The sequence below is a fragment of the Monodelphis domestica genome, chromosome 1, assembly GCF_027887165.1.
Source record: "Monodelphis domestica isolate mMonDom1 chromosome 1, mMonDom1.pri, whole genome shotgun sequence".
In the NCBI taxonomy this organism is placed as follows: domain Eukaryota; kingdom Metazoa; phylum Chordata; class Mammalia; order Didelphimorphia; family Didelphidae; genus Monodelphis; species Monodelphis domestica.
In genome coordinates this window covers 500,294,718-500,366,806 of record NC_077227.1, presented here as the reverse complement: position 1 = coordinate 500,366,806, position 72,089 = coordinate 500,294,718, and the positions used below count along the sequence as shown (strand labels likewise).

General features: G+C 37.5%; 1 long non-coding RNA gene across 1 annotated transcript; it reads right to left on the bottom strand.

The window, feature by feature from the left end:
- Positions 1-61,709: 61,709 nt before the first annotated feature.
- On the bottom strand, positions 61,710-66,780 carry LOC103103335 (uncharacterized). Its single transcript, XR_458551.3, has 3 exons — positions 66,720-66,780; positions 62,950-63,168; positions 61,710-62,118 (listed from the first exon to the last, which is right to left on the bottom strand). It is a non-coding gene; the product is annotated as an uncharacterized LOC103103335 (long non-coding RNA).
- Positions 66,781-72,089: the final 5,309 nt, after the last annotated feature.

Below are 72,089 nucleotides of genomic sequence, written 5' to 3'. Positions count from 1 at the left end.
ATACAAACAGACTACTTATGAAAGAAGTTTATTTCTTTGTATTTCCCAGATGAATTGGAACTCCCTCCCAATGGATCCCAATGGATAACAGAAACTTCTTTGCAACTTAGATTCTTAGAGAATGGTCTGGGGTCTTAAGAGGTTAAATAAATTGCCCAGTGTCACATGGTCAGTATACAATAAAGGTAAGATTTGAACCCAAGTAATCCTAATGCTGATGTCAAGTCTCAAAACACTTTATCATGCTACCTCTCTGAAAGAGGAAGTACAAATTGTCAACAACCACATGAAAAGATATTCAAATTTCCTCAGGATTAGAAATGCAAATCAAGACAATTTTTACATACTACTTTGTACCTATCAAGATAACAAAAAGTGACAAAATCTAATGATAAGGCTTTGGAAAAACAGACATATTAATTTTTGGTTGGTGAGACTGTAGACATATGCAAACATTTTTAGAGTAATATCTCAATAGGCAATGAATCATAAGACTTACCATGCCTTTATACCTAGCAATTCCATTACTAGTGCTTTATCTGCAAAACATTGGAGAAAGGAATAAAGTATCTAGCAGTTCAAAAATATTAATGACTGCTCCATTTGTAATAGAAAAAAAATTGGGAAATGGCCTATATGTCCAGCAATTGTAAAATAGCTGAATACATTGTAGTATATTAATGTAATGAAATGTAATAGTGCCACACAAAAATTGTAAGTATGAAGCATTCAAAGAAATATGGAAAGACATAAAGCAATGCAAACCATCAGGAGAATGACATTTGCATGATGTTGCTATGTTAAAAAGATAAGGAAGGAAAGAAGGAAGGAAGAAAAGAGAGGAGAGGAATGAATTAGAAGTAGGAGAACTTCAAACAGACCTAGAGGAGGAATTTTGTTTATTTGTTGCCATTGATCTTTGCATTGGTTTGGGTACTTCATCCTTATCCCCCTCTGTGATACTCTTATCTATAATCTGCCATAAATTTCACATATTAAAAGCCTTCCTCACAGTTTCTTGAAATAGGATGAATACCACATGTGCTCTCATTCTCATTATGTGACTGATTCATCTTTGTTTTCCTATCCTATATTTCTCTAATGACATTTTTTACACAGTTTCTCCTACATGGTTTCTTGTTTGCAAAATGTTCAAGCCTGTTCACATCCACCAGTTCATTGCCCTCTATAGGAATCTTAATTCCAATCTAGAGAGTGGTATTCTATGACACACTGCCATACAGCATCACTAGAAGAATACTGATGTTAAAAAAGATGGGACTCTATGTCAGGGAGAAGCTTGGAGTCATTAAAAGAGCTTTCCTGGTTCCCTAAGGCAATCTAATCCAGTCTCCTACTGCTTAATTTTGAGCCTAGCTCATTATCCATTTTCAGTGTACTTCCAAGGTATATGTAAGGAAGTATGAGTTCTATTGGTTGTCAATTCAATTGGTTACCAAAGTCCAACAGTGGACATTTTTTATCAAATTTTTTTCTGTATGAAATTAGGCCCAATGCTCTAGAGTGATTATGGATCTCATTTAGGAGGTTCTGTAGTATTCCAGGACTTAATACAATCAACAGTGTTATTCACAAACAGAAGCATCCGAAAGACCTCAACATCCAGAGGGAATTCTTCCCTGATTTGGACTGTGCAATGGATATCTTCAATGACAAGGACAAACACCTTTCATGAACATATTTCTCTGTTTTATGCTTTACTTTTTGTTACTAATCAAATTGATAATAAACACAATTATCTCTTTTTTACATATTTCAAAGAATCCTATGTGATTTTTGACAGATTCTTGGAAGAAACCTTGCTGGAAAAGAGCCTTTAAAGCCATGTTCTGGTTTCCCAGGTCAAAGATTATTTTTCATATATAGTCACTGAACAGTAAGGACCATGGAGTCTTGTATTCTCTACTGTTTTCAGTTAGTTATGTGATTGAAAAGGTGGAATCTACTATAAAATTCCATCCATTCAGCCCTGAATATTTCCTTCTCATACCAGCATAAATTATTATATCCATCCATGCACATGTACACTAGTCTTTTAAAAAACTTTTTAATAAGTGGAAGATAGATGTCAGTTAGAAATTATTGGTATTTTCTTGGTTAACTTTTAGCTTGAACTGACTGTAAGAGATGACAACTAAGGAACTTCCAAGGAGAATTGTAATACTGGATGGCATCTGGCACATGTATGAGCAAAAACAAAGATGGGATAGTCAGGAGGTAAGAGCAAAAGCTAAATCAAGTCTGGTCAACAAGCATTTATGTGTTTTCTATGTTCCAAGAAAGAAGGGAGGAAATGAGCATTTATTAAAAACTAGGCTAAATATTTTGCAAATATCTTATTTAATCCTTATAACAAATCTGGGAGTTAGATGCTATAATTATCCCAGTTTTGACAATTGAGGAAATTGAGTCAAACAGAGCCTAAGTGAATTGCCCAGCTACTCTGCTTGACCCTAGAATGGCTCTGTGCCGAATATTTGAGAATCCAAAAAAAAGTGTAAAAGTAGTCTCTACCCTCAAGGAGCTCACAATCTAGGGAGGAAAAAAATGTGAAAATAATTATATATATATATATATATATATACACAGCCCATGTATTTTACAGGCAACAGAGAGTGCTTGATCTGGAGTCAAGAAGAATTGAGTTCATATTTGATGTCAGACATTAACTGTGACTATGGGCAAGTTACTTAGTTTCTTTTGCCTCAGTTTCCTCACCTCTAAAATTAGAATAATAGTAATAATAATAGCAATTAATTCCCAGGGTTGTTGTGAGAATCAAATGAGATAATATTTTTAAAACGCTTAGCATAGGATCTGGCCCATAGTAGGTTGTGTGGAAAGGTAAGACTAATCTACACTGCCTTTGACCCCCAGAAGAACCTTTTGACTTTAAAGCTGTTCCTCCCTGAGGCTATAGGGGGAATCTTCCCTGCTTTTGTCTACCATACTAGGAAAGGCTGCATGGGTTCTGTGCAGCCATTCTGAATGCCACCGTGTGGTTACTCCTAGTAGTCAAAAGAACTGCCTCTTGTCTGGACTGAAGTTTGAGGCCATGAATCCGAGAGGGCGAGGAAAGGAATACCATGAAGAGAATAAATTAGCAGAAGGGACAGAAAGTCAGTCTCTTTTCCTGGAATCACAGACTTAGGAGGACTCATAGTCTGGCTCTGGACTGGCTCATCCTTCTCTAGGAAGAAGCACCTAAAAGAAGTGTCTGGACTCATGTGGCTTGATATTCTTTCTGTCTATCTCTGGCCCACTTTTTTGTTATTTAATAAATAATTACTATAAAATTAAGATAAGGTCTCCAGAGAATTTCTATTCTATAGCACTATTAAGTACTATAGAAACATTGACTATTAATATTCTTGTTGCTTTTTTTAATTAAATTTATTCTTTCAATGTTAGGAGACAGAAAAGGAGGTTCCCTAAAACATCAGGTGGACCCCCTTTGGTGAATTTATAGGAGAACATAAACAAGAGTTTAACAGGATTAGCAAGTATGCATGAATTGTTATCTTTCTTCATCATGCAAGAAAACATACAAATCAATGAGTATTTGAGTTGAAAAAGCTCCAAATAATTTTCCAATATTTTGGAATTAATACCTTGAGAATTGATCTCTGAATGCCTCAGAATTGTTTCAACCGTAGAATGAACCTTTTGTATATATTTTTGTTTGTTCCTTTGAAGCATCATTTTAATAAAATTCAGTTTGTTTTAAAATGAATGTCTACAATTCTAGCCATAAGGACAAGAAGGAAAAAGGAGAAGAGAAGAGATAATATCTAAGAATGAAGCAAGAAAGAACAAAACAGGACATGATCCAGACGCAGGCAGGGAGACAAAAGGATGAATGTACTGAGGTAAAAGGGAGGAAGCCTGCAAGTAGGAGAGGATATAGACACATAGAAAAGGAAATGAGCCCAAGATTGAGATCTTCCAGGCACCCATCTCAGTCGTGGTACCAAATGCCACCCTTTCCATTTTTGGATGCTCTGCCAAGAGAAAGATAACAGGGAAGGCAAAATGACTAGTGATCCCAAATGTTCATAAGGCCATGAAAAGAGAGGGATTTCTGCTAACTGGAAGGGGAGTGGAGAGGGTAGTCAATGGTGACTCATCCTCTGGCTTTGAAGCTCTTGACCCAACACCTAGAGGCCAAAATCTGTCAGAAGTTTTGAGTCCTTGGCATAACTAGGGCCCTGGAATATGGAAGGAAGGGTCACAACTTTTCCATGGAGAGGTCAATAAAGGAGCTTGTTTTTATTGAGTGCCCCCAAAGTAAGAAGAAACTTTGTTTCCTGGGATATTCAATCCTCTCATACTGAAGTACCTACAATAAGCAGCTATACAATAGCTACTATGAAAGTAATGGCAATTTATGTGTTGATATCTGTTGCAGAAGGTGAGGAGGAAGAGGTCTTCTTTCACTTCCAAGATTAAATCAATGCTTTGCTTAAGTATTAATATTTCATTTGTTTCTACCTCATTCAACACTAGGGGCGTCTAAGATTTTACCCTTTATTTTGAACAACTATTTGATCATTTGTTCTTGGTCACAATTTTAAATCAAATAATTTTCAACAATTTGCTAATAGTTGTGGTTAAGAATGGAATTAGCACCTGAGTTACATGTTAACTGCTATTGAAGCAAATGAGAAAACGAGAAAAAGGATGGAATCCTGATACAGGAGAGTTAGAGTCATCAGTAATAGGGATTCTCCAAAAGGCTCTACTTCATTTTATTCACTGTTGTTCATTAAACCCTTTGATGAGTTAAAAAAAATTCAATCTGTTCTATGTCAGAAAGTGAATCTAATTATTTATATGAATTAAATACTAGTTTAATAATCTAAATCCTTTGAAAAGGCAATGTGTTTTTATATGGCATATAATTGAGAAACAAAAGAAATTCTTCAGAACCATAGAACTAATAATGATTTTAATAACTACCTCATATTTCTCTGATCCTAGAAGGTTTATAAAATGCTTTCCTCATGACTACCTTATAAGATAGGCAGTACATTTATTTTTGTTCTCATTTAGAAGATGATTGAGAGAGGAAAAAGTATTTGCCTGTGGTCATGTAATTAGTCAGAGTCAATATTTGAACACAGATTCAAATCTTGATTCCAAGTTCCATTATACCTTTGACTAAAAAGAATTCCAGGAGCTTATTTAATCTAGCCTCTTGAATCCAGACCAGATTATATGTGACCCTTCTTGAAAAAGTAATGTTCTCCACATGCCTTGTATTGATTAGCACTACAACTAGTGTTTAAACATGTTGATGTTGATATTAACAGGTTGGTTCAGCCCTGAGACAGGTAGCTTAGCAGCATTGTATCTAGGGGTAGTGTTCCAAGAGAAGTTTAAGGAGGAAAAGAAATCATTGACAAAGCCAGTCAATTTGATAGTTTGCCTGAATTTTTCACCATTAGCCTATTTGGCTCTCCTGGAGAACAAGAGTCAGAGACAGGTAAGCATGGGAAGGATATTGAAGTAACATCAGAGAAAATGAGGAGAAACTTCCTACCATGGGATGTCTTTGTTTCCTCTCCACAGGGAATTATAGGGAGGAGAATATGTATACCTGTATCCCTTCTCTGGTTGTTTGGGACAATAGGATCCCTGCAAGGCAATGGGTCAGTGATCAGATAAAAATTAAGACAATGAGATCTTCTAGGACAACTTCAGCTGAAGCTCCCACTATGGTACTGGTTCTAAGATTCCATTTTATTACCCTTAAGGATTATTTGGAGAACTTAAAAATAACCATATTCATGAATATGTCAGTCAGCCAACCACCATTTTTAAAGCTACTACTCAATGAGTTTGTCATGGAGTCTACTAAAGGAAGTTCAGTAGGATCCTTATTCTTTAGAGATGGATTTACAAATAGAACAGATAACTGCCTGAAAAGATTGTTATACATGGAATTTTGCAAAGTGAAATAGGGTACATCTAAATCTAAGGGCACAACTTCCCTTAGCCTCTCAGTTTCCCCATCTATAAAACAAGGAAAGTTGGACTTGATGACTTTTGAGGTCCTTTCCTCCCCTAGATCTATGATTATGTCATTTTATTAACTCAAAGCCTATTCTTATTTTTGGTTTTGATCACTAATTTCTTTGAACTACTATCTACATTTTGTTTCCTCTTTACCAATTTAGTCCTTCAGGATTTCAAGATGTTGAGCAAAATAAACTTTTAGGCAGATGGGACAATGAATAGAGAGCTGGGCTTGGAGTCAGTACGTCTTGAGTTCGAATCCAACCACAGAAGCTTCCTAGTTGTGTCTTTGACCAAATCACTGAACTTCTGTTTGACATTAGAGAAGGAACTGGTATAGCATTCTAGTATATTTGACAAGAAAGCCCCAAGGACAGAGGTCCACAAGGTCACAAAGAGTGGGACATGACCTTAATGACATACTTGCATTTACTTATGCATATATATGTAAGGGAGCAGACTATAATGAATACCCAACACAGTAACTAACAGTATTTGGCATACAGTAAACACTTAATAAATGCTGATTGATCGATTGATTGATTAATGAGCTTGGAGTCATGAAGACTTGAATTCAAATCCTACATCTGAAACTTACTATTGTGAAGATTGAATTTGGCTTTCTCCTGATGGTAACAATAAAGATACTTAGCTCTTCCTTTATTGTGAAGATTAAGTTGTAATCCCATGTTTATTTTTAGATTTTAATCCCAAAAAGTGTTAACTCAGTATTTAAAATAGATCTACCCATTTTAACTTCAAAAAGGTGTTAACTAAACAAAAAAGGTGTTAACTAACTACAAAAGGTGTGAACACCCATTTCATACATTCAGTGGGCTGTCCTGGAGAGGAGTGTCTGCTGTGATTGGTATATGTAAAATTTAGGAGAGGTGACACAAGAGAAAATGGTTTTTAAATTGAGGAAACAGGCACAAAGAGGGAGATCAAAGGATCAGTCACTTGGAGCTGGACTGGAGATCAGTGACTTGGGCTTGGAGTGAAGAAGAGTCCCTTGGAGGAGAGACTAGAAGACAGACACTCAGACTTGGAGTGAAGACACTTGGCTGCGGAACTGGATCCCTGGAGGAGCTTGTGCAGGAGACCACAGCCTGCTTCTTTTAGACAGTCATCAGTCACCATGGTGAGTGAAAGACTGATTTAGTTTCTTTGCCTTTCTGGAGGTGTGAACCTCCAAGAAAAGCTCATCGTCTTGAGACTCCTTTTCCCTGATTAGGGCCTTAGAATTTTTACTTGGCTCAGAAGAAGCCAGAGCTCTGCCTCTCTCTCTCCCTTTTTCTCTCTTCCTTAATATCTTCCCTCTATTGTAAAAATAAACTACCATAATTCCATTTACTTTAGTAATTCATTTTGGGATTTCAAAATAAAATCCCTGGTGACCACCAATTAATTATTCAAGTCCAGCCAAAATAAAATTTAACATGAGATTGGTGAACAAGTCACTTAACCTCTCATTTCTGGAAAATTCTTCCTTCTCCATTGACTACAGAATTCTCTCTTTCCTTTAAATCCCAACTAAAACCCTCCATCCCCAACCTTTCTTAATTCTAGTCCCTTCCCTCTGTTAATTATTTCTTATATATCCTGTATATAGTTAGCTTTGCATGTATTTGTTTTTATGGTGTCTCCTGCATTATATCATAAGCTATTCGAAGACAGGACTGTCTCTTGCCCTTTCTTTGTATCTGCAAATCTGCTTTGCATAGTGTCTGACAAACAGTAGGAACTTCACAAATGTTTCTTGAGTTGAATTGAACCGACTTCTCTACCACCTTTCAGTCATATCCTTGATGCTCTCTTCTCTCTAGGTTTTTGGAATACTACTACTCTCTCCTGGTTCTCCTCCTACCTATGTGACTACTCCTCCATTTCTTTTGCTGGATCTTTATCCAGGACATGCCTTCTAGCTATGATGTCCCCTATGGCTCTGTCCTAGGCACTCTTCTCTTCTCCCTTTAAATTATTTCACTTGGTGATCTCATCAGGTCTCATGAATTCAACTATCATCTCTAGGCTGATGATTCTCTGGTTTACTTAACCTTCCCTAACTTCTCTGTGGCCTCTAGGCTTGTATTTTCAACTATATATTGGACATCTTAGACTGGGTATCCTATAGCTATCCTAAGCTCAAGATGCCCCAAACTGAATTCATTACCTTTTCCCCAAAACCCTCCTTTCTTTTTCTACTTTTGAGGAACCACCATCTGCCCAGGATCACAATCTAGGTGTTATCTGCAACTTGTCCCTCTCTCTCATTTCTACTCCAATCTTGTCAAGGCTGGATAGTTTTACCTTTACATTTTTCCCTCTGACATTGCCTCTATGGTGGTGTGGACTCTCATCACCCCACACAGGGACCATTGCAATAATATACTGATTATTCACCCTGACAAAAGTTCCTCACCACTCTGCCTTAGTTTTCTCATCTGTAAAATGGAGAAATAATATACCCTGCCTCCTAGAGTTATTGTGAGGACAATGAGATAATATTTGTAATAATATATTACAAAACTCAAAGGAAAATGTAGATTGTATTTATTAGTAATAATAATTATCACAATGATAATTTTTATTATTAGATGGTTAGTTCCTTCCCTGAAATAGACTTGAAAATAGGAAAAGTTCCTATAGCTCTAAAAGTGAAGAGGATAAAGAAAAACACAACACAGAAAGGCAAGATGCATAAACATGCCTGTTTCTTAATTGAACACCTTTGTCAAGGAATAGTGAAGGAAGTCTGGGAGTTATTCCTACTGGATGGTGACCTTTGTCATTCAAGTAGGTTATTCCCTCCCCATCCTTCTGACCCTCACTGATTTCTCATTTCCTCCTCCTTCAGCTCCTACTAAAATTCATAGGTTGAACCACCCCATTTAGTGTATAATTATCACTCATCTCTTTATTTTTTATTTTTCCAGCTAGACTATAAACTCCATCAGAGAAGGAAGTAGGTCATTTATTCTTTGGTAGTGCCTACAGTTCTCACCCAGTGCTACAACCATAGTAGATCCCTGATACATGTTTGTTGCTTGCCTATTTTGTAAGGCAGGATGATACAGTTGAAAGACCACTAGAAAGAAAATGATGAGATCTAAGTTTTTGTTCTACTTTTGCTGCTGACTAACTCCCCAAGCCATTGTTTATTGTATATGGTAGTGTGTGTGTGTGTGTGTGTGTGTGTGTGGTGTGTGTGTGTGTGTGTGTGTGTGTGTGTGTATGTGTGTGTGTTCTGTGGATAGAATACCAGCCTAGAGTCAAGAAGATTCATCCCCAAGTCCAAATTTGACCTCAGACATTCACTAGCTTTGTAACCCTGGGCAAGTCACTTTCCTCAATTTCCTTATCTAGTTTGCCTCAATTTCCTAATCTATAAAATGATCTGGAAAGGAATGACAAAATAATCTAGCAACTTTACCAAGAAAACCCTAAATGGATTCATCAAGAATCAGACATGACTGAAAAGACTGAACAGCAACAAAATATATAATCTGTACATATTTATTATAAGACCTCCTCTCCCAGTTGTCCTTGAAGGTAGGGACTATTTAACTTTTTGCTTTGTATTTCTAGAATCATCCACAGTATGTAAAGCACAATATATTATATTTGTTTTAAAGTAATATATATATATATTGATTGATTGATTGATTGACTGAGAATGACGTTGGGCAAGTAACTTCTTCTTTTTGCACCTCTGTTTATACATCTATAAAACAAGCAGCTCCAATTCAAAATACATTTATTAAGCACTTCTTATGTGCCATCTACTGTGCTAGATACCGGAATGCAAAGGACAGAAAAAACAATCCCTGCTTTCAAGAATATTACTAAGTGGTTTCAAAGACTCCCAACTATTCTAATATTCCATGTTATAAAGTCCTTTCTTCCTCTAAAATGCCACAACTCCATTATATTTATGTTCTGTCATGTGAAAACCATGCATACTTCACCCATGTACATTCCAAGGCATAGAGGCATCTTGGAGACTGATATGCTACAATAGAAAACAAATGGAGAGGAGGAGGAAAAAAATCAGCTGCATGAACTTGGACGCTAGCATAACTGGCACCAATGCCTTTAGCAAGATGCTATCTGACATCTTTTGGCTGAACACGTCCTTTCATGGGGTGATTAAACAGCAAATATCTCTGAGTAGCATAATGTTTATTAGACATTGCTCTGCTAGGGCAGCTTGTGTTTTCCCTGTATTCTGTTTCTGTATTCAAGTGTGTGCAATTTGTTGATTTAAATAAAATTTAAAATAGGCAGTGTGGCTTGAAGAGCCGCTGACAGCGCCTTGTGGAAAACTTTGAGAGATTTTCTATTAAGAAATGATTCCGGTTATGTGTCATGTTTTTCTGTTTTCTGTTTTCTTTTCTCTCTCTTCTTTTTTTTTTCTTTTTAAAGCACCACAGGGACATCTGCATAAAACCAAGTTCTTTGTCACTTTAAGACTTCCACTCCCCAAGTTGCTCCCAGATCCCTGAAAGGTCCTTGTGGGAAGTCCCCACACAAAGAATCTCATAGGCTTCTAGAAATGGAAACAATAATTTAGTCTGAATGCCTCATTTGACAGAGGAGGAAACTGAGCCCTAGAGAGGGGAAGAGACTTGCTCAAGGTCACACAACTAATTAATTTCAGAGCAAAAACTCTGAATATCATCCAGTTCTCTTTTTATTAAATCACAGAAATTTTTAGGCTTTTAACAGAGAAAACTCTAGAAGTCCTCTAGTCTAACTTCCCTTCCTCTATACTGTAGGAATAATTTTTAAGTCATCCTCTGAAATACAAGTCCTAGCTGAAATGTCCAGGGTGAAGACCATTAGGTGATGCCAACATCTGTAGAGCAAGGTACACAATTGGAGCCTGGCAGTTGATTTACAGCTATTGTTGACTCCAATGAAAAATGTCCCTGCCTATCTGTGATACAATTATTTGGATATTCACCAAAGAGCCCTTTCACTGGGACTTTTCGATCAAGAAATAAGGAATGGGCCTAGAAGCAAAATCACTAAATTTAAATATAACCACTCACATTGTTTCATCCTTAGATAGATTGTAGCGGCCTCACATTATTCACATCCAGAAGACATATCCTACCAAGAGTGATGTGGCTCCTCTCAAAGATAAATCATAACACAGATCGCTGCCGTCATCATTGCATTGAGGACGTGACTCTGGTGGCTGACAGACTCTGTGTTCCTATGGGTGGGTGTGCAAAACTGTATGTTTCTCTCTGTGTGAGTCTAGATATAATTCTGTATGTTGTTGGTCCTTTACATGTAGTTTTCTGTGTTTATCTAGACACATATGTATGCATTCCTGTATAAATAGGTCTGTATGTGTATGTATTGTGCTTGAAATTCCAACATAGGATGGTAAGGGAGACAGAGCTACATTCAGAGTCAGGAGAGACCTGACCTTGAATTCAGGACTCCCAGTTTGTCCAGGACCTCTGGAAAAATCACTGGACCTCTCATAATCTCAGTTTCTCTATCCATAAAATGGGAATCAAAATGTTTGTACTATATGTCTTCCATGGTTTTCCTAAGGAAAACATTTTACAAACCTAAAACACTATATAATTTTGAGTTATATCTGTGCAGGTATAGATGTATATGTCTGTGCTTTTATACACAGAGGTTTTGTATGGAAAGGTAGAAAGAAGAAGCCCATTGAGGAAAGGAAAATGGAGAAATCACTACATCATCAGTCAGTGCTCGATTCCCAAAATGCCTTTTCAATGGCAAGAATTTTTGTAAATATTGAAGAGGAAAGATATTGTGTTTTCAAAGCAGGCAACTGGGAAGGGTATTGATTTAGCTGTTAAGTAAAGAAGAAATCACATACTCAATAATCAGAATGTGTAAATGAATCATTGACTTTTTTTTCTCAACAATGAGAAATGAGATTAGATCACAGCTAAAGAGACTTAAAAATTTCTCTAGGTTGATAAGTCACTAAAAGAGGTTGGGCAAATCCTTTGTAATTATCACATGAAGAATTTCACTGGTAGCTGACAGCATTGTATGTATATGTGTGGGCAGATATGTATATAGCTATGTATTTCTCTTCTAAGTGGGCCAAGTATATTCTAAATACAAATTACTTTGTGTTTACTTTGTATTTCTTTTATATTAACTTATCTATGGACTTGCTGCTTCCCCCAGTAGAATGGAAGCTCATTGGAGGCAAAAACGAACCAATTTTTATCTGGAGTCAACTAGCACAGTGCTTAATAAACTTGCTAAACTGAACTGAAGGGGGTAGAAAAAAGATAGTGACTTAGAAGCAGCTAAAATCAATTCCTCTGTGAAAACCCTTCCACACCAATCAAAAACAAAGCACTTCAAAAGGGGAACAGAAAACCAAATCCTGCAAGAACACAGAGCTGCTCGATTCAACCTTTTAAAGGTACACAGGGAAAGTTGAATTCCCATGTTTAAGGAAAAGAAAGAGGGAAGGTCCCAGTGTCCCTCCCCCACCTACTGTGCTGAGACTCTGGCTGTTGGTGGGATCTCAGGGTGATGGCCAGAGTGCCTTGCTACCACAACTACAGGAAGCTCAGGGCTCTGACCACAGCTAGCAAGGAGACAACTGGAGGAGAGAAGCAAAGAAGAGGACAGGCTGTTTGCAGCCTTCAGCCACTACAACTCCATCTTAGGCCTCTGTCTCTGGAAGTTTTGTACTCAGGGCACATCCAGTTCTGCAGATCAACTCAACTGGCTTATTCCAGTTTATCAATAGTGTGAATCTTGAAATTTCTCAGACTTATGAATGTTAAAAAATTTCCCATTGGGGAATTCTCCATTGGGACAATTCCCTATTGGGAAAATTCCCCATTTAAAAAATGTGAGAACTCTACTTAGATCAGAAATGTGAAGACCTCTACTCCACCCTACTTAAGACTGCTTTAGGGGAGAAAACTCCTTGCTGAACAATGAAAAGTACTTAAACCCATACTTAAGCCATGCCTATTTTTAAGACTAATACAAAAGGTTGATAAGTACCTATAAAGGTCAGGCAACTTGTGAATTTACAAGGAACAAAGAACTGGGAAACTTACTCAGAGCTTTCCTGGTGTGAATTATTCAAAAGTTTCACACCTTCTTAGGTGTGAACTAAGAATCATCTGTCCTTTGAAAAACGTCTACTGTGATTGGTAGATGTAAGAATTTAGGGGAGGTGACAAAGGAGAAAATGCCCTTTAAAAGGAGACGAAAAGCTCTCTCTAGAAACAGTCAGCTAGGAAAGACTGCCTTGAAGGGTCTCTCTCGAGACTCTCTTGGGGACATTCAGATTGAGGATTGAGCTGGTGAAGTCAGCTGAGATGGAGCTGGCCTGGTGTCACTAGAATATCCTTGCTTAGACAGATCTTGTGGTGAGTGATAAAAGACTGACTGATCTCTCTCTCTTAAGGCTCAGGTCGAGGCCATGTTGGCTCAAGGCCCTTCATACTTATTCCTTTCTTACTCTTTCTCTCTTTTTTAATTCCTCATTGTATTATTAATTAAATTTTCTATAAAACCCAGTTGACTTGGGTATATTCATAATTGGGAATATTTCCCTGGCGACCACCTTACATATTTGATTTTCAAAGACACTGTAGTGAAACATATTTTCTGTGGTCACAATTTACTCACCCACTCTTATATCTATCACAATTTAAGTCTTCCACTATTTTAACTCTTACAGTTTATGACATCCACTCTTTTAATTATTATAATAGTGCAGGCAAGAAGCCTCTAGAAGACAGAAAAGCCCAAACTCACAGAGCTAGTAAACAACCAGAAAAGCAAGTGTTCAAAAGATATAGAAAGCCAAACTCAAAAACAAGACAGAGCCATGGGTCTCTCCAACTCAATCCAACCTGAAAGATATGCAGATAAATTCAAATTCTCAAGTATGAGGGAAAGATTCAACACCCTTCACCCAACTACTGTGCTGAGACCCACAGGAGGAACCCAGCTGACTGGTATGAAGAGTGAATCAAACTCTCTTTGTCTATCAATCAGAAGCATTTAAGTTAAACAAATCAAGAATTTAAAGTATTCCTACCTGACAGTAAGAGAATTTGGAAGTCACTTACTAAAATAAATTCTCACCTCCAAAGGTGGTACCGCAGTGGGTAGTGCTAGACAAATTGAAAGACTTCAACTGGTTCTCATAAAGTGGGGGAGCAACAGGAAGTGAAATGGAGAAAACTGCCTTAAAGAGGCCAGACTGAGGATTCAGTCATGCTCTCTCTGAGTTGATGAGCTGGACTGGAGAAGGAAACTCTTTTTCCTGGATCCTGCATTCACTTGTGGTGGTGAGTAGAGTGATTCCTTCCTTGGTTCTTTGGTGAAGAGACCCTCTCTACTCATTGGTGTTTCAATGAGACACTACCTTCAGTGTGAGTTCTGGTGAGATTCTTGACAGTCTTAACCTCATAGGCACTGGTTTTCAGCAGATTCTTCAGTGTTTCCTGGTTCTTAGGATTTCACCTTCCTAATTAGGACTTTGGCTTCTGGTGAGATTCACTTTTGGATTCACATTTGCGGGTTAGAGACGTAAGGATTAAATTTAGGGTATTTGTAAGTAAGCAGTACTTTCTGTCTTTTTATCTTCATTTTTCCACTTTCACTCTTTCCACCTCTATAAATAAAGTTGCTAAAAGTCATTTTGACTTAATCTATAATATTTTTAAATTGGTGACAATAATATTACTTTAGAATTCTCATATTTAGCAAAAAATCTAAATTTAAATTCTTATTCTGGGATCCCAGGGTGAAAGCTGCAACCACTAGGGACTACCTTGGTAACACCAAGGAAAGCTCAGGCCTCTGGCCAGGCAGCTGGAAGGGAGGTGGCTGACAGAAAGGAGTAGAGAGGAAGACCAAGGATAACTACCTTCAGCTTCCACACCTTCACTTTCACCTTCAGCCTCTACTGACAACTGTGGAAGATCTGACCTCAGGGCACAACAATACAACAGGTCATCTCCATCAGCTTAATCCAGTTAATCAGCACAAGAGAAGCCCCCTCAGGGCAGAAAAGCCCAAACCCAAACTCACAGATCCAACAAATAAACAAAGGAGAAAGATTACAGTCAATAAGGAGGGGGAAAGAAGGAAAAGATATGAGTAAACAAAAGAAAAGGGAAAAAAGAAATTACAATCAACAGCTTCTATTCAGGTAATGAACAAAGAATAAATGGAATAGAGGAGGACCAAGTAACACCAAGCAAAAACTCAGAAATTCTAGCGAATTGGATTCAGGCTTTGGAAGAACTCAAAACACAATTCAAAAAACAATTAACAGAGGTTGAAGAAAATTGGGAAAAGAACTTAAAAAGCAAAATTAGTCATCTGGAAACAGAAATAAACAGCACATGAACTAAAACAAGAAAATCATTTCTTTAAAGCCAGAACAGACCAGCTCAAAAATGAGTTAAAGAAAGACCTACAAAGAAAAATAGATCAAAAGGAAAAGGAGGATCAAAAAGTCAAGGATAAAATTCAGTTTTTAAAAATTAGAATTGAACAATTAGAAGTGAATGACTTCACAAGGCAGCAAGAATCTATAAAACAAAATCAAAAGAATGAAAAAATTGAGGAAAATATGAAACACCCCATTGATAAAACAACAGACCTGGAAAATAGATCCAAGAGAGAATTCAATAATTATTGGACTATATGAAAATCATAACCAAAGAAAAAATCTGGACATCACCCTACAGGAAATTATCCAAGAAAATTGTCCTGATATTCTTGAACAAGAAGAAAAATTAGAGACTGAAAGACTCCACAGATGACCTCCTGCATTAAATGCCCAATTGACAATGCCCAGGAATATTATAGCTAAGTTCAAGAACTTCCAAACAAAGGAAAAGATACAATAAGCTGCTAAAAAGAAACAATTCAGATATCATGGAGCCACAATCAGGATTATACAGGATCTAGCTAATCCACACTAAAGGACTGGAAGGAATAGAATATGATATTCCAGATAGCAAGGGAACTGGGTCTATAACCAAGAATCAACTACCCAGCAAAATTGACTATATTCTTGTAGGGGAGAGTAAGGTCATTTAATAAAATAGATTTCCAAGCATTCTTGAAGAAAATACCAGACTTAAACAGAAATTTTAATGCCCAAATATAGAACTCAAGGGAATCACCAAAAGGTAATTAAGAAAGAGAAAAAAATGAATTTAAGGGACCCAGAAAGTTCAAGTGATTTGTATTCCTATATGAAAGAATGATATTGGTAACTATTAAAATTATCATTATCACTGGGGTAGCTAGAAGAATAATACCTACAGGTTACAGTGATAAACTATATAAGATAATATGTCAAATATATATATATATATACACATATATATATATATGAGTAAAAAAAAGAGGATAATGCTAAGAGAAATGGGAAAAGAGATAAAATGGGGTAAATATATATTTCATAAAGAAACACATAGGGGAAAGGGAGGAGAAGGCCAATACAATGGAAAGGAAGAAGAGGTTGGTGACAGGTAATATTTAAATCTTATACTCATTGGAATTGGCTCAGAGAGGGAAGAACAGCCAGATCCATTGTGGCAGAGAATTTATTATGCCCTGTAGAGAAATAGAAGGATAATAAATGGGCTGGTGGGGAGGGGAGCAATACAAGGAAGGAGAGATTGGGGGGTCATTTAAAAGACACTATAGTAAGAGGGGAATAATAATAAGGGAAGGGGTAGTAAGTGGAATAGCATTAGGGAGGAGAAAAGGGGGAGACTGACTAAAAGCAAAAAGTTGGAAGGGAGGGTAAGAGGGATAAGAGAAAAGTCAAAATCAAAGGAGGAGGTCAAAATTGAAGGGAAATACACAAAAGTAATCATAACTGTAAATTTGAATGGGATGAACTCACCCATAAAAAGGGAGTGAATAGCAGAATGGATTAAAAACCAGAATCCTACCATATGTAGTTGTGAAAGGGATTTTAAGATCCCCTTTGTTTATTTTAACTTAATCAGTCAAGAACTTGGAGTGCCTCTCCTTTCACACTTAATCAAACACTTGAAGATCTTTTACAAGAAAGTTCACACACACCAGAGAAAGGAAGTTCTCACAGGAAGTAGATCCCATAGGCACTGCCTTCTAGGCAGTGCCAGGCAAATTGAGAAACTATGACTGGTTCCTGAGATGTTATAGTCCAGCCCACAGTGAAAGGAAATAGAAACCAGAGAGACAGGAAATGACATGGGAAAAGGATTTATGAAAGGGGAGACTGAAGAGCTGATATTCAGTTGGCATTGGAGATTCTGTGTTGGGGATTTCTGGTTGGATTTTTCTGCATTGGAGATTCTTGCTGAAAGAGGCATTCTGCATTGGTGGCTCATGGAGTTTGGCTTTGGTGACTACCATGGGTTGAGGAGACCCTGGCCAGGGACACTGGCTTTTTGGTTCTTCTCCTATATTCAGTGGGATGCTGTTTTAAGTAAGACTCAGTCTTTGTAGCATGACTCTCTTTTGGTTGGTGAAACACTTGACTGGAGACTGGAGACTGGAGACTCTTGTGGGCTGTTGAGATTCACATTCAGATTCACACTCATTGTATGGAGGCACTCAGATCTGGACTTAGGGTATTTAGCTAGGCAATATTTTCTACCTCCTTCTTACATTTCCCTCTTTACTATCTCTACATTGCTGTAATAAAGCTACTAAGGCTACTAACAGCCTTTTGACTTAATATTTAATTATTATAAGTGGAGACCCCCAAAGCCCATTTTAATTCTTACATTGAATACAAGAAACACACTTGATGCAAGCAGACATAGACAGGGTAAAGGTAAGAGGACAGAGCAGAATTTACTGGACTACAACTGAAACAAAGAAGGCACGAGTAGCAATTATGATCTCATACAAAGGTAAAGCAAAAATAGATCTGATTAAAAGATATAAGGAAGGTAATCATATCTTGATGAAAGACAGTATAAATAAAGAAGAAATGTCAGTACTGTTATTATGATTTTTAGGAGGGGGGAAGGAAGGCTATACAGAAGGGAAGAAGGCACATATAAATAAAATGAATTTATTAACAAAGAAGGGAAAGGTAATGAAGTATAAGGGCAGGAGTTAGCATCTGACTCATCCCAATTATTTAATCCACTATCTGACTACCCTAAACTAAATACTCAAGTTTCCAAAGGGTAAGTCCAACAGGGAACCAGATTTTTCACACACACAGAGTCCTTGGTGGGTCAGGTACAGGAATCCAGCTGAGTCCTCAAATATCCCAGGAAAGAGAGGTTCCTTCAAGTTTCTACTCTGTCCACCAGAGTGTATGGAGATTTCCTCTCACCCTTGTTTGGTGGTATTCAAAGAGGCTGCTTGCAAGATGTCCATGGGAGTACATTAGAGATCAGATCTTTACCTTCTAGGTTTCACTTTTTAGCTCCAGTGTGGCAGTTCGCAAAACTGTTCCTCAGAACTCTGATTCAATCAGCTCAGGCAAGATTCTATGTCTCAAGATCTGTCAATCATTCTCTCCCTTGCTACAGAACTCAACATATTTGCACCAAAGGGTATAGTATTCAGATTTCTAAAGGAGAAATTAATGGATTCAGGATGAAATGAAAGTAAAACCATACCAGTGGGGGACCTCAATCTTCCCCTATCAGAACTAGATGAATCTAGCCAAAAAATAAATAAGAAAGAAGTAAGGGAAGTGAATGAAATGTTAGAAAAATTAGAACTAATAGATATCTGGAGAAAAAATAAATACTGATAAAAAGGAGTATACCTTCTTTTCAGTAGCACATGGCACATATACAAAGATTGACCATGTAATATGGCATAAAACCATTGCAAAACAAATGTAGAAAAGTGGAAATAATGAACACATTTTTTCATACAATAATGCAATAAAAATAATAACCAATAAGGGCTTATGTAAAGGCAAATTTAAAGTTAATTGCAAACTAATCTAAATCTTCAAAACTGGTCAAAGAACAAATCAAAGAAACAATTACTGATTTCATTGAAGAGAATGACAACGAGGAAACAACATATCAAAATCTATGGGATGCAGCCAAAGCAGTACTCAGGGGAAAATTTATATGACTGAGTGCATATATCAACAAGTCAGAGAGGGAAGAGGTCAATGAATTGGGCATGCAAATTAAAAAATTATAAAGAGAACAAATTAAAAATCCCCAGATAAAAACTAAATTGGAACTCTCAACAATCAAAGGAGAAATTAATAAAATTGAAAGTAAAAGAACTATTGAACTAAATAAGTCTAGGAGCTAGTACTTTGAAAAAAACAAATAAACTAGATAAAGAACTTCTTAATTTAATTAAAAAAAAGAAAGAAGAAAATCAAATTAAGAGTATCTAACAATAAAAGGGCAACCTCACCTCTAATGAAAAGGAAATTAAGGTAATTATTAAAAGCAATTTTGCCCAACTATATGGCAATAAACATGACAATCTAGGTGAAATGGGTGAATATTTACAAAAATATAAACTACCTAGATTAACAAAAGAGGAAATAGAATATAAGCAATCCCATCTCAGAAAAAGAACTTGAACAAGCCATCAAGGAACTCCCTAAGGAAAAATTCCCAGGTTCAGATAGATTCACAAGTATATTCTATCAAATGTTTAAAGAACAATTAATCCAAATACTATACAAACTATTTAACAAAATAAGCAAAGAAGGAGTTTTACCAAATTCCTTTTATGACACAAAAATGGTACTGATTCCAAAGCCAGGCAAACCAAAAATAGAAAGAAAACTACAGACCAATCTCCTTAATGAACATAGATGCAAAAAATCTTAAATAGAGTACTAGCAAAAAGATAACAGCAAATTATTTACTATGACCAGGTGGGATTTATACCAGGAATGTAAGAATAGTTTAATATTAAGAAAATCATCCATATAATTGACCATATGAATAACCAAACCAACAGAAACCATAAGATTATCATAATACATGCAGAAAAAGCCTTTGACAAAATACAACACCCATTCATATTGAAAACACTAGAAAATATAGGAATAGAAGGACTATTCTTCAAAATAATAAACAGTATATATTTAAAACCATCAGCAACTATCATCTATAATGGGGACAAGTTAGAGGCCTTCCTAGTAAGATCGAGATATTCATTATCACCACTACTATTTAATATTTTATTAGAAATGATAGTGGTAGCAAAAAAAAATTAGAGGAGGAAAAGAAATTGAAGGGATTAAAATAGGCAATGAGGAAACTATCACTCTTTGCTGATGATATGATAGCCTACTTAAAGAATTCTAGAAAATCAACTAAAAAGCTAGTGGAAATAATCAAAACTTTAGCAAAGTTGTAGAATATAAAATAAACCCACATAAATCATCAGCATTTCTATATATTTCTAACACAACTCAGCAGCAAGAGTTAGAAAGAGAAATTCCATTTAAAATTACTTTAGGCAATATAAAATATTTAGGAATCAATTTGCCAGGACAAACACAGGAATTATATGGACACAACTATAAAGCACTTTCCACACAACTAAAACTAGATCTAAAAAATTGGAAAAACATTAATTTTCATGGATAGGATGAGCTAATATAATAAAAATGACAGTCCTACCCAAATTAATTTACTTATTCAGTACTGTACCTATCAAACTACCAAGAAACTTTTTTATAGAATTAGAAAAAAATTATATCAAAGTCCTTTTGGAGAACAAAAGATCAAGGATATGAAGGGAACTAATTTTTTTAAAAATGTGAAGGAAGGTGGCCTAGCAGTATGTTACAAGGGAATCACTTTAAAAGACTGATATATATTAATTTAAGGTCGCCAAGGAATCAGCTATGTAATTCCTAAATGAAAAACTCAAGTCAGCCGTCAGCCTTTTTTGGAGTTTAATTACAATAGGAGCAAGAAAGGAATTAGAGATATATATAGAGAGAGAGAAAGGGGAGAGAAGGGAATAGGGCTTAAATACCCCTTCTGTTTAGGCTGGGCCAAAAGGCCCAAGCCCTTAGATAGCTGGGGCAAAGAAAAGAGATCAGTCCCTATTACTCACGTGTCCAAAATGGAGAAATAGTCTCAGAGGCCCCCACCTTCAGCTTCCTTCAGAGCAAGCTTCCTCAGAGCCCAGGAACAACACCGACCCAAAAAATCCACCCTCTCCCAGTCTCCAGACCCTCCTATCTTTAAGGACACCATCCAAGTTGCCTCCCCTCAGTCCTCACATCTACCAATCACTCTTCATCAATTTCCCTGTCAATGGAGGCTCTCGCTTAACCCAGGACCGCCCAGAGGTTTCTGGCTTTTGCACATGTCTTTTGAAGGTCATATTTTTCAAATGATTAAATCTATACTCCTTTGCTACAGCCCTTTCTAAATCCTGTTAACTTGAGTATGGTAGAGATTGGAATAATTAAATTTTGATCTAGGCTGCAGCCCTTACTCAATCTTATTAGGACTGAATAGGGTGGAGTATCTCCATTGTATCAATTCTAAAATCAATCAAGACTCAAAGAAATTCCTGTTCTATGCTCAAGCATAGGTCAAAGTCCTTTCCATTGTTCAGCAAAGGGTTTCTGTCCTAAAGTAATCTTAAGAAGGGAAGAGAAGGAACCTCCCATGCCAATGGAGTTCCCATTCCAATAGACTATCAGTAAGAAATTTTCCAAGTATGAAATATCCCAATGGTGAAATTTTCAACAATTATAAGTCTAAGGAAATTTGAGGTTTACAATCCCCCCTGATGATCATTGGGAGACTAGTCTCCCTATTGATCATTTAACATAATCATTTTGTAGTTCTAAATTCACTTCTAACTAAAGATATACACAATATTCAATTTTCTAAGAGAAATTAGAATAGTGAGAGAGGAAATAGAAAAGAAAAGAAAGCAAAACCAATGTTTGCTAGGCGCATTGACAGAAAGCCAAATTAGGGGCAGTCCCTTTTGGCATAAATGTTACAATAAATGTTCAATCAAAAGTTCAGTCCAATCAATCACATCCAAAGTTCATTCTTGATCTTCTTGATGAAGTGTAGGTTTTTGGCATCTTTCTGCAACAGTTCATTCTCTGGATATAAAAGTTTCAAGCTTCTTTCTTGAAGATCTTTTCTTGAACAAAATCAAAATCTTTGAATTTTTTATAAAAGTAAAATCTTAAACAAAAGTCTTGGATTTTTATAAAAATAAAATCTCAAACAAAAAAAATTCAAAAATTCTTAGATTTTAAATTAAAATACAATCCCCCCTGAAGTAAGTATTTAAAAAAAATATCAAGTTTAGCTCAGAATGCAATGTTCAGTTATGGGGGTGTATGTGTCAATTATCAAAAGAATAGAAAAATAATCAAAAACATAAGAAAAATTCAAAATAGGCCTTGTATAGGTCCAGTTTAAAGTAATTTCTATCCCACAAGTATGTAGGACAGAATACAGTAATATTTCACTTAGCCATTTGTAGCCAAGACTACAGGAAGTTGCCATAATATAAGAAGGAAAGAATTAGAATTCTATTTTGATGGGGAAATGTCATTCCCTTGTCTGATTTTTTCCTCAGGGATATAGGGAGCCAGCATGATAGTCAAGCTTTGTACTTGTTTGAGTATTTTGAAAAGAGTGTAGATACAAGGAAGTCCTACGACTTAAACATAAGTTAAGCGTCGCAACCTCGAGTCTCACTTTAATATTTCTTGTGTGCTCTATTGGCACTATTCAGGTTTAGTCTGTGCTCCTTGTTTTTATCCCTTTTTCTGGAATCAGACACAAACATTAATCACAGTCCTATAATATTTTATCAATAAATGGCAGGTTCCCATAGTTTAAAGCTTTTAGGCATATATTGATATTATAGCAAGAGTATATATATTAACTTGTATTACTGCAGGGAAAAAAATATTAATATTAATTATGTGTACCTTCAGTACAAAAAATGAGAAAAAATCAAATATTCTGATAAAAAATAAAAGAAAAGAAATAAGAAAAAATAAGAAAAAAATCAGTAATTCAATATATTCTTGAAAGAAAAACAGCATCCATTTGTCTATGGATTATTATCTCCAATTCTTATGATAAGATAGAGTCACAATTTATATGATAGGATAGAGTCAATCAGTCTCAGCAGAAGATGCTTTCTTCACATGTGAGCAGTGAATCCAAGAGTCTCTTTCTCCAATCTTTATAGATGTTGGAGTAGTTAATAATATTTGGAATGGTCCTTCCCAGGAAGGTTCAGTTGCTCCAGTTCGCTTGAAATTCTTGATATAAACTTTATCTCCTGGGTTCAGGTCATGCAGAGAAAAGTCTAATGGTCCAGCTTGTACTGCAGCTCCGGATTCATGAAGTTCACGTAGTTTGTGCTGTAACTCCTGTATATAGGAAGCAATAGTAATATCTCCCCCTAATAGCGATGTATAAGCCGGGGAGAAAGGCTTAGCCTGTATAGGTGGATGTCCAAAAAGCATCTCAAATGGTGAAATATGTAAGTCTCCTCTAGGCCTGCTTCTAAGATAAAATAGGGCCAGAGGGAGAATTTCAGGCCATTTTAAATGGGTCTCAGTGCATAATTTGCCAATCATAGTCTTAAGTTCTTTATTCATCCTCTCCACTTGGCCTGAGCTCTGGGGGTGATATGGAACATGGAATTTTGGAGTTATCCCCAAGCAAGAATATATTTGATTTAAGACAGAATTGGTAAAATGACTCCCTCTATCGGAGTCAATACGTGCTGGTAGGCCAAAACGAGGAATAATTTCTTTTAAAAGTATCTTTGCAACAAAATCTGCTGTGGCTCGGGTCGTAGGAAATGCTTCTGGCCATCTGGTTAGTTGATCTACAATTACTAGACAAAATTTATAACATCCAGCCTTTGGCATTGTTATGAAATCTATCTGTAGATGTTCAAAAGGTGTGTAAGCCAGAGGACGTCCCCCAAAGGCTTTTCCACGATATGCATGTTGGTTATATGCCTGGCAAATAGGACAGGCTGAACATACTTTAGAGGCTACAGTAGTTATACCAGGGGCTATCCATACTCTCTTGACAGAGTCCACGATGCCCTGGGTGCCAAAATGACCATTTTTATGAATAGATTGGCAAATTTGGTTATAGAAACTTCTAGGGAGCAGGGGTTTTCCTTCAGGTGACACCCATACTCCATTAATTTGTTTTGCTTTAAATTTTTGTTTCCATTTTTCCACTTCCTTTTCATTATAGGAGAGTGATAAATTTAAATTATCAGTGGTTGTTAATGTTAAAATTAATCCAGGTCCTTCTATGGCTGCTAGTTTTGCAGCGGCATCTGCTCGGTCATTTCCTCTAGAGACAGGGTCAGAGCCACCTGTATGGGCAGAGCAATGAACTACAGCTAGGGCTTTAGGCAGTTTGAGAGCAGAAAGAACTTCATTAATAATTTCTGCATTAGCTATGGATTTTCCAGCTGAGGTTAAAAATCCTCTTTGGAGCCATAGCATCCCGACTGAGTGACAAATGCCGAAAGCATATCTAGAATCCGTATAAATTGTTGCCTTTTTATCCTTGGCAATTATACAAGCTTGTTTTAGAGCTATGAGTTCTGCTCCTTGAGCGCTAATGTTAGAAGGTAGTGAAGCTGACCATTCAGTGGCAAATTCTGAGACTACGGCAGCTCCAGTGTAACGTATGCCATCCCTCATAAAAGAGGAACCATCGGTAAATAAAATCAGATCTGCATTTTCTAAGGGAGTGTCCAAGAGATTATCTCGAGGCTTTTCTGCCATGGACACTAATGTTTCACAGTTATGTAGTGGTTCTCCTGAAGTGGGTAAATCTGGAAGCAAGGTGGCAGGGTTAAGAGTTGAACAGCGTTTCAAGATAATATTTTCACTATTTAATAAGGTTATTTCATACCTTGTAATTCTCTGATCCGAGAATGCCTGTGTTCTATGTTTTACCAATAATGCTTCAATCTCATGTGGGCACATTATTGTTAATGGACATCCCAATACTAAATCAACGGTTTTTGTTACTAGTAAGGCTGTAGCAGCTACTCCTCTAAGGCATGGTTGTGCTCCTGCTGCTACTGGGTCTAGTTGGGCAGAATAATAAGCAATTGGGCGCTGAGAAGGTCCCAAAGTCTGAGTTAACACACCAGAGGCTACTCCTCTTCGCTCATGCACATATAAAGTAAATGGCTTGTTGTAATCTGGGATGCCTAGAGCAGGGGCAGACATGATAGCCTTTTTCAGATCTGTTAGAGCTGACAAGTGTTCAGGCTCTAATTTGAGGGGTTCAGGAACCGAATCCTTTGTTAATGCTATAAGGGGTTTAGTGATTTCCCCATAGCAAGGAATCCATTGTCTACAAAACCCTGTTGCTCCTAAAATTGTTCTCAGCTGTTTCTTAGTGGTAGGAGCACTCAATTTTTGAATGTTCTCAATTCGTTTTGGAGAAATATAACGAGCACCCGCAGTCAAGATGAATCCCAAATATTCTACTTTTTGGAGACACCATTGAACTTTATCCTTAGAGATTTTATGTCCTCTTTTGTGCAATTCCAAAAGAAGGTGTTTGCTATCTTCTTGACATGTTTCTGCATCTGTTGAAGCCAAGAGTAGATCATCTACATATTTGATTAATTTGCTATTTTTAAATGTTATATTGTCTGTGTCTTGGCTCAAAATTTGCTCAAATAAGCTCGGACTTTCGACATAACCCTGTGGCAGCCGACACCAGGTATATTGTGAGCCCTTCCAGGTGAAAGCAAAAATATGCCTGGAGTTTTCATGTATTGGTATGGAAAAGAAAGCTGAACACAAGTCTACTACTGTAAAGTATGTAGCTGTGCTAGGAATAGATGAAATAATAGTATGTATGTTAGAAACTACGGAGTGTCTCTTTATAACGTGATTATTCACTGCCCTTAGATCCTGTACGAATCTATAGATGTGTTTGCCATCGGGTCCTTTTTTTGGTTTTTTAATTGGCAGGATGGGCGTGTTGTATTCAGATTTGCAAGGGATTATTATTCCCTGTTCTATTAATGAGTTAATAACTGGTGTAATACCCTCAATTGCCTCCTTTGAGAGGGGATACTGAGGGATAGAAGGAGGTGGGCTAGATTTAGTTTTTATCTGCACAGGAACAGCAGATTTAAGTAAGCCTACATCAGAAGAAGATGTGGCCCAAAGAGACTCTGGTATATCTTTAGGTATTTCAAAAATGGAAGGTTCTTTTGCCTCCTGGTTTTCCGAGAGAAGTACAGGGAGTAATTTTAAAGATTCCTCTGGTACTTCTAATGATAATGAGCCATCTGGGGAGCAGGTTATTGTGGCTCTGAGTTTGCATAGAAGGTCCCTCCCCAGCAAATTTAAAGGGGAGTCAGGCATCAAAAGGAAGGAGTGTTGTACCTCTAGGGGTCCTACAGACACCATTCTAGGAGGAAGTCTTTTAACTCTTTGGGTTATTCCTGATACTCCCATTACATTCTCTGAGCCAATAGAATAACATTGTAAATCAGGTGTTCTCTTTAATACAGACCAGGAAGCTCCGGTGTCTAATAGACAATCATAATAAGTGTTACCCACTTTTAAGGTAACATGGGGTTCATTAGTATGGGGAGGGCAGTGGATAGGGACAACGGGTAGTAGGACATCAGGGTCTGGGAAATCAAAGGTTGTATCCTCTGATTCCTGTGCCCCAGCCCCCCCTGGGCACCATCATTGTGTTTGGGATATTCCTTGGGCACCCCCCTGAAGGGCACCTCTCTGAGGGTCATTAGTACCTCGAGTAATTTTTGGACGAGCGCCATTTCTCATATATTGTTGAGTATTATCATTAAAATTTTCTTCAATTTGAGCATTGTCATTAAATTCCCAATTCCTATTTCTATAATTCTGGTTTCTAAAGTTCTTATTTCTATATTCATTATAGTTATTTCCATAGTCATTATTATAATTTCTAGAATTCTGGTTTCTATAACCATTATCATAATTTCTATAGTTATTATTTCTAAAACCATTATTAAAGTGTGTATTCCTTCCAAACATCTTAAGAAAGGTTCTACATTCCATCATTTTGTGGCCCTTCTTCTCACAGAAGTGGCAAGTAATGGATTGATAATTGGATTTCTGGAGAGGGGCAATTGTCGTTGGTTCATTATCATGCCCACTTTCTAATTTAGTTATCCTATCTATTACACATCTCATTTTTTTCTTCATTTCCTCCATGTCATCATTATTCTCTTTCTCCTTTTCTTCGTTTCCCTTAAAAACATATATAGCTGTTTTTCGCAATTCTTCAAGGTCCATATCTGACCATCTTGGGCATTGTGTTTTAAAATAATTTTTAATTACTTTGCAAGAATTATTTACAAAGATTCTTCTAACTTGTCTTAAACTATTCTCTTTATTTAAGTCCCAATCTAAGTATCTGTCCCCAAACTCGATAATTCTGTCCATAAATCTGGAGGGTGTTTCGTTTTCCTTTTGCTTAATTTTTTCCAGTTCCATCCACTTATCTGTACTGTCCGCACATTCCTTCATGGCCGTGAGGATGGCCTCTCTACAACGGTATAGTTGTAGATAGTCCTCAGGATTATTATAGTCCCATTCGGGATCCTGAGATGGCCAATGTGCTGCATTACGCCCCCGGGTTTTGTTGACATGAGCAATTATTTTATTTTTTTCACGTTCACTTAAAAAAGCTTGTAGTAAGCTCTCAACGTCCTTGTAAGACGGATTATATTGAAAAAATATGTCTCCCATCTTTTTTGTTACTAGAAAAGGATCTTGTTCATATGTGGGGATATTTCGTGTAAATTCATTTATTTCTTGGGGAGTAAACAGTATCCTATGTCTTAAAGTCACCACATCCCCATTTCGTCCTATTTCAGGTACTTCTCTTAGAGGAAACAGGCCTCTAGTTGAATTTTGCACCTGTGGGTCAGTTTGACAAGGACAGGTTTCTCTAGGAGGACAAGATCTCCCTTGCATTGGAATTTGGTTTTCTGTAGGAGAAGGAACATGAGAAGCTGGGATTGCAGGGGAAGCGTTTTGGGGATTAAATTCAGACAAGATTTGCACTACACGAGAGAAGCAGTCTGTTAACTGGGCTATAGGGAAGGTGTTTTCCATCTCTATTTCAGGGAAGGAAATTTCCTCATTCAAAGGTTCAGAAACAGGTCTGTTTCTGGTAGAGTGGTTTTTTGCTAATTGATCCTGTAAGAAACTTTTTAGATCTTCTAATTGGGCTTGCATTTTATCCTCAATTTTTCCTATTTTATCTTCCATATTTCCCATTTTATCCTCAATATTTCCTATTTTATTCTCAATATTTCCTATTTTATCCTCAAGTTTTTCTATTTTATTCTCAATATTTCCTATTTTATCCTCAATTTTTTCTATTGTATCCTCAATTTTTTCTATTTTATCCTCAATTTTTTCTATTTTATCCTCAATATTTTCTATTTTATCCTCAATATTTTCTATTTTATCCTCATTTTTTTCTATTTTATCCTCAACATTTTCTATTTTATCCTCAATATTTTCTATTTTATCCTCATTTTGTTTTATTTTATCCTCATTTTGTTTTATTTTATCCTCATTTTGTTTTATTTTATCCTCATTTTGTTTTATTTTATCCTCAATATTTTTTATTTTTTCATCTCTAAATATAGTATTGAGGAGTATAAAAATGACAGTACCTATTAATATAAAAATTTGGAGGTATCCTTCATTCCTCAATGCCCCTACTTCTTCAGCTGCCATATAATTGTCAAAGAATGTAGTACTCATTTTTATATGTATATTTTGTAATTTCACAAAACACGTGGGGAGCAGGGCAAAGCAACAAACTTTCCACAGGGTTTTTTTTTTTCTAATCCAGGAAGTTGTTCCTTAAGGGAAAGGATATTTAGAAACAGTTCTTCCAGCCAGGACTTTAGAGTCCTGTTGCTGAGATTTAAAAACAGCTGTTTTCTGTCGTTCAGAGTCACACAGCTGGGAAGTATCTGAGGTCCGATTTGAACCCAGGACCTTCTGCTTCTAGGGCTGGCTCTCAATCCGCTGAGCTACCCAGCTGTCCCTTAAGATTAAAGGGAAGAAAAAGAAAAAACTGCTGATTCCAATTTAACTTAAGGAGAAAAGAGAAAAAGTTTTTTATACTCACGTGTTCTAGCAGCTGTGTCTTTAAGCCAAGTTTTTTTTGTTAAAAAAAAAGAACTAAGTGGTGAAACAGTATAGTAAAAAGGCAAGGAAAAAGTTTTATTGAGAGGATTCTTTAGACTCCCGTGTGGTCAGCCACAATGTTACAAGGGAATCACTTTAAAAGACTGATATATATTAATTTAAGGTCGCCAAGGAATCAGCTATGTAATTCCTAAATGAAAAACTCAAGTCAGCCGTCAGCCTTTTTTGGAGTTTAATTACAATAGGAGCAAGAAAGGAATTAGAGATATATATAGAGAGAGAGAAAGGGGAGAGAAGGGAATAGGGCTTAAATACCCCTTCTGTTTAGGCTGGGCCAAAAGGCCCAAGCCCTTAGATAGCTGGGGCAAAGAAAAGAGATCAGTCCCTATTACTCACGTGTCCAAAATGGAGAAACAGTCTCAGAGGCCCCCACCTTCAGCTTCCTTCAGAGCAAGCTTCCTCAGAGCCCAGGAACAACACCGACCCAAAAAATCCACCCTCTCCCAGTCTCCAGACCCTCCTATCTTTAAGGACACCATCCAAGTTGCCTCCCCTCAGTCCTCACATCTACCAATCACTCTTCATCAATTTCCCTGTCAATGGAGGCTCTCGCTTAACCCAGGACCGCCCAGAGGTTTCTGGCTTTTGCACATGTCTTTTGAAGGTCATATTTTTCAAATGATTAAATCTATACTCCTTTGCTACAGCCCTTTCTAAATCCTGTTAACTTGAGTATGGTAGAGATTGGAATAATTAAATTTTGATCTAGGCTGCAGCCCTTACTCAATCTTATTAGGACTGAATAGGGTGGAGTATCTCCATTGTATCAATTCTAAAATCAATCAAGACTCAAAGAAATTCCTGTTCTATGCTCAAGCATAGGTCAAAGTCCTTTCCATTGTTCAGCAAAGGGTTTCTGTCCTAAAGTAATCTTAAGAAGGGAAGAGAAGGAACCTCCCATGCCAATGGAGTTCCCATTCCAATAGACTATCAGTAAGAAATTTTCCAAGTATGAAATATCCCAATGGTGAAATTTTCAACAATTATAAGTCTAAGGAAATTTGAGGTTTACAAGTACCAGATCTTAAACCGTACTATAAAGCAGTGATCATCAAGACAATATGGTACTGCCTAAGAGACAGAAGGGCAGATCAATGGAATAGACTTGGGGTAAATTATCTCAGTAAGATAGTGTACAATTAAACCCAAAGATTCTAGCTTTTGGGACAAGAACCCACTATTTGACAAAAACTACTGGGAAAATTGAAAAACAGTATGGGAGAGGTTAGGTTTAGATCAACATTGCACACCCCATACCAAGATAAATTTTAAATGAGTAAATGACTAAAATATAAGGAGGCAAATTATAAGTAAATTAGGAGAACCTTGAATAGTATAACTGTCAGATCAATGAGAAAGGAAAGAATTGAAGACCAAGTAAGAGAGAGAATATTACAAAATGTAAAATGAATAATTTTGATTACAGTAAATTAAAAAGGTATGATACAAATAAAATCAATGCAAACAAAATTATAAAGAAAGCAACAAATTGGGGAAAACTCTTTCTCAAATTTATAAGTAGCTAAGTCACTTGTACAAAAAAAAAAAAAATCAAGCCATTTCCCAATTGACAAATGGTTAAGGGACATGAATAGGCAGTTTTCAGGTAAAGAAATCAAAGTTATCACTAAACACATGAAAAAGTATTCTAAATCTCTCATAATTAGAGAAATGCAAATCAAAACAACTCTGAGGTACCATCTCACACCTAGAAGATTGGCTAATATGACAGCAAAGGAAAGTATAAATGTTGGAGGGGATGTGGCAAAATTGGAACACAAATACATTGCTGGTGGAGTTGTGAATTGATCCAATCATTCTGGAGGGCAACTTGGAACTGTGCCCAAAGGGCTTTAAAAGACTACTTGCCCTTTTATCCAACCATAGCACTGCTGGATTTGTATCCCAAAGAGATAATAGAGGGAAAGACTTGTACAAAAATATTCATAGCTGCTCTCTTTGGAGTGGCAAAAAAATTGGAAAATGAAGGGGGTATCCATCAATTGGGGAATGACTGAACAAATTGTGGTATCTGATGGTGATGCAATACTATTGTGCTAAAAGGAATAATGAACTGGAGGAATTCCACGTGAACTGGAATGACCTCAAGGATTTGATGCAAAATGAAAGGAGCAGAACCAGGAGAACATTGTATATAGAGACTGATACACTTTGGCACAACTGAATGCAATGAACTTCTCTACTCGCAGCAATGCAATGGCCCAGGACAATCCAGAGGAATTTATAAGAAAGAACATCAGAGAAAGCACTGTGGGAGTAGAAACGCAGAAGAAAAATGTATGATTGATCACATGGTTTGTTGGGGATATGTTTGGGGATTTTGACTTTAAATGATCATTCTATTGAAAATATTAATAATATGAAAATAGGTCTTGAACAATGACACATATATAACCCCATGGGATTGTTTGTCAGCAAGTGAAGAGAATATGAATCATGTAATCATGGGAAAATATTCTACATACATAAATTAACTAACTTGGAAATGAAATAAAATTGAAAAAAAATAAACTGAACTGAATTCTTCTGTATGCCCAAGGTGCCTCTCCTTTTCCTATAGGAACGAAAATATATAATTAGAAAATGAGCATTAATTGTGTGGGTTTTAAAATTAATAATCAATAACTAAGTATTATATTGTATTAATAATAACTAAAACAAAAGAACTGCCTGACTTCAGCCTGGTCGCAGGTTCAAAAGAGGATGAGGGACACTTAAATACAATCACGTAAATCGTGGGGACTCAGGAAAAATGGAATTTTGGGAAATTCTAAGGGACTTCTGAGGAATGAAGTCCAAAGGCTCAAAATCTCCATTCATACAACTGGAAACCTTCTAGAATCTCAGCAGAAAAAGATGGAAGGGATCAGTTGATGCCCTGCAAGAAATTAAAATACTTTGAATTATCTTTCAAGTTTTTGTGCTCAATGTAAAATATTTTACACTTTACACAGACCCAAGTCATTCGCCTTGTAAGCTTTAGTTTATTATAATCTGCTGGCTCAATTGACTCTCCCTTCTCTATTCACTTCCACTCATTTAAGGATACAGGAATCTTCTTGGTGTTGGCTTTGAAACAATGGGTTCACCAGGAGTACAGATGGACTTCAAGACTCCATTCTAGAACCCAAAATTTGAATTTTTGTGTTTGCTGCTTCTACTCCAATACCACACACACAATAAGAAAAGTCAATTGTTTTTCATAATTGAAAAAACCTTTCCCACCTTTTTTTGAGTGAGTTTTTCTCTTAATATCTTTCCCTTATTGTCTCACAATCTTTTTCTTAAAGAAGACCTATATGAAGTCCTATGCTTGAAGTCCCAGTTTTATGAGGCAATACCACCTGAATTCAGGTCTGGGATAAGACACTTGGTTTCCTTTGAGACAATCATTTGGAAGTCACAAAGCTGAAAGACCCTCAATTAAGAGAATATCTAAACTATTAAGACAGGTGTCTCCATTATAATTTTAAAGATTTTACTTCAAAGTAACTCTATTAGTTAATGGCAATCTAGATACAAACCTTGATCTCTAAATAAAATTGACATTAATGTCTAACAAACCACAACCTCCATGAAAATAGGAACTTGTCTTGCCTTTTTTTTTATCTTTATAGGGCTTTAGCAACATGCTTACTTGTTGGTTGGTTCTGCTCAGTGATTTAAGCCTATTTCTTGTTTTTAAAAAGTGTTGGTGGCGTATCCTCGGAAGAATGCTAGAATTTTGAGTCAGAGAACCTCAGTGTGAATACTTGCTTTGCCACTAAATATTTATATGATCCTAGGCAAATCATACCCCCTCTAGACTTCAGTTTCCTTATTTGTAAAATTAGGAATTGGGATTGGATGACGTCTAAATTTCCTTCTGACTGGAAGTCAGAGATGTCAACCAGGTGGCCAGCAGTCTGCAGGTGGCCAGCAACATTCCAGAAGGCTGCCCAAAGTGGATTAAAATGTAATAGAAAAATATCTTACAAAATAAATAAAAATATAGTAAAACATAGATAGTATTGCATTTTAAAACTAAGGCAACAGACAACTTTAGAGATCCTTATTTTGGATTAATCTTTTCTGTTTCAGATTTCAGTTTGATGCCAGGGCTCCAAATTCATACTTTTGATCTTCCAAATATTCATTCATTGTAACTTGATTGCCTCTGACTCTATTCTCTAAAGGGCAGACTTACTACATTTTACCACCCTCAGGGTTCTCTGGTACCATGAGGGATTCATGTATCTCTTTCCTTTTCTGTCTACTCAAACTCCTACTAGCTATATTCTCTCCATTTAAAAGGCAAAAATAACTAATATTCTAGTTCCATTTAACCACTTAAAATTAGATTAACCTTTGCAATGGGATATTGACTTCAAAGATACAGCAAGAACAAACAAACAAAAAAATTTCCTGAATACCTCAAAGAGATGGTCTCCACTAAACCACCTCAGTCTGAGGGCAGGAGGTAGAGATTAGGTTTACAATTTAGTTCAGTTCCTATATAACATTAGTCTCACCAAGTTAAGTCAAGAATCAACAGTTCTGGCTTCTTCTGGGCTAGCATCCTAGGATCCACGATCTCTAGAGGGTTTCTGATGTCCTACAATATCTGGCCTAGATTCTTGGACTCTTAGATCCCATGGCTCACATTCCTGGGCCAGATCAGAGACTCTCCTCTCTGTTATTCAACTTCAAGAATGGAAAAGGATGAGCAAAACCAAAAGACTCCCAGGCTTATGTAGAGTGGATTAGAGGTTTTTGAAAGGGTAACTTCATCTTTGATGACTCCATCATACTGTATGTAAACCACTACTGGGCCTGAGTTCTATGGTCCTGCTTTCAAAGAACTCCCAATGAATAAAACATTTCTCTAATTAAAGAAAGTCCAATCATGAACACAAGAGTAAACTGGGCTATTCAGTGTTTCCTGGATACCTCACCTCATCTCAATTAAATCCTTTATTATCAATTCACTTATCCCATTTGGGGATCTAATTCCTTCCCCAAATAATCACTTATTTAAAATAAATCCTTTATAGGAAGAAGAAAACTAATTCACACTCTCTGTTTCCTCTGCTTTCTGTGATTTCCCCCCCCCCAATTTTTCTGCCTGTGGTTTGTTATATAAAGGGACAAAAAAATATTTGTAGGTTCAAGATGACCCAGGAGGTAGATCCTAAATCTCTTCTGTCTGCTGAAAAAAAGAAAAAAAAAACAAGCACTAAGACCACCAGATTCTATTCCTTTTCATTTCTTAAGTCATAGCCCTCATTCTTGTCGCCACAGCATGTGAGGGAGGCCTGGGGAAGCTGATTGCTCTAGCAGCTACTGTCATAGCTTACTTCAGCAGAAAGGATTAGCGTGTCCTGAAAATGTCAATCAGATATCAAAGATAAATGAAGTTTGAAAAATAAAATGTACAATTTATAAAAATAAGTCTTTTGGAGACACACTCAATGCACTTTGAAAAATTTAAGAGAAATATGTCACCAAAACAAATCTGCGCTCTACTGTCCGACTTTAATTTTTCACTGATAACACTCAGGCACACTGCAGCCAATACAATAAATAAAGCCCCTTAGTCCCCACAGGTATCCCGCTTCCTTTTGCCATGACTAAGTGTTTCTTTTGCTGATACATTTCAGGTGATAGCACAGTCCCATCTACCTCCCACCTGCTCATTGTCTTGAGCATCACTGAGAAGATGGGACTGTCACGCCAAGGACACCCTGCTCTTCCTGTACCCAGAGTGGCATCCGCTGGAAATCTCAACTGTCTTGGCATTGCTTTCCCATTGAGTTTCGGTGGTGTTTGGGTTTTAATTCACTTTACTAAGATTGCTTTTCATTCACTTTGTGACAGGTAGTTATTTGTTTGCAGGGTTCCATCTGACATTTATTGTTAGTGTAAAACACTAATAATAATAATTAGTGCATTTTTAGAGTTGGCTGGGGTTTTAGTGGTGGTGCTTTGTTACTATAAAACATCCCAATGCTTTGCTGTGTATAGGATAGTATGATAGTATTTAGATATAACAAAGGAGCTCATTATACTCAGACCAGATTGCAGTATCTTTGAGCCCCCTGTGAGCAAGCCAAGACTTAATATCCTCCAAATATGTCTGCAATGCTAATACTTACAGATTTCTTTTTGTAACAGGCAGCAGCGCTTTACCAATAATAACTTACATGCAAAGAGGGGCATAAAAGGTATCATCAAGGACATGAATGGCTAGAAAAGAAGAGAAACCGATCCCATACTAAGAGTCAGGAATGGATGGGGGTATCCATGAAGTATCAACCACAGGAAGAAGGCACATTGAGTAAACTGTCTATGGAAGATTTATGGAGAAGTTCAGGCAAGAATTTCACATGATAAGAGAACAGGAAGCTGCTGCAATGTCCAAAAATGGGGCATCTAAATTAATGATATCATAGATCCATGGGAATAAAAGAAGGATAATCTCTACCAGCCATGCATGATCTCCAGGTTCTTAGAAACATGAGCACGAGAATTATGTTCTAGAGCAGTGGTTCTCAACCTTTCTAATGCTGTGACCCCGCAATACAGTTCCTCATGTTGCAGTGACCCCAAACCAAAAAATTATTTTGGTGGCGACTTCAAAACTATAATTTTGCTACAGTTATGATTCGGAATGTAAATACCTGATATGCATTATGGATTCTCATTGCTACAAATTGAGAGGTTGAGAATCACTGTTCTAGAAGGTTACTTGAGTTTATAGGCAAATATCCTTGGTGATATTAGCACCAATTTACCACTAAGGTTGAACAACTAAATCTGTCTGCCTGGAAAAAAATAATAACAATCCTAGAATGTTTATCTGTGGACTTTTGTCACTGCTCATCTTCCAGTGAAAGTTGAAACAGTGGGGGAATGCTGGGCTTGGAGTTATGAAAGCATAAATTTAAATCCTGCCTTAGACACTAGCTATTGCCCTGTGCAAGTTACCTTTCATAACCCTTTCATTATTAGTTTCCTCATCTTTAAAAAAAAAAAAAAAGAATAGTGCCTATATCAGTTTCTGTGAGGATCCAATGCGATGTCATTTGTAAAGCATTTCACTTTGAAGTTGAAGATACTAAGAATAGAATTGAGCAGGATTGAAGGTCACCAAATTCAACCCATCAGCGTTATCCAGGAAGGCATATAAAGGGGTCACTCTGAGCCTCAGACACTATTTCTCATCCTTCCCATGTAATAAAAATACTCAAGGTATAGGCTGTCTTTGAGATGTCTTCTGTTGGCCGTATCCGTGAACAATGCTCAATTCTGGCTTTCTCCAAAGCCTTACCTTTCTTTTCCCTCCCTCCCACATGGAAGCTAAGAAGAAGTGTGTTTGGGTAGCAAGCAGAAAATAGACCACAAGCAACAATATCCCCACTGTTCTCTCAGTCTTCCTCCTATACCCCATAGCTGGCCTTCCATTCTCCTGCTTAATGAAGACAGAGCCGTTTTGAGTATGCTTTGGAGGCAGCATCTATACAGTGATAAACAATGAATGGGAGCAGATCATTCTTCTGCCCTTCACCTTGCAGCCATCAGGGCTAAGCAAGACAATTGCTTTCTCAATTTCCATTCTCTCTGCTCTAGGAGGTCCTTCTTGGGAAGGCTTAAAGTAGGGACCTCAGTTCAGAGAGGATTTTTGTCAATTATTTTTCAGGATGGTGGATTTTTTAAAATATCTATCTAGATCTGACCCTTTATGTATTGAATTGTAAATGCTTTTATAGTAATTTTCCAATAAAGCATTTGGAACTTTTTTTTTTTAATTCTGAGACATGTCTAGTGTTTATTTCTTTTTTTCCCCATAGGAATAACCTTTTATTTTCAAAATTTCAAAGGTGAAAGTACAAAAGTTTCAGAACCACATTTCAGAACCTCAGAGATCACTTTGTAAAAGTCCATCACTGAAGAGAAAGGGAAACTGAGGTCTAGCAAGGGGAAGTTATAAAGTCAAGGGCACAAAGTCATTGTGTTTCTTTCTTTTATGTCTACATATGAAAAGGGAACAGTGTATCATATGGATCATGACCACATGGTAGGACAGGCTCACATTTCCTCTGAGGACCCAGGTCTCAAGAAAACTGGACTGAAGTTTCCAAAACTTCACTCCCCATATGACAATATACAGAGGAATTAGACAGAGGAATTGTGTAATGAAGGCAGCAGGGAGTCAGAAAGGAAGGGGAGGAAGCTGACAAATGACTTCTGAATGAGGATCATTTGAGACCTGAGTAGCAGCATTTAGGCACCCAGATGGGGTATGGTAACGTGTTTTAAAGTCTCAACAGATTAAGGAGGGAAGTTAGATGAGATACAGAGAGTGTTTAATTATCTTAGGAGAGGTTTTGGCACTATATGGCTAAAGAAATGCTCCAGCCTTCAGTCTAGCTGCACTAGGACTGATGTCATGACTCTCCAGAGCTTTAATTCTTAAAGAATCATTTTTGCCCCTCCTCTAGTGAAAATTTTGGATGAAGCTATATTCATTAAGAATGAGTGTTAAAACATTTCTTTGCTTTGCAATTTTGTCCCAATTAAATATTTTGCTTTTTTAAAAAAATAGAATAGACAGGGGGCAGCTGGGTAGCTCAGTGGATTGAGAGTCGGGCCCAGAGATGGGAGTTCCTGGGTTCAAATGTGACCTCAGACACTCCCTATCTGTGTGACCCTGGGCAAGTCACTTAACCCCCATTGCCTAGACCTTACCACTATTCTGCCTTGGAACCAATATATAGTATTGATTCTAAGACGGAAGGTAAAGGTTAAAAAAAAGAAAAAGAATAGACAGAGTAGAAATATCCTGATGGGATGAATAAATAAATATATATATGTATATTTTATATATATATATATATGTATATGTATATATACATATATTAAGGAAATCCAGAATCACATAGAGACTATGCAATCCTAAGAAAGTCACTTAACCTTTCCATGTACCAGGAAAATATAAAACTATAAGCTACAGAGCAAATGCCAATCTGTATAATCTATTACTAGGTGTTCTTTAATCAATGAAATCATAAGCACTATCAGAAAGAAAGAAAAAAACTCAACTCTTTCAATGTATGATTCCTATCTTGTCTATTAGGAAGATACAAGCTTAATTAAGAATTTTGATTATCCCCAAAGTTTTCAGGAAATAGTGGCAACTAGAGCCAGATGAGATAAATTATAATTATCATCCAAAATACCCCCTCCTTAAATGCTCACTTTATGTGACTACAGAGTAGAAGGGGAAATGGGCTACTTCTAATCAAAAGCTAGAGCACTTTGACTCACCGGTTGACACCCTCTAGATCTCTTTTCTCTCTTTCACTGTCTTTTCTTCACTCTCAACCCTGGTTCTAAACCTGTCTTGCTTGCAATGTAATATAATCTCATTGTATATAACTGCCTGTACATCATAGCTCTCAGTGTAGACTAGAGGGACTAGATGTGGTTTCTTCCCTTTTTCATACTAAGAACTTCTTTCCTGATAAGTATGTGATTTTATACTAATAATCACAGCTGCTAGCAGCCTCAGATATATGTCAACCTGAGCTTTCCCAAAGGAAATAGGACATCTGGTGGCTCTTCTGGTCTATCAGTCTATAGATACATGCATATCTATAGGCTTTACAGTATGGCAATCAGTAAATATTTATTTTATGAATGTCTTAAATTTTTATTTAAAAAAATGAAGATGACTTAATAGCCACATGAGCTCAAGCTCTAGAAAGTGACCTCCCTGTATGGTTACACAAATTAATCATCAAAATTTGCTTGGATCATTACTTTTCAATTTTTTTCTGACTGAAAAACATTCTATAAAATAAGGGATGTTGCTCCCCAGCCCACTGGGATTATAGAAATTAGACTAACCAAGGATAGCCTAAAATTGTTTCTATTTGTTTCTGACTGGCACATATAAAGATGGAAGTTGATTGTGTCCATTAATTACCTATGTGCTGATACCTTAAACAAGTGAAACCACTATGATTGAACTGATCAATGATAGATTTTAGACTAACTTCAAAAAATTCCTTAATCATTTGGAGATCTTTAAAAGACAATGGATATACTGGAATAATATTACAAAAGAAGCTTGTTTAGATTAGTTGATGAGAACTGATTAAATCCTATGAATTTTGTTTATAACAGATCAGTTTAAAACCCAAGGATTCACATATCTGAGAGTTTAAGTGGTAGAAACCTTCCAGCCAAGTGCCAGAGGAGGAATTACTTGGGCTGGGAGACACTCTCAGACTCTTCTACTCATCCCTCACCTTAGCCAGAGGAGAACCTTGTGCGTTTCAAAGGTCGAAAGGGTTGGGGGATTTTCCATCACCATATTCCCAGCTGATTGTAGTATCTGTATCAAGAGACTAGGACGGGTAGGATATGTTGATGAAAGGCAGATTAAAGGCTCTACAAGGAATCCAGAAGAAAGTAAATACCTCACCTAAAGAAAGCATCTTAAAGTTTTCCCCAATCTAGCAAGCAGATTTCGAGGAGCTGTGTTACTCTACTTTCTCACCTATGGTCTAAGCTCAAGCCTAATTTCCCCCTAAACTTTGAATGTACTTGGAGGACAGTATATCACATTTTCGGGGCAGGGGGATGTTTTTTGCAACTCTACCATGACAGTAAATCTCTCTTTCTTAAGTCTTCTAGAATATATATGTGTGTATATGTATGCATATATACATATATATTTTACATCAGACTTTGTTTTCAGTAGTATGGGATTAACATTTATCACACTATTATCCATATAGACTATTTGCTTCTAAATATTGGGAAGTCAGATTCTCTTCCCACCCTTGGAATTAGCTCCAAGAACCTAGGCTACTCTTACTCTATTGAAAAACTCCCTCTTTTCTTATATTGTATATATATAAAACCTGATCCTTTGATTTCTCACCTCTCTCCTACTCCCAACAGTACTACCATTACGCTAATTTCTGGAGAAGAATTACAGAATAAAATAATCTAAGAGTTGGAAGAGATCTCAGAGACAATTTAATCAAGTTTATACCTGAAAAAAGAATTTCCCCCTTAACATATTTGGCAAGTGGAAACAACCTTCATTTGGAGGCTTCTAGTGAAGGAAAGAACAAGCCATCTTTCATGATAGCCTGTTTTCTTTCAGAGAGTTTTAATTGTTAGGAAGTTTCTCCTTACCCCAAACCTAAATTTATTATTTGGTCATGTCAACCCTTTGGGAACCCATTTGGATATTCTTGGCAGAGATACTGGAGTGGTTTGCCATTTCCTTCTCCAGCTCATTTTACAGATGAGGAAATTGAGACAAAAGGTTAAGTGACTTGCCCAGGCTAACACAATTAGTGTCATTTGTACTCCTGTCTCCATGATTCTAGGCCCAGTGCTCTATCCCTTGCACTGTTTAGCTGCCATAAATCTAAATTTACTCCTACCCATTATTTCTAGTCTCCAGGGCCAAGAGTAAATTAAATCTCTCTTCTATGTGTCTACCATTCAAATACTTGAAGATAGTTATTCTGTCCCCCCAGATTCTCCAGGCTAACTAGATGCAGTTCTTTCAAATATTCTTCATATAATGTGAACTTGAGGCTCTTCATTATCCTGGTCACTGCCCTCCAAAAGCTCTCCATTTTTTCAATATCTTTCCTAAAATGTGTTCCTCAGAAACTAATGACATTCTAAATGGGTTCTTTGTCAGACCTTTGGGAAGGGATGTCAGACCTTTGGGAAGGGAAAGATTTTAAAACCAAGCAAGACTTAGAAAGAGTCACAAAATGCAAAATAAATAATTTTGACTACATCAAATTTAAAAGTTTTTGTACAAACAAAACCAATGTAACTAAAATTAGAAGGAAAGCAACAAATTGGGAAACAATCTTCATAACAAAAACCTCTGACAAAGGTCTCAAATCTATAAAGAGCTAACCCAATTGTACAAAAAAATCAAGCCATTCTCCAATTGAAAAATGGGTAAGGGACATGAATAGTCAATTTTCAGTTAAAGAAAACAAGACTATTAATAAGCACATGAAAAAGTGTTCTAGATCTCTTATAATCAGAGAGATGCAAATCAAAACAACTTTGAGGCATCACCTCACACCTAGCAGATTGTTCAACATGACAGCAAAGTAAAGTAATGAATGCTGGAGGGGATGTGGCAAAGTAGGGACATTAATGCATTGCTGGTGGAGTTGTGAATTGATCCAACCATTCTGGAGGGAAATTTGGAACTATACCCAAAGGGCGATAAAAGACTGTCTGCCCTTTGATCCAGCCATAGCACTGCTGGGTTTGTACCCCAAAGAGATAATAAGGATAAAGACTTGTACAAGAATATTCATAGCTACGCTCTTTGTGGTGGCCAAAAATTGGGAAATGAGGGGATGCCCTTCAATTGGAGAATGGCTGAACAAATTGTGGTATATGTTGGTGAAGGAATACTATTGTGCTAAAAGGAATAATAAAGTGGAAGAATTCCATGGAGACTGGAACAACCTCCAGGAAGTGATGCAGAGTGAGAGGAGCAGAACCAGGAGAACATTGTACACAGAGACTGACACATTGTGGTACAAGAGAACGTAATGGACTTCTCCAGTAATGGCTTTACAATGTCCCTGAACAACCTGCAGCGATCTACGAGAAAAAAAACACACACACACAAAAACTATCCTCAAGCAGAGGACAAACAGAGGGAGTAAAAAACACCAAGGAAAAGCAACTGCTTGACTACAGAGGTTGAGGGGACATGATCGAGGAGAGATGCTAAATGAGCGCCCTAATGCAAAAATACCAACAACAAGGAAATGGGTTCAGAGCAAGGATACATGTGATACCCAGATGAATCGCGGGTCGGCTAGGGAAGGGGTGGGGGTGGGGGTTTGGGGGGGAGGAAAAGAAAATGATCTGTTTCCATTGAACAATGTATGAAAATGACCAAAAAAAATAATGTTTAAAAAAAATAAATAAATAGGTTTTTACCAAGAGTATAGCAGGATTATCATGTCACTAGTCCTAGACACAATGCTGTCTAAGATTGCACTGGTTTTCTTGTGTAGAGAGAGAGAAAAGGGCTCAGAAGGAAACCATAGAATACATCTATGCCTAGAGGGCAAAAGGTGATTGATAATCTCTCCAACTAGATTGAGAAGGAGTAATCAAATCAGTGGGAAGAGGTCAGTGTCATGGAAACCAAGGCAAAGAAAAAGTATCAAGGAAAAGAAGGTTTATGACAGTGTTAAGAGTCATAGAAAGAACAACTGATATCAAGATGCAGAAAAAGGATGTCAGGTTGAACCACTAAGATATTGTTAGTCTTCTTGAAGAGGGTAGTTTCTCTTTAGCTGTAGGTTTAATAAACCAGATTTTGAAGTCCAGGAAGGTGAGGAAATAGAGGCAGCAAGTATAAATTTTCCCCAAGAGTTTGCTTGTAAAATGGAAAAAAGAAAAAGAATGATGATAGCTAGTACTTATGTAGCACTTGAATGTTTGTAAATTACCTATGTTATATCATTTGATCTCACAACAATTCTGGGAGATAGGTGCTGTTATTATCTCTTTTTTTTTACAGATAAGAAAAGTGAGACCAATAATGGTTAAATGACTTGCCCAAGGTCACAAAATTAGTAAGCATCTGAGGCTAATTTGAGTTCAGATATTCCTGATTCCATGTCTAGACCTCTATCCATTGTACCACCTATCTTCTTCAGTCTGAATAATCCAGAGCTAGAAAAAAATCATCTAGTCCAATCCTCTCATTTTCCACTGGAGCAAACTGAACCCAAAGTGGTTAAATGACCTACCCAAAATCACACAGAAAATAAATAGGATAATCCAACTCTATCCCAGACCCTTTTTCACTTTGCCTTACTATCCCTCTCTGATTGATTCATTCCAACAAATCTTGTCTCTGTGGATCTTTTTTCAAATGGTTTATTGCCTTAGATGAGAGGGTCTTAACTTAGTGGCTAAACCACAAGGAGCCTATGAATTTGTATTTTTATAATATTGTGAAAACTTCAATTCAGTGGATACTTGATTATCCTGATTTAATAATATATAATAAATGTAACATAATAAAATAAATTTAATGATAAATAACTGAAATCATTTTCAATTCTTGCAACTTTTAAATATATTCAAAAACATTGCTCTAAAAAGGGGTCCATAGGCTTTGGCAGATTGCCCAAAGGTTAAGAACCCTTGTTCTAAATTTACTCAGTGCCTGAGTGTGTGTCCTAGAATGATTGCTGACCCTCTCCTCATGCTCATTTGGCCAAGAGTTTTTGGATAGATTTAACCTAAGAAGAACTTTGGTCCTCTATGGAATCTTACCTAGTAACAAATTCCTTCATCCTCAGAGCCCACTTCAGGGGCAAGGGTGGTAGGGGTAATATTAGGGCCCCAGGATAGGAGTTTATCATAGAAAAGAGCTTATCTTCTGGGTATACGTTGACTGTCAGTCAAAGAATGACCTCCACCTTTTCAATAATATGTAAATCCTTGCTGGAAAGAAATGTCTCAAAAATAGGCCCCTAGTTTTAAAAGGACTGCAATGGCCCTACTTGGGAAAATCCCAATGTATGAAAAAGTAAATGATAGAAAGGCTCATTGAGTAACTTTATCTAAAGAGTAATATCTCACTCAGGAACTTCTTCCAGAATGCCAAATAAGTCTTTTTTAGCTTGGTAAGGAGGGAGATTGAAACAAAATATACAGAACAGTCAAAAGCTTCTCAGAGGACTAGACAAATAGAAAACACTGCATTTCACCGAATATGACCAAGGCAAGATTCAAAGGCACCCAAACTGCCAAGATTAGTAGCAAATGTAACATCTGTTTGTTTTCAGAACTCAATGTCAATTTAAGGAAATGCTCTGAATGAGGCCTGGTGAAAATCACTCTAATAAGAGGTTAAGATGCTGTGGAACAATTGGGTATGGGAAATAACTAGCTCTCAGTTGGGCCCAGAGATGAATTTCTTTAAATTCATACACTGTGTCCTGTTGAGGCTTTTTTTTTTTCTGGATAAACATGTGGGCAATAAATATTCAAAGATTAATTTGCATATTGGCTGAACATTGTGGGCTTGGGGGGAGGGTAACTTGCAAAAAATAGCAAAGAAACTGTCCTAGTGCTGAGATTCAGGAATGAATTCAAACTTTTCTTTCCCAAATATTCGTTTGTTCCTCTTCTCAAGTTTCCTGAAACCAAGGGCTCAGATGAAAGATTCGACTACAATGAAATCACTTATTTTGGTAGTATTTCTACCATTAACCTTAGATCATCCTATAAAGACAACCAAGAAAGAAACAAATAAACACATCCCATTCATCATGAAGTGTGATAATAGAACGTTTTACAAACAAAGTGATTTCCCATCCAGAAAGAAACCATGCAATTTTAACACCATACAAAATGGATATTACCCAGACAAGTACAAGACATCTGCCTCTGTACACATTACAATACTGTAATTATCAAAGCATGAAGCCTAATTGCCTTGCGATGCCAACTGACCCAAAGGATGCTTGTGTGGCCTTTAGCCAAGTACTTCAGTTCTCCATCCTTAAATTTATTTACTGCAAATAATAAGGAAATAAGTACGAATAGTAAGAATTCTGGAGACTCTGTTAAGCACCTGTATTATGTTCCTAAAAGGGTCCTAGGCATTATGGGAGGGAAAAAAAATATCTAGCCCCTGCCCTCTAAAAGCATGCAGTTTACACAGAAAAGGAGAACCAACACACATGCAAACGGTAGAGAACAAGTAAGTTCTTCTTGGTGTGGTGCTATCTAGGAGGGCAGTTGGAATTCAGAAACAGGATAAATAATTCTGAGCAGAAATAGAAGAGGTAAATCCAGCCAATGGCTTGAATTAAGAATAGGATTTAGATCAAAATGGGTTAAGGAAAGCGTTTCAGCCTGATGGGATGCAGGTTGTGAGACATCATTTTACCATGTTTAATAGTTTATTTTGCATAAAGATTTAAAAAATTTGAGAATATGAGTATAGAGGTGCTACTTAGAGTCTAGCCTGAGAAAGACACTTCCTCTCTGAATCTTATTATCTATCCTCTTCCTAAAATAGGAATTTGCTGCAATTCATTAAATACTTTCACTAAGTAACTCAGTGGACTGAGAGCCAGGCCTGGAGATGGAATATCTTGAGTTCAAATCTAGCCTCAAATATTTCCTAGCTGTGTGACCTGGGGCAAGTCACTTAATCCGAATTGCTTAGCCCTTACCTCTCTTCACCTTGGAATTGTGAATCTTAAAATTTCTCAGACTCTACTTCAGAAGATTTGATTAAGCTATTCCCCATTTTAAACAATGGAGGTACTTGATCAGGAATGTATTGGGAATTTTAACATTACTCCACCCATACTTAGGCATATTTTAGGGGAAGATAAAGTTGTAAACTCCTGATGAAAAAATGAAAAAATCCCTAACTCATACTTATAGTAAAGCTAGAACCTTAAGCTAGGTCTATTTTTAGATCTAATACAAAAGAGTGCTAAGTACCTATAAAGGTTAAATTAATGACTAAAAGGTCAAGCAACTTACAAAAGGCAAGCTTAACAAAAGAGGTGTGAAGTTTTTGTCTACCCAGAGAAGGTGATAACAAAAGAAGATGTGAACTAAGAATGGTCAGGCCTGGGGAAAACATCTACTGTGATTGGTAAATGTGAAAATTTAGGGGAGGTGACACAAGAGAAAATTTTCTTTAAAAGGAAAGAGCTCAAGGTGGAGTTTTTAGTTGGAGTTTGGACTAGTTGGAGTTCATAGTTCGGTTTGGGAGTTCACCATGGTTGGACAAATCTTGTGGTGAGTGATTAAAGACTGACTAGTCTCTCTTAAGGCTCAGGCCTAGTCCTTCATACTATTTTCTCTTATTCTCTCTTTCTCTCCCTTTCCTTAATTCCTTCATTTGTATTAATTAAAATCTCCATAAAACCCAGCTGACTTGGGTATTGGGAATTTTTCCCATGGCGACCACTTATTTTTGATTTAAATCAAGACACTAAAAATTACCTTACAGTTTGGGCAATTCACAGTCTTGAAACCCACATTTTCGAGGTCACAGAACTGATATTTTCTAGGGATTCTAAGAGAGAAGGTAAGGCTTAAAAAAACATTTTCACTCCCTCCTAATAATAATGACTAACATTTATATAGCACTTACTATGTACCAAGCTCTGTAATAAATATTTATAGTTATTATCTCATTTGATCCTCACAACAACTCTGAGAGGTAGGCGTTATTACTATCCAGTAATTATTTATTGATAATTTTTTATTTATTTATTGATAATATTTATTGATAATAATTGATAATAATTTATTGATGAGGAAACAGGCAAACCCAGGTTAAGTGACTTGTCTTGCTAAGTGACAATAAGTTGTGAGTTCAAATTTGAATTTAAGCCTTCCTGACTCCAGGTGTAGTGTTCTCTCCACTGAGCCACCATTGGCAAACGGTTGCAAAGAAAGCCTTGGATAAACCATCAACAGCTATATATCACTTAAAGACTTACAAAGTGCTTTTCTCACAACCCTGTGAGGGAGGCAGTAAATACTAATGTTCTTATTTTATTTGTAGTTTTTTAGTCATTTTTCAATTGTGTCTGACTCTTTGTGACCCCATTTAAGGTTTTCTTTGCAAACACACTAGAGAGGTTTGTCATTTTCTTTTCCAACTCATTTTACAGATGAAGATCTAAGGCAAATAGGTTCAAATGAGTTGCTCCAAGTCACACAGCTAGTAAGCATCTGAATCTGGATTTGAACTCAGATCTTCCTAAATCCAGAACTGGCCCTCTATCCACTGTGCCACTTAGCTGCCCATTTTATACATGAGACAAATTAGACATCGAATGATTAAGTGCCTCCCACAATTACTTTCTATTTATTCTGTCCAGATTTTCTATGATATGTGTATATATTTATATTGCCTCTTTCACTAGAATATATTTTCTTTGAGGGCAGGGAATGTTTCATTTTATCTTTCGACCCCCATCTGGCACATAGTAGGCACTTATTAGGCATAGCCCCTCTCCATAGTAAGTGCTTTGTAAACATAGTGTCTGGCATCCAGTATGTCTTGAATAAATGTTGATTGATTGATTATAATGAATTAGAGCTTTATTATTTTTATTGTTAATACTACTACAACCACCTCCATGACCACCACAGCTACTGTCACTACTCCTATTATTCCTATGAGATAATCTGAGCATAGTTTTCCTACAAATGACACCATCTTGAATTGTCAAAGTATTCATTTTATATTAGAAGGATGGAATTCTAGATCTAGAGCTGGAAAGGATATCATACAACATCTAGCCCCCAACTGTCACACTGAGGACTCATAGGGATGTGAGGGTTCAAATCACAAGAAAGTTCAAATGACTTGCCCTACGTGAGACACTGAGTAAAGAACAGAGCAGTCCATGAATTGGTCAAGACCTTTGGAATATATCCACTTTCATTGCACTTGGTCGAAGGCTGTGGAGAGCCCCAAAGAGATGTGTTTGGTGAGCAAAGTCTATGTCTGACACTACAAAAACCATACCTTTTTCCAGTGAAGACAAAAAGTTTCTAAGCTTTGCTCTGTGCAATCTCTGCACCCCTTGAAAACTTCATCTAAAGTGGATGCTGAGCAGGGAGGACGTGCCAAACATTTAAGAGGCAACATCTTATAAATGGCAATGAGTGACTATAAAACTCCTCACCCTTGGAAAACATATACTTTACAGACATATAATTCTCTGGGGAAATATAGTTGTCTAGCAACTCAGAGTTGAACTGAGACCCCAACACGCTGCACACTAGCCAACTAACAGCTGGCAGATGTCTTGCCTTCACTGGGCAGAATTTCAGTCAGTGCTGTGAAGGTCAATATTTTTGCTGTTTTATATAACGGAGTGGAGGAGGTGGAAGAGATTCCCTCTGGGAAACTGCAGAGTTCTTTTAATGACTCCAAACTTATTCCTGAAACAAAGGCCCTTCTTTTCCATCCCAATATTCCTACAGGGATGCGCATGCCTTTGAGTCACAGAATACTGAGGCCTCTGAAGACTTGAAATTGATGTCTCTCAGAAGGTAATGGACATGGGCAAGAGGATGTCTGAATAGAACATATTACAACATATTACAAATAAAGAATTATGTAGGACAAATGAGTATGAAGGGTGTTAGTAGAGAAATATATGACTGGAAAAAAAAAGTTTGGTCAGTCATGTAGCAAGGGAGGAAGGACAACCATTGATGGATGCTATGGGTAGACATTCCAGGGACTCTACCAGTATGCCCACAAAGTCAGGAGAACAGAAGGAAGGCCCTCTCAGGAGAATTTATGGGAGGCCATAAATGAGAGTGACAGAATGGGTAGGCATGGGTAGGTTGTGGTCTGCATCGAAGGACCTCCAGGGTACTAGAGTGACCCACTGTATTAAATTCATATGAGTCACTTTTTTCCTAGATTTTAACTCCATGAATTAAGGATAAACCCAGGATCCTAATCTGTACCTTTTCCCTCCTTCTGTATGAATGAGTTTCCATCTGCAAGGTTGGAGTTGGTATTCACAGTAATAGGACCATTGATCCATTGAGGACATTTTAGGAAGTGGTGTGATGCATTGGCCCTAGAATGCAAAGGCTTGGGTCCAGATTTCAGTGATTATCCTTGCCAGACGTGTCACCTTGGGCCAGCCAGTTCATCCCCCTGGGCCTTGGCTTCCTCATCTGTAAAATGAAACGGTTGGACTAAATGGCATTTGGGGTTTCCTCCTAGCTCTAAATCTATGTTCCCAGGATTCTATAAGCATGACATCTGCAACCTTTTCAAAGGACTTTCTCCTTAGCATATTCTTCCTCACTTTCAAAGGAAGGGGTTAGGGAAGAGGAAGAAAAAGGAACTTCAAACTCATTTTAAACCCGTTTTTAAAGTGCCGCCCCTTTTCAGGCAGAAGCTTTTATATTGGGTGTAGTAACTGTTAGCAGTCTGTGACATTTCTCATCTGTTCTGGGTGTTACTAGTACATGGCAGGTCAAGGCTGTCACCTTCATAAAAGCAAAGAACATCTACACTGGCGTGCTCCAGTGTGGAGTCCCTCTGAGAATTACCCATGTCACACCAAATAGCATCAGCAGTATTTATCATCTCTTCATCTCTGCCATTTTGTAAGTGTTTCTTTCAAAGAAAAAAAAAATTCTGATTATTTTTACATGAAGATAGCTTCTCTTTGCTTCTATGATTTGAAAGCCCGTACACCAAAGCCTGAATCGAAGGGAGTTAATTTGTCCTCGTGGCAAGTATAATTAAAAGACAAGTCTCCTGGGGGATACCTGGAAAATTAAGGTTATTGTTGTCACTATTATTAATTAATTATTATCAGATGCTCGCCTTTAAAAAAATGATCAGCCTTTCGGTTTTGATGCTCCCTATTATCCTCATTAGGTAATGGTGAAATAAAGATGAATGAATCTCAAGCAGATGAATTAATGATTAAGGCAGGCTGGAAGACTTCAGCTTGGATGCCGTTCCTGACTGGCTGGTCTTTCCCCCCCCACCCCAGCCCCTCTTAGCCTCTCTACAGTTGGCTGGATTTCAGGTGAGAGTCCAAATGAGATTAACACACAGGCTTGTGATTCCAGCCCTAGAAGAAGGCTGATAAACAAGGGAGGGAAAGGCCAGAGCCAGAGCCAGTCTTTGTCCCAGGGCTGCCACAGGGAGGCTGGGGAGGACTGGGATGTGAGGAAGCGGGGGTGGGGGCCAAGGACCCCAGGTAGCTTCCATGGATGCTAATAAGGGCTCTGTTAAGAGAATCAATGGGGGAACTTAGACCTGGAGGCTCAGATTTGGTATGACAGTATTGTATGTTAAATAAATACCAATAAATTATTAAAACATATTGGTTGTGTAGTAACACAGAGGCCTAACAATGTAGAGTGTCAGCATGCACTACTCTTACTCAGGGAAATTCTCCATTTCCTTAATGCCAGCCCTGACATCCCGGAGCCTGACACAAAGCCTTTTTAGAGGAGATTGACACATGTCTAAAATTGCTGAGATTTTATGTCGTGCTCTTAATACTTGAAACCCTGGCAAATGCAATTCCTTGCCACTGAGAGAGAACAATGCCTCCGCCTGGGGGGGTTTGACTGGAAAATGGGAGAAACAAAGATGCTTTCTTTTCTGCAGCTTCAAGTTAGTGGAGGAGAGGGGAAGAATCCGTGTGACTACGGCTGAGGAAAGGTGAGGGTCATCCCTGTCCCCCCAGGGCAAAAAGAACCACCTCCTCCTTATCCCTGGCCCCTTAAACTGACATCATTCCATTTCAGTAGTGTCCTGCTTGCTGCCTGGTCCTTGCCTGCCAGAGGCCTCCCGCGTGCATGGGCCACTATGGGAGGGCAGTGGGAAGAGCGTTTGTGTTCTAATTCCATCCCTGCCTTGGCTGGGGAATGGTGGTAGCCCTGCTGGACTCAAATTTTAACACTAAAGGAGGAGAATACAAACCATGACTTCTCTGGGATGGTAGCAAAAACCTCTCCCTTTGGTACTTTTTAATGGATTTTTTTTTCTTTAAACCACAATACAGGCATCAAATTTTGCTAAGTGTTTGGGGCTAGCACCTCTTTTTAATTTTTCAAAATAGTTTTTAATAATGTTTTATATACAAATTGCTGTACATTCAAGTGAAAAGTATAAAACCTGGACCATAAAAGCTACAAACTTTGCCCTCAGTAAGTATTAAAAGTTTCTTTAGGTCAAGTTAGTGACATGATAAAAGATCATTATAGAAAACAATCTAAGGCAGGTTTGATTGGCAATGGATAGTTCAACATCGGGACATTTCACCTCCAAATATATGCAGTGCTAGTCTGTTCTCTGTTGCCCAAAGCAGGACCTCAAGAATGAGTGCTGGTGGCAGCTAGGTAGCTCAGTAGATTGAGAGCCAGGCTCAGAGATGGGAGGTCATGGGTTCAAATCTGGCTTCAGACACTTCCCAGCTGTGTGACCCTGGGCAAGTCACTTAACCCCTATTGCCTACCTTTACCACTTTTCTGCCTTGGAACCAATACACAGTATTGATTCCAAGATGGAAGGTGAGGGTTTAAAAAAATAAAGTAAAATCTTATATTCAGCAAGTCTTCAATTACAACCCAGTCTTTTAAAATCCAGTTATGATTTCAGCATTCATTCTTTTAAAAAATATTAAAATTATATAATAAATAATAAATAAATAAAATTTAATGATTAAAAATTATTTTAAAAAATAAAATAAAATCTTACATTCAGCAAGTCTTCAATTACAACCCAGTCTGTTAAAATCCGGCTATGATTTTAGCATTCATTCTTTTTTTTTTTTAAACCCTTACCATCCATCTTGGAATCAATACTGTGTATTGGTTCCAAGGCAGAAGAGTGGTTAAGTGACTTGTCCAAGGTCATACAACTAGGAAGTGTCTGGGGTCAAATTTGAACCCAGGACCTCCCATCTTTAGGTCTGACTCTTAATCCACCGAGCCACCCAGCTGCCCCCATGAATGCCAGATTTTAAAAGAATAAGGAAGTTTACAGAGAGCGTCATAGATTTAGAGCAGGAAAGGATTGTAGCAATCATTAAGTCCAACCCCTTGATTTTATAGATGAGGAAAGTGAGGCTCACAGAGGCTCTGCTGAAGATAACACAACTAGTAAGTATCTGAAGCAGAATTTGAAGCCTTAGATTCTTGACTAAAAGACTAGTTCTTCCCTATACACATCCAGAGAAAGAACTGTGGAAGTAGAAATACAAAAGAAAAACATGATCAATCACTTGGTTTGATAGGGATATGATTGGGGATTTTGACTTTAAAAGATCACTCTATTGCAAATATTAATAATATAGAAATAGGTCCTGAACAATGATATATTTAAAGTACAGTGGAATTGCTCATTGGCTCCAGGAGGGGGGAGGGAGGAGGGGAGGGAAAGAACATGAATCATGTAACCATGGAAAAATATTCTAAATTAATTAATTAAAAAGTGAATGGGCATGTAAAGATAAATAAAATAAATTTTTAAATAAAAAATAAAAATAAAATAATAAAAGACTAGTTCTTTATCCATCATTAACACCAAGCAAAAATTTAGAGGACTCAGTGTTTTTTATTGTGGTCCATGAGGATTTACCTTCTATTTACCCTTTTGTCACATGGCACTTTGTTTTTTTAATCTTGCACACCAGAGGGGGAAAAATAGTCTGGTTTACCAGAAATTTGATAATCTTCAAGAATAGCTCTAAAGATGCTACTCAAAATAATCTGTGAATTATGAGCATTATTTTCCTAAGACAGACTCATCTCAAAACTACTCACTGCTCTGAGATCTTTTTTTTTTTTAATATAAGCAAAACAAAAAGGAAAGTTGTTTCCAACAGAAGGAAAGATAATAACAGCTCACGTGTAGATAACACTTTATGGTTATAAAAGGTACCTACCTTTTCTCACCTAATCCTCACAATGGTTCTATGAAATTAGTATGAGTAGCATTGTCTCCTTTTATAGATGACAAAAAAAAACAAAAACCAGGTAGATTCAGAACTCCCATGTCTATAGCACACTATGGTTTGCAAAAAAAAAAAAAAAAATTGCTTTCCCCCCAACAATCCTGGGAGAGAAGTTGCTCAGAGAAGCTAAACTACCTGCTTATTGCCACACAGCTAGAAAACATGAGTCAAGACTTGGACTCAGGTCTTCTGTTACTGTTAAAAGGAAATTCTTTGTGCAGGCTTACACCGTGATTAAAGAGGCAAAATTCATGAGAAAGAATCAGGACAGCTAGAGGTGGCATAGTAAATGGAGCCCCAGCCCTCAGCCCGGAGACAGGAAGATTCATCTTTCTGATATCAATTCTGGCTTTAGACACTTCCTAGCTATGTGACCCTGGGCTAGTCATTTAACTCTGTTTGCCTCAGTTCCTCATCTATAAAATGAGTTGGAAAAGGAAATGGCCAACCACTCTAGTATCTTTGCCAGGGAAACCTCAAAAGGCATCAAAAGTTGGACACAAATGAACAACAATTATTTCTTAGAATAAAGAGAATTAAAAGGAGTTTGCTAAAAGTATATCAACATAGCATATTGATGGACTGATCATTGGAAATTCGCCAGACTTTTAAGATGAGGCCAACTTTCATTGATAACTTCCATAATGAAATAAAGATAATTTCAGATAGGTCCAGATCAGTGAAAGGGGATGGGCCATTGCATCTCAGTTCCTTTCCAAGGTAATAAGTATAGGACAATTTGCCAAGCATAGACAGATAGGGGGTTGACCTGGTATACGTTAAATAGCAGGTAATCCAAAGCTGCAGACGAGGTGATACCTGCCTCATGTTAAGATGAAACATTTAAGGGGGCTAAACTGTGGCAGGTAAAAATTAGTTTCTCTCTGCAAGGAGTATTATATTTTTAGAGTTTTATTTAAGTTTAAGAACTTAAGAAAATACAAGTAAGAAAAGCACATGCGAAGGAGGGCCAAGAGGCCCATTCAACCTCACCTTCATCATGAAAGTCCCGTCTGCTTGCAAGCGGAAACAGGAAGAGACCTTAGTAGGCTTTTACAACAAGTTAAATAGAACTTTTGATCCCGCCTGGGTGAGGATCTCAGTGAGATTACAAAGCATCCTGGAAAGTGTCCAAGGACTTCTGGGGATTGGAGTCCCGGGTTCAAGTCTCCATTTTTACACTTAAGAGTGATTTACAAGAAAGTCTAGAAACAATTCGATATAGCTGATGCAGTATAACTTTCAATACTACCAATTCAAAGTTCTTTTCCTTAAATTATAGACTAATTGTTCAATTCCTTATTTAAAAAAAACAAACATGTTTCTCAGAGTTCACATAAACATGAACTTCCCAATTGATAATTTATTTAAAATCCTTTAAAATTATCACTGACTGGATTGAGAGCCAGGCTTAGAGATTGGAGATCCTGGGTTCAAATCTGGCCTTGGACACTTCCCAGCTGTGTGATCCTGGACAAATCACTTGACCCCCATTGCCTAGCCCTTACCACTCTTCTGCCTTGGAACCAATACACAGTATTGATTCCAAGATGGAAAGTGAGGGTTTTTAATAAAAAATAAAATAAAATAACCACTGACCACTTTCTTTTTGGGAGATACCTCTCTTAACTTCTTCCAGCTTCTTCATGCTTACTTTCAAACACATAGCTTGTTACAGGCTTAAACTAAAAGACAAGTGGCCAGCTAACAGAAAGGATAGCTTCAAGTCTTTTGTTTGAAGACTGTTGATAATAAACAAAAACAAAAACAACCAAAAAAACCCACACCATTATCACCACCTCAACGAAGTAACCTCATCCTGGGATCTGTGAGATTTAAAATGGTTGAGGTCTTAAACTGTAGTGATTAAAATGGTGGAAGATATAAACTGTGATAGATATAAGAGAGGGTGAGTAAATTTGACCTCAGAAAATATGTTTCACTACAGTGTCTTGGTTTTTAAATCAAATATAAGGTGGTCACCAGGGAAATAGTCCCAATTTTTCAAATACCCAAGTCAAGTGGGTTTTATAGAGATTTTAATTAATACAAATGTGGAATTAAAGAAAAGAGAGAAAGAGAAAGGAAATAAGTATGAAGGGCCTTAAGCCAAAATGGCCTAGACCTGAGTCTTAAGAGAGAGAAATTAGTCAGTTTTCTTTTATCACTCACTACAAGATCTGTCTAAGCAAGGATTCTAGTGACACCAGGCCAGCATCATCTCAGCTGCTTTCACCAGCTCCCTCCTCCATCTGAATGTTTCAAAATCGGTCTTCCTCAAAATGAGTCCTTCTCAATCTGAATGTTTCAGAATGAGTTACAGCGCTTCTGGCGAGCTCTTATTTTTAAGGGCAAAATCTCCTATGTCACCTCCCCTAAGTTCTTCCATCTACCAATCACTGTAGATGTTTTCCAAAAGATAGCCCATTTTGAATTCACAGCTGAGTAGATTAATCTCTTTATTAAGTCAGAAAAAAATGCTGCTGTGTTGACTAATTTCATTAAGAGAAAACCTCTGAGTAAGTTTTCACCTTTTAGGTCTAAGTAGTTTACAAGTTGCCCCACCTTTATAGGCACTTAGCATCCCATTGTATCAATTCCAAAAATAGGCATGGCTCAAAGAACTCCTTTCCTTTATAAGTATGGTTTTCAAGTACTTTCATTGTTTAGCAAGGAGTTTTCTGCCCTAAAACATTCTTAAGTACGGGTGGAATAGAGATCCTCCCATAGCAAGGAGTTTTCACATTCAAGTAGAGTTCTCACTATCTTGTAGGGAATTATTTCAAGTAGGGAATTGGAGGATTCCTCAATGTGGAGTAAAATTTTTAACATTCATAAGTCTGTGAAATTTTAAGGTTTACAGATCTACCCTTTAAAACTCTGCTCTTACACAGACTTTCTTGCCTCTTGTATTGAGCTAGAATCCATAACATCAGTTTTAATCTCTTTTAAAATGATATATTCAGTTTAATTAAGAACTCCTTTTCTAGTGTTAGCATGGTGGGCTAAGAAGAGGAGAAACAACAAGCTGTTGGCTTAAGGCTTGCTGAAGGACTGGCTTCAATTGCCTGTGTTTCTTTGTCTGACTGCATTGTTTTGCTTCTGAAGCTATCTTTATTTATTTATTTTTTAGAATGTTCACAATAAAGAGTGAATTAGTTGACCCCCTTCCCTGTCTCCCCCAACCTAAGGTCAGTGATATAATTTTAAAAATCAAAATATGTTGTTATATGGGTCAAGAAAGACAGAAGGATTTTACTGATTCTTGTGTCTCCAAACAAAGTGTATTTTAAACTGAATTATTTGGATGAGTTTCACATTAAGATCCAATCAGGTTATGAGAGGGGCAGATTTTTTCCTCTTTGGAAATCTTCGTAGGTGTAAAAATGGAGATTTGAACCCCAGACTTCAATCCCCAGAAGTCTTTGGTATTTCCCAGAATTCCCTATAATCTCACCTGAGTCTCCACCTGGGCGAGATCACAATTAGTATTTAAACTGGCAGTAATGTCTACTTCTCTCTCTTCTATGCTCTCCTCTCTCTCCTCAGCCACTGCAAATGATGTAGTAAGTAAGCTTTGAATGGGCTAATCAGCCCTAGGCATGTGGTTTCTTATTTTGTATTTTCTTTATTGCTTGATTTCTAATAATCCTTAATAAACCTCATAAAATATAATATTTCTATTACTAGAGACTAATTTCATTTTTACAGTAGGTGAAAATGTAAATATGCAATATACAATACTAATACATCAGGAGGAAGGTGACTACGTGTATTGCCAGAGTTCAATTGAAGACTTTGAAAACTGGAGCTGCCCATTGGGAAGCAGGAGACCTGCTTGACCTAATGAGGGTAAGCCTGATGCCCAAGGATTCCCAAAGAAGTTGAATACTTTGTATTGCATGTACTCTTGGTGGAACTCAATCTCTTTCTATCATTCCTAATATTGAGTCTTTTGGTCTGACCACACACCAAGGCCTTTTGTTTCCTTGCTCCTTAGCTTGATCCTGCTCATCACTGCTAGGGAAGGCAGAGTAGGATGGTAGAGGGGGCACTGACTCCAAAGTACGAGGAATGAGAATCCAGTTCTACTTCTGATGCTTGCTGCCTCTGTAACCATTTAACCTTTTGGGATGTTCATGTCCTCATTTATAAAATGTGGAAGTTGGACTAAATGACTTCTGAAGTCTCATCTAGGCTAGAGCTACCCTCGGCTTGGCACCAGGGCCATGCACCAGAGAAAGACTGCTCAGTATGGCCACTCTCACCTTTCTGGCTGATCTTTGAGTGAGATCCTTATTGTCAGCGCCTTTGTTCATTCTCCAGCCCCAAGGAAGACCCAGCAGGACTGAGAGGGACCATAGAGGAGGATTCCTGATGCATTCAAGCCTTTGTTTATATATCTTTAGCAATTTGAGTCTAGCAGCTGAGATTGGGAATCATGCCTATTGAATCAGCATTAAAGGTAATGGGGCTTTGAAGTGAAATCGAAGTCAATGGGGGAAAAGATGTGATTTATAGATATTTGATTAGCGTGCAACTTTTTAGGGAAGTCATCCATTGTATAAAGTGAGGTTCACCTGAACTAGAGAGTCATATAAGCTTTCCTTTTATTTGATATGATTGAGTAAAACAAGACATCATAACAGCATCCTCTCTTCCCTGGGTCTTGTAAATCTTGCCTTCCATGTTGGTGAAAAATGTCCTCCACCTTCTCCAGGAGTATCTACATTAGTCAAAGAATATACCTTCTCCGATGGCTGTCTACCTTCATTAAATTGCTTTCAGAGTACACAATGCCTCCGAAAGTGCATTGAAAATAATGTGCATTATTCAAATGGTTTTCAATGTGCTCAGGAAAAAGGAGGTGCCCACAGATGGGAATGATTTTAAGTAGCTCATCGGCACTGCAGGAAATTCACTTTCCTTTTGATTCGTATGCCATTTCACAGGAGGTAGGAGTATTTCCAGGGCAGACACAATTTTGCTGAGGGGAGGAGGGCTTTCAGCTCCCCAAACTGGCGTATGGTGAAGAGGCCCCGCACACTTGAAAACACACACCAAATGCCTTGTAATTTTCCGAAGGAACAATCCTTTATGTCTCTCCATTCTGCCTTAGAAGTGCAGAAAGATGTTTTTACTAAGTGGGATTATTTTCTCCCACATGGAGTTTTAGACCCTGTAACAAATGTAATGAAATATGTCAGCCTTTGAGCTAGAAACAGAGAACTAAGGGTGATGCTCCTCTTATTTGCCAATAATAACAATTTTTAAATAGGTTTAATATCCCCCCACCCCCACCCCTGACTTTTCAGGTCAAATTGGAGGCATGTGCCAGCCCCAAGGAGATGTATGGTGTACAAGGTAGAGAGCAAACCTTCTTGGTAAAGGGCATTGGAATCTCTCTTGACAAGTGTTTTGCATGCAGTTAAATAGACAAATGTATTCGTCTGCCAGGATCTCACAGGGATTGTACTTGACGCATGTCACCAAACAGTTTCTTCAGCACTGGTGGAATTATAGAACCTTCATACCTCATAATGATCAAAGCCTGGAAGCCCCACGCCCACTTAGGATTGGCACATTGGCATTCCACCTGACCCTCAGAGCCAAGGATGCTTATGTGTACTTGAGAAGGACTTTTAGCTGTCTTCAGGGTGGGGGGACAGCGGGTATTGTGGCTGCTCTTAGTTTTCTTAGGAGAATGAAAGCAGAAAGCTTTCTCCATCATCTGCCAGGAGTTTCTTTTGTTGAAAGTGCTTAATTGATGTTTCCATTTGAATAAAGCTGTAATCTTGATTCCAGAGGCCTGAAGATCTAGAATGTTACTCCACCCCTACCCCCACCCACCCACCCATCCAGGCAACAGGATAAATATGCAGAAAGAGACACTCATTTTTGGATGTAGTCAATGTGGGATTTATTTTGCTTGACTATATATAGTTGATATAAGAATTTTGTTTTTATTTCTTTTTCCTCCCCCAGTGGTAGTGGTCAGGGAGACGAAAAAAAGAGATTTCTTAATTGAAAAAATATAAAATTTGTTTTTTTTTAAAGGGCAGTAAAGCATCTGAACACCAAAGGGGGCCTCTAAGATTGTTTAGTTCAACTACCCACTTTGCAGATAAACTGAAGATCAAGGAGAAAGGACTTATCCAAGGTCTTACAGGTAAAGACAGACAGAAGTCAAGATTTGCATTCCAGATCTCTTGGGTTTCAGTTTCAGCCCTCTTTTTGTTACTCTGTAGCTTCCCTTCCTTTGTTTGCAAAACTGCCAGTTCTGCTCTTTCCATTTTAGTGTCCAATTTGAAGAAAATCATCAGCTTATTCAATGCCCAAATGAGAAGGCCCAGCCTTTTATGGAAAATTTTAAGATACCTGAGGTGATTCACTTCTTTGGGAAGTCTCCATAAAAGGTATCAGCATGTCCCCTCATGTGGCTCATTTTGGGTATTTGCAAATATTAAAAAAATTTTCAGCATTTCAGGGATTTACATTTGACCCCCAAAATTGAAAATGCTTTGAGCTCTATGGGTCCATAATATGCAAACTGTAGCATTGCTAATAAACATTTACAGCATAGCAGGCACAGAACTAGCTCTATAAGGCCCCTTCGAGACACAAAGCAAACAATACTGTATTTAGGCCAACATCGCACACCACATTAAATAAATTGGCTTCCTCTTATTGTCAAGCGTTGTCACTGGCTCTTCCCAGTCTTCAGCAATAACAAGTTCCATTTCCAAGGCAGTGGTGTCACGTACTGAGGGAATGGGGTACTGGTAGAACCGCTTTCTTGTTTCCTCAGGAGAAAAGTTCTCCAGAATAGCGCAGAACCTGTGCCCCGCCACAATCACACAATAGTTCTCTGCATAGCCATCTGGCTCTCATAAGGGTCTGTACCTATCATATCTAACTTGGAACTGCAAGCACAGTCCTTTCAAAATCTGGGTGGCAGAGAGCCTGTGAAAACTTGGCCCCTGCTATCATAAGTTGCTGTCAGATTTGATCCAATTTTGGCGATGGTATTTCTTGATGCAGAAGCAAATCTACATACATAGAGAGGGTGTGCTTCTGAATTTACACCCGCTGTGCCCTTACCTATTTTCGTATATGCATATTGCATAGTAATAGTGATTTTATGCATTAAATTTAACTATTTCCCCAATTTCACTGTTTATCATTCTGCTGAATAATTCAGTTACTCTATGGACTTAGTGGACTTTTGCTTGATAAATTCCCTACTCTGAGCCTTGCCTTACATTGGAATTTTTAATCAGGTTGAAACCTATCAAGTAGAGATCAAAGCTGAGAATAATGATGCTACCGATATACGTTTTAGCCAAATGATGTTCCTTACAACACACATCCTCAAATCACTTAGTTGCTAGCTAAAGTGTAAGAGAATTTATGATGCTAAATAAAACCAGAAAAAAAGATGTTTTAATAAGATGAAAATCCAAATGTTAAAATAATGAGCCATCTGCATGGGTGGCCCTCTCCTGAGAGATGCCAAGAGCTTTACCATCTGTGAAACATTTACCAGCTGTTTCCTTCTCTTTTTTGTGAGAACGTAAGAAATCCTTGCAGTTGGTGTTTCTAAGTGATACATCATAGGAAAGAAAGCAGGTTCGCCCAACTTCAGGAATGCTAGCCTGGGCTGAATTAACCTAATAATGGTTGCTGCCCCAGCAGGGGCACATGCTGGTGTCCCACAGTCTCCTGCACAACACACTCCCAGCCCCCAGATCCATCCAGTTCAGAAGCCCAGCAAGGAGCAGCAGCAGATGGAAGAGGAAGAGGAAGAAGAAATAAATAACATCCCCCAAGGTCATTTAAAAACTGATCCTTGGAAGGGAAAGGCAATGCCTGCTCATTTGCTAGCTGGAAAGTTGGTTTTCCCTTTTGAGTATTCAAACAAGGTTTGGGCTAAATTGTGATCGAGCTGCCTGCTATGGAGAGTGGTGTCTGAAGTAGTCCAAATATTTTTGAACCTGTCTCTCTTTCTCCTTTCTCTTCTCTGATCACTGTTTCATACATCTGCCAGTCAGCCATGTATCCCTGCTGCTTTTGCCCTGATGAGTGCCTTCTTTAGGTTGCCTGAGTTATGTATGGTCTCCGGATCAGAACAGAGAGCTGTGCACGGGTTTAACTTTGCAGTCCACTGATCAAAGGTTCTGTGCCCAAATAATCAGAACCCAAGTTAGTGAGCAGGCCCACAGATTTTCCCATTGGTCCAAACTACATTTTGTCTCTCTGCTTTGCTAGTTAGAACTGTAAGGAGAGACCATTCCATTTTTCTTTCAATACAATCACTTTATTAATGGACAGAGTAAATTTCAAGAAACATGACCTAAGAAGTAGATCTGGGTGGCAACGGTCAGCCTTTCTTCTGCCCTCATGGGTGTTGGAAGTGGTGATTTTAGAAAAGATTTTGGTAATATTTCTAGAATTATTGTCTTCATGGCCATATGCAGGTGGATGAAGAAAGACAGGCTCTACTTCCCTTATCTAGTTAATGTTGGTTAAGCCACACATTTTCAATGAAATCAAGATTTATGACTCCTTTTTAGAAATGAGTCACCTACATCAAGAGTATTACTCCTAGTATCTAAAAGACATTCCCTGTACCTTCATTTATAACGGGGCAAGAGGAAGAATGGTGGATAGAAAGAATACTGGACTTCAATTCGACAGAGTTTGAAAGTATCTACCATGTGCCAGGTACTATGTGAGATGCTGGAGGTACCAAGATTTAAAAAAAAATCCAGTCCTCAAAGAACTTACATTTTTTCAATTTTATTTAATTAGATGATTTAGAATAATTTTCTATGGTTACAAGACTCTTATTCCTTCCCTCCCCTTCTCCCACCTCTCTCCCATATCTGGCACACAATTCCACTGGGTTTAACATATGCCATCGATCAAAACCCATTATTTTAGTATTTATACTACGTGATCTTTTAAAGTCTACTTTCCCAGTCATAGCCCCACCGACCCATGTGATCAAGCAGTTGTTTTTCATCTGTGTGTCTTTTCCCACAGTTCTTCCTCTGAATGTGAATAGTCTTTCTCATATGTCTCTCAGGATTGTCCTGGATCACTGCATTGCTGCTAGTAGAGAAGTCCATTACATTTGATTGTATCACAATGTATCAGTCTCTGTGTACAATGTTCTCCTGGTTCCTGTTCCTTTCACTCTGCATCACTTCCTAGAGATCGTTCCAGTTCCCATGGAATTCCTCCAGTGCATTATTCCTTTACATACAATAGTATTCCATTACCAACATATACCACAATTTGTTCAGCCATTCTCCAACTGAAGGGCATCCCCTCATTTTCCAATTTTTTGCCACCACAAAGAGAGCAGCTATGAATATTTTTGTACATGTCTTTTTCCTTATTATCTCTTTGGGATACAAGCCCAGCAGTACTATGGCTGGATCAAAGGGCAGAAAGTCTTTTAGTGCCCTTTGGGCATAAGGAACTTACATTTTATTAGATGCATAAGTCTCAGAAAATAGGATTTCTCCAGAATAGCAAAAACTGACTGTATGACCTTGGACAGGTCACATTCCCCATCTGAGCTTTAGTTTCCCCATCAATAAAATATACCATCTGGTCTTTAAGGTCTCTAGCAACTCTAACATATTGTGATTCTATGAACATCATCTTTCATACCAGAAAAGTACATAAGGAAGCTTTTTTTAAGATACTGTAAAATACAAAGTTAAACTCCATTTCCAAACCAATGAAGATTCTTTCTAACTACTACCACAGACCTTGCTATTTCATTCTAAAAGACAGCATTAAACACTTCTTGATAATGTAAGTACTTTCTGCTGAAACAAGAGTCAGTGCATCTATCTGTGAATATAGGGGAATCAACTATATGTTAACCCTCAACATCTCCTCACGTATGTTTTGTCTGTAACATTTAAAGCCAAAGAATTTGGGAAATCACTCATTTAAAAGATGGTAAAATCCAAAGACATCCTAGGCCATGTTCTAGTCTAGGGACCTGTGTTTGGCACTTATAAGTCAGTAAACATTAAATCAGAGGCACAAAAAAAGAAAAGAAACACCTACCTCTTTTCCTGCTTTTCTGACCTCCTCTTCTTTATTGGAATAATATTTACAGTCTCCTGTCTTTTTGCTCCTCTGCAGATTCACAGCCCAGGTGCTGTGGAGGTGGGTGCTATGGGGCTTTCCCCTCTGCTCTACTAGGCTGGCCAGGCCCTGGTAGCTAGGTATCATGTTCCTTCTGGCCTGTGCATCCTGTTAGCCAGGATGGATGTCTGTGTTAAACTAGGAAACAGGTTGGAATCATTAACCCTCATTACACTTGCAAACTTTTTTGCTGTCTTATTTTATTACTGTTGGATTTTCCTACAAACAGGGAGGTATTGTTTTCTTTAAGCTACATATTGGACATGCAAGAGAGTAGTGGGGTAGCTAGACTAGGAATGGGGTAGTTCCCAAAATTCATTCCTTCAACCAATATTTATTAAGTCCCTAGTATGCACATAAGGGTTTGTATCAAGTACTATGATACATATAATGATTTTTAAAAAGGAAATCAATCATTCCAATCCAATAAACATATATTAAATACTCTGTGCCAGTGTGGCAGTTAGGTGGTTCAGTAGTAAGAGTGTCCAGCCTAGTAAGGAAGACCTGAGTTCAAATCTGGTCTCAGATACTTACTAGCTGTAAGACCCTGGGCAGATTACTTAACCTCTGTTTATCTTAATCCACAGGAAAAGGAAATGGCAAATCACTCCAGTATCTTTGCCAAGAAAGTCCAAAGGATAGTGTGGTACATGGGGTCACAAAGAGTTGGATAATTAAATGAATGATCAACAATACTGTGCCAGTGCTGGGAATACAATTAATGAAAAGATAGTCCCTGCCCTCAAGGAGTTTGTAATGAAAAGGGGAAGACAACACACATAAAAGGAAAGCAGGAAAGCAGAGAGGAAGGACACCAAGGGGGAACATGTGTTCCAAGGAATTGAAACCAACAAGAGCAGTAGATGCAAAGTGGAGTGACCCCAGTCCAGTTTCTGCCCTCTATAAAGGAAGGCATTGGGAGGAGGTCAGACCTCCATGCTCTAGTTCTCCAATCAGAAGGGAGAGTAGCTGACCATGGTGGTATCAGTCAAGGCTTAAGTTGGCATCATGGTGGCTAGAACTGGGATGATGAACTTTTTGTGGGAGAGGCATCATGTTTCATAGAGTGAAAATCTGTCAGAATAGCAGATGCAAAACTGAGAGAAGAGATCTAATCCCTGGCCTGAAGATGTTTGTAATCTAACAGAAAGGATAAAGCTTTTCTCTCTTTTTAAAAATTTGGCTGGTGATCTTACTGATGTATAGAATTCTCAGGAAAAAAACTCCCTCTGCTGATTCACGTGAGCAAATGCTCAACAAATTTGTGTTAGAGAGTTGTTTGGGAGTGCTTAGAGGTCACGTAACTTGTCTAGGATTGCACACCCAGTATATATCCGCAGTAGAGTGAAGATCCAGGTCTTTCTGACTCTATTGCCATTATACCACACTGCCTTAACACTGACAGGGCTAATTAGAGTAAAAGATAAAATGTGTTGAATGCTGATGAGAGATCCAAAGCACTATGAGAAATCTAAGAGAGCAGAAATGACATTGGTTGTTCAGTTATTTTCAGTTGTGTCTGACTCTTCATGACCTCATCTGGGTTTTTCCTGGCCAAGATACTGGAGTTGTTTGTCATTTCCTTCTCTGGCACATTTGACAGAAGAAGAAACTGAGGCAAACAGGGTTAAAATGATTTATTCAGGATTACACAGCTAGTAAACCAGATTTGAATTCAGGTCTTCCTACTTCTAGGTCAGGCAGTCTATCTGTTGCAATGTCTAGTTGCCTAAAATGACATTAGGTGGGAAGATTTTGAGAACTTTGTGAAAGAAAAGGAATTCAAGTTAGTCTGTGAAGGATGGGGGAACTCAAAGTTACTGAGGAGAAAGGAAAATATCATGCAAAAAGGTCTTGGCTGGAATTGAAGACCAAACTAAATATAGAACTTATTTAGATGTAGAGAAAGGCTTGTATTGCCTCTTTTATTGCTCATAAAGGTAGAAGTATTTCCTGATGCCTATCTTTATGCTATAAGCAATCATATATAACCTCATTGAATAACTATGCTCCTGAGTTAAACTCACACAATCATTTTATGCTACTCGGTTTGGCATTCAAGGCTTTCCAGGCAAAACCAAACCTAAACTTTTGGGGTGTCAGTTCAAACCAAAGAGATTGTTAAAATTTCAGCATGGGCATTTATATTTTCTGAAACTGGCAAATACTACAAATCAAAGCTTAATTGTTTTGTTGATTGCCCTAGACTTAAAGAGATGGAGAAAATGCTTAAAGGTTTGTCTGAAGTTCTATTACTTCTTTTTTCTCTTTTTTTTGCTCTCCTTTTTTTCATTGTTTTTTCTCTCTTTCTTCATTCCTTGATTTCATACTCTCTTCTTTTTCATATTCTTATACTTTATTCTTTTCTTTTTTACTCCTTCCTCTTTTGATCTCTTTATATCCTTTTTTTTAACCCTTACCTTCTAAGACAGAAGGTAAGAGTTTAAAAAAAAAAACCAATACTCTGAATTTATTCTAAGACAGAAGAATAGTAAGGGCTTGGCAATGGGGGTTAAGTGACTTGTCCAGGGTCACACAGCTGGGAAGTGTCTGAGGTCAAATTTGAATCCAGGACCTCCCATCTCTGGGCCTGCTCTCAATCCATTGAGCCACCTAGCTTCCCCCTCTTTATATCCTTTTTCTTTCTCTTTTTCTCTTTCTTCCTTCTCTCATTCTTTCTCACTTCCACTCTCCTCTTCTGCCTCCCTCTTCTTTCCCCTGCCCTTTCTGTTTATGTAGTGGTAGTATATATGTATATACATTCACATGCACACATATATTTCTAATTCTGTTGGCTTCACTTTGCATCACTCCAGAGATCTTTCCATATTTCTTTTTTATATTTCACATTTAGTTTTTTATGATCTTATAATATTCAATTACTTTAAAATACCATAACTTATTCAGCCATTTTCTGATTATTCAATAGATTATTTCTATTTCTTAAATATTATATTTTGGGCAGTTATTAATATTTTTTACAAATAGGTATTTTCCCACCTCTCTAGAGTGTTTTTGCTATAAAATCCTAGCAATGAAATCACTGGATTACCATCTTCTCCTTGATATTGTCTTCTCTTCAGATTTTGGTGACATTACTCTCACCTATTCTCCTACATGTCTGAAAATTCCTTCTCAGTCTCCTTCAATGAACATTCAACCAGACACATCTGTTTCTTATATAGATGTCTCTTAAGGATCTATCTTAAACCTGCTTCTCCCTTTATATGATTTCATATAGTTGGTGAATTCATTTGTTCCTATAGACTTAATTATCATCTCTATGTAGATGAGCCTCAGATCTACTTATCCAGCCTTAACCTTTTTCAAAACCTTTAGTGTTGCAACTCCTACTGTCCATTGGATATCGTGAACTGGATGACCTGTAGACATCTTAAACTTAGCATACCCAAATCTGAATTCATCATTCCTCCCAATCCCTTCTCTCTTCCTAACTTTCCTATTACTGAGTCTTGATTGTATATAGTTGTTTGCATGTCATAATTCTCAATTAGATTGGAAGCTTTTCAAGTACAGACCAATGACTCTTCCTTTGTATCCTGTAAAAATTAAAATTAATCTACACTCATTTCAAATATTATATTTTTTAAAATGTATTAATAATCAATAGAAGTAACAAAATAAAAAGGTAACAAAATAAAACCACTATCCCATGACTCATTTACCTGTTCAAAAACCCCACTCCACCAGAGTCACAGACAGGAAGCAAAGAGTGCAAGAACAGGAACCCCACCAAATTTATCCCTTTGTCTACCTCAACATGAAACAACAGGAAGTCAGTGGCCTCCTGGGAAATGTAGTTCAAAGGCACAAGATTTTCAATTACACAATCTCTAGCATTTAACACAGTGACTCTAACATAGTTGGCATATAACTAATGCTCATTGATTTGTCTTGTGTCAAATGAAATGAATAATCTCATGTCATATCTTCACACTGTCATTATACTCTCCAACGTATTTCTACTAGCCTATTGTCCACAGCTCCACCAATGGATTAGAGCTCCCAGTATTGTCACTAGCACAGGGGTGATCAGTGCTTTGATCTAAGACACCAACATCTGGATTGGAAGTGGGTAGCATTCTTCCTCTCCATAATCGTTTCACTCAGTGGTTCAGGGACAGCAAAGGCTGATCCAAAGAAGGAAGCATATTCCCACCCTAGAGATATCACTGGCCTTTGGCCCCCATATTCTAAGAGTCATGATATTGCTATGCCCCTCTCCTGTGGGTTTGCCCTTTTCCATCACCGTAGCAAGGTATGTCTGTGCTTCACACAGTTGACTGTTCATGTGACAGTCAGTCTTGGACACCATGTAGAATTGGGGTCAATGGCTGCCTATACTGTCTTTGAGATGTCCTAGGGCAGCCTTGGTAAACCTTTTCTGAGTTTGGGTACCCAGAGGGCAAATTCAAGCTGTCTGTGAGTCCCCACATTACCAGAGAGAGCTGAGGGAGAAGATGTTTGCTTTGTAAGCAAAAATTGTCCTCAGGTGCTGGGAAGAGGAGGAATGGAGCAGCTCCCCAAGAACCAGCTCTGCAACCTTGCCACATCTTTGCCAACACTGTCCTAAATTCTCTATCTCATCCAAACTCCCACTGCTGCCCTCTCCTGCTCAACTCAATCTTCCACTAGACTTCTTAGCTCTGGTTCTACAAAAGCCTGTTTCCCCAGAACCCCACCAACAATGGATTTTTATCACTTCTGCTGTTTTTATTATTCCAGTGGGTTTAAGGTGATATCAACATTGATTGATTACTATTTCTCTTTTCATTAAAAAATTAGAACTTCTTTTCATGTAGTTGTTAACAGTTTATATTTCTTCCTTAGTAAATAGTTGATTTCTACCATTTGTCAGTTGAGGAATCAACTTTAAAGCCTGTGACATGTTTATGTACAAAATCTCACTTAAACTTTACAACAACTCTGTGCATTAGGTTCTAGAGGCATTATGTGGCCCATTTTTGCACATGAGGAAATGGAGGTTTAGAAGATTAGTGGATTACTTAACCAGTCACACAGTAAATGCCAAAAGTTGTATTTGAGCTTGGCATTAGAATTCTGTTTCCTAGACTAATGTTCCATATTCATCTTTTTCTTTGTACCCCCCAGAACTCACCACAATGCTTTCCACAAGTAGGTATTGAATAAATGGCTGTTGTTGCTATACTACATTTACTCTTTGATAGATTAAAACTTCACTAAAACTTTTCAGAGAGAGGGCACAAGCGTTAACTTTGTGGATGCATATGTGTGTACGTAAATGTTTCTTCTCTTCTAAACTGTACTTATAAACTCCTTGAGGGAAGAACTGTGTCATTTACATGTTTGCATCCCCTCTGATATCTCACATGATTGCCCTACACATGGAAGATATTTAACAAATATTTGTTGACCTAGATGGATGGAGTACTTTCTGGATTAAGCTTAGTACTAGGAATAAGAAGCGTGCTAGAAAAGTATCTGGCCCAAGAGTATATCCTGGACACTCTAACCATACTCCCCCAAATTCTATCATTAGAAGCTAATTCCTTTGGATGAGTAAACATTCTTTTCTATTACAAATATACCTGTGAGCTTAAACAGACAAAATTTGTCAAATGCTTCTTTGTATGCCCCATAGTATCTTCCACGCAGTAGGCATATAATCTACTTCTGCTAATTTTTAGTCAGAAGGTCAGGATTCCAATGCTAGTTCTGATACTTATTAACTTTGTGACCAGTTACAAAATACTTAAACCCTCAAAGCCTCAGTTTCCTCTGCTTTAAAATGAGGCTGGATTAACTCAGTTCTGTCAATCTGAAATTCTCATCCTATTTTAATTTGTTGAATTGATTTGATCATCCCGGTCCCATAAATGTGGTTGTATCTGCCTTATTTCTAACATCCAGGCCAAACAATCACACATAGTTTTACTTATGAATTAGGGACCAAATTCCAAGACACTGTGATGATTTTAAATTATGTATATTTGGCAACAGACCCAGTGTTTGCTTTTAAACAGTGGGAAAGTGTTTATAAATAGGAACAATAGAGCTCCCCAGCATTAACTAAACACTACAGCTGCTGTTTAGCCACTTGAAGGGAAACAATTTTCTGACAACAAATGGCAATGGTCAAGAAAGCTATGAAACTTAGGCCAGTCACCACAGAAAATAACTTCTTAGTTGCTTAGTTACCAGCCATGAGTGGAGTTCAATTAGGAAAAGACAACAAGTCTAACTAGACACACTGAATTTGGAAGGAAAAAGTTAAAAGCTGTCAGGTGGGTCTGGTGGAGTGATTGACAAACTGGGCTTTCCACAGCATGAAATTTGGCTTTGATACTGTGAGTGATTGACAGGTTGATGTCATCTGAAGAAGTGGGCTGTGAGTTGGAGAGGCTAGTTTGCAAGGAAGAGATTGACAGGTTACTGAAATTGTCCCATAGATGGAGGTAACCAAATAGAGATTTGTTTTGACAGGCCTTTTTATTTTAACCTTTTCATTGAGTGCACAGAGTGAGAAAGACCATCCAAAGTGTAAATTGAGTTATCAAACCAATGTCTAAATGATTGAGGTAGAATTGTGTATGTAGTAGAAACAGCACTAGACTTGGAGTCAATGGACCTTGTTTTGTTTCCTGCTCCACCATAAACTAGCTCTCATCTTGGACAAACTCCTTCTCTCTGGGTTTCCACTTATTCTTCTATGACATAAGGGTTTGGGACATCTCTGAAGTTTCTTCAGCCCTTTCAAGTCTATTTTCAAAGTTCTCTTCCAGCTCTTAAATTCAGTATTCTAAAGTTTCTTCTAGCTCTACTGCCATGTTCTGTGGTCTCTCTCACCTTTAAAGTCTATATTCTACTTTCTAAAATCCCTTCCAGAGAGGATCTTCTAGGTTTAAGGTCCTTTCTAGCCCTAACATCTTATATTTTACGTTCCAACTTACCTTTCAGGGTTCATATTCCATGTTCTATGTTCCAAGTAGCTTTCCAGCTCTGACACTGATAGAAAGTTCCTTCCTTCTCAGTTCTAAAATTCTGATTCTTTGCAATTTTTTATCAAATAAATACAAATATTTTCATGCAACTGCCCTAACTTCCCTACAATGTTGCTTCTCTCTTCATCCCTGCTGACCCTACCTTCTCTCTCTCTCTCTCTCTCTCTCTCTCTCTCTCTCTCTCTCTCACTCTGTCTGTCTGTCTGTCTCTGTCTCTGTCTCTGTCTCTGTCTCTGTCTCTGTCTCTGTCTCCTTCCCTTCCCCTTCCTCTTTTTCTCACCCCCTTTATCTTCTCCTCCCCACCACATAGGTGTGTGCATATGTATGAACTACTTGGTCTGGGTAAAGATAGAGAAAAGAATGAAATGTCAGCACTAAAAGATCTTTATTGTTCCTATTAGTGTTCTTACTCTTCATCCAGACTTGCAGTAGACCTTTGAGTACATACTATGGTGTACGTACTATTAGTACATTAGTACACACTATTGAGTGCATTACTTTTTTGTCCCGTCCTTACCCATTGTCTATCATTTTTCCCAGAATCTGAGTTGGAATGGGTTTCCAACCTGTATCCAAACAATATGTTCTCTCTCAGATGCCCAACAAGTGGTGTTGTTCAATCATGTCTGACTTTTCGTGTCTTTATGGATTCATGCCAGACCCTTCTATGCACTGCTATCTCCTGAAGTCTGTCCCAGTTCAAATTGAGTGCATTGGAGACATTACCTGTCTAATCCTCTGCTTTCCTCTTTTCATTTTGCTTCCTTTTGTCTTCAATCTTTCCCAACATCAGTCTTTTCCAATGAGTCATATCTTCTCATTATGTGGTCAAAGTATTTATGCTTCAGCTTCAGTATTTGACCTTCCAATGAATAGTATGAATTAATTTATTTGAGTATTGACTAATTTGATCTTCTTGCTGTCCAGGAGACTCTCAAAAATCTTCTCTGGGGCTACCATTTGAAAATGTCTATTCTGCACTGCTTGGCTTGCCTTTTATTTAGTTCAATATTTATACTCATGTATTGCTACTGGAAAACCATAATTTTGACCATACAGACTTTTGTAGGTGAGATGATGTCTCTGTTTTTAGTATGCTGTCCAGGTTTGTACAGTTTTCCTTCCTTCCAAGGAGCAAATAACATTTAATTTCTTGTCTGTAGTCACTTTCTGCAGTGATCTTTGATCCCAAATCCACCATCTATCTGCTTGAAATCCTCTTGTGAAAGGGAAAGCCACTATCTCCAAGGAACCTCATTCCTTTGGACATCTATAATGGTTATAGAAAGTTAGTTTTTTAAATTATTATTCTTTACATCAAGCTCAAATCCTTTTGTCACTTTCATCTTTTGTTCCCAATTCTGCATTCTATAGCCAGGTAGAACACATCTAATCCCCCCTCCCACATGGTGGCCCTACAAATACTTGAACTCAGAAATCCTATCCTCACTAAAGCTACTCAATTTCAGGTTAACTATGTCCATTTTAATGAAATGGATAGTTTTAGAGGAAACTGGGAAGATCTGCACAAAGGGATAAAAAGTGGAATAGAACTAGGAGAACAAATTATACAATGCAACAACATTTTAAAGAAAAACAAAAATGAAAGACTTTAGAACTCTTGTCATTGAATAATAAGCCACCATTTCAGAAGATCAAAGATGACGCACACTCCCTACCACCTGCCAAAGAGGTAGCAAACTCCATTTATAGAATTAGGAATGTATTTGTGGATGTTGCTAATGAGAGAATTTGCCTGGTTGAACTATGCAAATTTTTCAAGAGGGTTTTTGTTTACTTTTTCATTTGTTCATTGGAAGATGGGGATGGGAGAGAAATAGAAACTAAATAAATGCTTTTAAATTAAAAAAATAATAATCTACCCTTTTTTTCCCAACTAATCCCAATATTCAGTTTCCTCTTCAATCCTGATTGTTCTGCTTTTGAGGTACTCCTGTTTATCACTGTCCTTTCTAAAACACAGCATCCTAAAAATTATATAGCAGGGATACATAAACTATTTTGTCTGTGGCAAACCTTTTGGGGAGTCTG